The following is a 72,089-nucleotide window of genomic DNA, read 5'->3' on the forward strand; positions in this document are numbered from 1 at the left end:
AGTAGAACCGAATAAGTTTAGATATGTATTTTTGCCATACATACATACAGTTTATGTAAGTATTCATAAAATATAGATGCGTAAGCAAAAGGAATTCTTTCACATGCAACAATATCTGCACAAAACTTCTACATCTGAGTGTCCATGCGAAGAAAGTTATTCAAAATAATATAACCGATAAAAGTATATAAGGTGCAATATTTATTTAGCTCTGTGCAGGCGCAAAGTGGCGGGACGGCTCGTAAATCCACGCTGCGCAGATAGCACCCACTCGCGCGCATTTCAGAAGCTACCGTCAAACATTTGATATCACATTTCTTTATTATAAACCATTTCCTATGGGAACCAGTTTATGCGATATTCTATTGAAACGATAGCTGGATACGCATAAGTTTGTTTTGATTAAGTGTGGAGCAAATGCGAAATAATTCTGGTAGTCCTGCTCGTAGCTAAGCTCGAGATTCAGTTTTATTGTTGGCACATATCTCTTCTTATGTAGATATGTAGTACCTAGAGAAGGAATGAGAAATAAATCACCATGCACACTTGCAAGCTTGGTTTGCTCAAGGTGGATTGACAATTTCAAAATGTCAAGGCTTACTTACAGTAGCTCCATAGGTATTTAAGTTGTATTCAAAATAGTACCTACACAATCATTGAGAACCCTTTTCTGTTTCGCTTTAACTGTTTCGCCATTACAGCTGACATTACGACAAAAGACTCATCATAACAACAATTGTGGCATTGTGTTATACCAGTGTTGTTATTTAAATAAATGATGAGAAAACAATATAAATAATAGTGAGTTGAAAGGCAAACAAAGTACAGCGAGGAGACGTAAACAAAAAAGGCAAATCAAAAACATCTGCCGAGAGTTATACTTACGACCATATATTATGAAAGAAAATAAACTAGTAATGTATGTAATCATAATCGGGCAGTGTCCTTTGAAAAATCGAAAGTTTGCGGTCGCTCGATAGTAAGAGTTAAGTAAAAAAGGACATTTAAGGCCAGATTTCATCCAACAATTATACGAATGCTGCTATTAGAAATCAGGAACACACCTGTTACACGCATGAGCAAGGATTTTTTGTGGTCGAACCTTTCACAAATTTACATACATCCCAGTCTTCGTTGAACCTAACGAGGGTTATTATCTCAAACACAAAATGTGGATTTAACCGCTTCTGATTGACAAGCAACGGCAGAGCATAATAAAGGATTATGTAAAATAGTTTTTGTTAATGGCACACATAACATTTTCACCTTATTAGCAATTGTTAACAACTAATTTATTTCCAATCACCTAACGCGCACAGTTTGTGTGAAAACATAATTTGTAAAATTGCTACTGATGCGCAACAGTTATCGTTGTTTTTTACCCGTTCTTAAGCATTTCTGAGCATTCAAAGTGGGAAACCAGAGAGGTCTTCCTTTTTTAAGTGTTAAAATATGGTTAAAGTGGAGGTAAATCGTTGCCATTTTTAGCTCAGAAAGCAAGCACCTAACATCCATCTAACCTTTTGATATTTCCTCGGGTCCTAATAGCAATTGAGAACTTGATAACGTACATCGCATACAGTCCCTGTCATCAATGTAAATGGCCTGTGCAATTACTTTAAAGAAACAAAACACACTTAATGACTGTGACCTATGAAAGATGTCCCGAGACTGATGGCTCCTATCGAATTCCTTAGTCATCCTTTATTAAGGCAATGAAATGGATTTATAGCTTCCACTACGATTTTATGTCAAAGTGCAGTTCATTGCCACCAGACAATGTCTGGGAGACAATGTAATTTTATGCTTAAATGAACTTCACCTGAAGTGGAACTCGTTCGGAAAATTTTGAATGGCAATTTTGGTGTGCCTCTGTGTCACACCCCTTTGTTTTCGTTTTGAATTGCAGTTATGCTTTATATAACAACAGGAGCGTGACCACTTTCCAGTGTCGTCTGCTCATTTGAATGAAAATGCTGTCTTTAAAATGTTTTGTAATAACTTGCAAATCCTGAACTTTCAAAATTCTTATAACTGTTGTGGCTATTCTTGTTTCCTTAATTGTAGGCGCCACGGATTCTTGTGGGTTGTTTCATGTAATAAATAATGGAGCGTCTACGCGATTTGAAAATAAGTTTTTTTCTGTGATTCAGTCTGTTTATTCTGTTTTCATTATTGCCTATTTTCTTGACATACGTGTGTCATTTACTTAAATTATTAACTTTACACTTCAAAGGAACATTGCGTTAATATGTATTGCTCTACATTTATTTAATGACTGACATTTCGGTCGCTTGCAACTTCGCTCGTGTAAAATTTAATTTCCGTGTAAATATTTTTATATTGTGGTTAATTTAACGAGACGATACGTAAATATGTGTTCTTTCAAATAGCGATTACTTCCTGTGTAAACTACTTTTGCTACGTAATTTGTCACTGGAAAAAATGAGTAAAACTAAATAAGTAAGGAATAACGACGACGAAAACATACTAATAATATTCAAGCATTGTTGTAGTAGCGAACAAACGGACCAAGCACTTATGTTGAACTAAACCTCAGCGGATAAAACACAATAAAGTGTTTATGTTGTCTATAAAACCCTCTGAAGCCAGCATCTCATATTTTATGTGAAGCCGCTGATCCCAATTACAAATGAATGGTTCGTCATGATCAGACATTTTTGGGATCCAATAAAAACTTACACAGTGATTTATGTCCCACTAGGAAGTGATCGTTCACGTTCAAATTCATCTTATTAGTACTGCCACTAGTTAATTATATTTGATTGAAAAAAACTTGCTTTCTACGCATCTAAATTAACGATTCTCACTGCCTTTCCTTGAAAGTCAGGAATCCATTCAAAAGTTTGTTAAGATCGAAACTACTATAGGTACCTTTGTAAATATCGCGATGACATTCATGCAAAACGACTAGCCGTATCATTAACGCCAATTTTCCTAATGACGTTGACACATTTATTTGCGAGTTTCGATTGGTAATCGCGAGAAGAATAATTTGATGCAGATATATCTGAAGGGCCGGTGTAAAACTAATGTGTGTGTAATGTTGCGGGAATTTAATCCAACTGTGCGCTTGTCAATCAATAAAGTCGAACGAGTTGAGCCACTTTGCGCTACACGTAAGATTAGTGTGGATTTTATCGTGGTACCGTTCTGATGATTCAATCGGGATCTATGCGTCTAGGATGTTGCTTTGAACTTCATAATTATGTATTCAAGGCTCTATCTATAATGTGTATATCATGTGTTCGTATAGATTAAGAAAATAACTAGAAATTCTATGTTATCAAATGTTATGTGCTGCTGAAATAATAGGGCACTTACCTTTTCAGTTGTCGTTGAAAACTGAACAGAAATACCCAACACAAAGTTTTCTTTACATTGTCCTATCAAATGCGATCCAAATATTGTAATAATATTATCATAACTGACTCATTTAGGTTTAGAAAAAAGTCGATGAAGCAGCTACTAAAACCGTTTTTAAAAGCGACAACATAATCAACAAGGATTGAATACCTGACATATCAGTTCTGGAGCCGGCCGCGTAAAACAGATAATACGGCCGGGTCTATCCACACACTATTAACGTTCGATAAACGTTACCATGGACCCGTGATAAAAGTGACCAAGCTAATAATTTATTGGGCATACCGAGCAGAAACTTCGTAAAAATAAACATGAATGGCTGCCTTATTGGGGCTTGATTTAATACGCCCAATAAAACAGTAACTAACCTCATATAAATTACTAAACAAATAAATAACATCGTTGGTCATCAAAGTTTATCTCTGACGGTGATTGCATCAACATTTTTAACATTGTTTGTGTTATAACCATTCTGGATTCGATAGCGGTATAATTTAATTAAGTTTTCTTTATATATTTTTTGTGGAGTTCTTATTTTGACGTATCTGGTTTGGTTTGGTTTCTTAATTGATTTGTTGATTTATATTCTATTCCTTTTCATTAAATGGCAATTCTTTAACTTATTACTTACTCATTGTATATAATATACAGTAAGTAATTATATAAACTGAAGTCGGCAATGACACCATATTTAAATAAAATAGCATACCTACCTACTTACGTGACACGATCCGGGAAATACAATAAGAAACTCGCAAGTGTTAATGAATAAACTTCGATTTACAGTCAATGTGAATCTAGTTATCATTAATTACATGGCTTGATTAAATAGTAGGATTAAAGACAGGTCTTCGGGTACAAAATAAAACTTTACTGTGAGTGTCAGACGAGACACTCTTTCGATAGGGTTGTACATCGAGCATTTTCCAATTATAAGGCAGAAAATGTTTTATTGGTAGCCAACCATAGAAAAGTCGTGGTGGCCTAGTGGGCAAAGAACCAACCTCTCGAGTATGAGGGCGCGGGTTCGATTCCAGGTCAGGCAAGTACCAATGCAACTTTTCTAAGTTTGTATGTACTTTCTAAGTATATCTTAGACGCCAATGACTGTGTTTCGGATGGCACGTTAAACTGTAGGTCCCGGCTGTCATTGAACATCCTTGGCAGTCGTTACGGGTAGTCAGAAGCCAGTAAGTCTGACACCAGTCTAACTAAGGGGTATCGGGTTGCCCGGGAAACTGGGTTGAGGAGGTCAGATAGGCAGTCGCTTCTTGTAAAGCACTGGTACTCAGCTGAATCCGGTTAGACTGGAAGCCGACCCTAACATAGTTTGGGAAAAAATTAAATTATAAATTTAAAAAAACCCCCGACCCAAAAAAAGTACGCAATAATTATGACAAAAGGTTAAAAACCCTATAAAATGCAAAAAATTACTTTTAACACTACGTAAACTAAATTTTGTCGTGTCGGGGGACCGCTCTAATTCATTACTTTAGATACGTGGTTTTTTTTAAACGAATGTTGTAATTAGGTAGGTATCATTTGATTTATGTAAGTATTTATGAAGGTAAAAAGCGGTCCCCCGACACGTCAAAATTTAGTTTACGTAGTGTTAAAAGTTATTTTTTGCATTTTATAGGGTTTTTAACCTTTTGTCATAATTATTGCGTACTTTTTTTGGGTCGGGGGTTTTTTTAAATTTATAATTTAATTTTATTTCATGCTTTTTAAAGGAGCTCCTTAATTTTTCCTTCTTTCATTTAATTTATTTTATCTTAAGATGGGGTCGCTATATGCGATCTCGGCCAAAGGAAGCTGTTTAATAATCCTCATGACAAACTGGCTCTGGGAGAATTGCACAGATTGAGAAACAATAAAGACCTTTGGACATTCTAGATTTTCAGCAAAAATATAAATCGGTTTATCCGTTTCATTCCGGTATTCCAGGGTTTCATCCGCCACATCCCATTTCCAGCATCAGGTTCTCGTCAATCAGAAACATGAAGAGAACTCGTCAAGACAAATTCAACGAGTCCAAACTCGATGGGTTTACTAAAAGGCAGTTCAGGGTTACGTCTCCTACCTTCGTGACCTAACAGCAGACCAGCTCAGTGGTTCCAAAAGACATTAGTGTTTCAAATTTCAGATCCCACATATACTTGCAAGTAAACTGAGCGTGTAACATTCCTATCACATCTAGCAAACGAGCTGATGACCTTGAAGACCTGAACCGATTTCCACCAAACATAGCTAAGAACACTCCCGACTGACATACCTTTTAAACAAAAAAAACCGCATTACAATCGGATCATCCGTTTGGGAGCTACGATGCCACATACACACACACACACACACACACACACACACACAGACACGTCAAACTTATAACACCCCGTCGTTTTTGCGTCGGGGGTTAAAAAGGCTCGGAGGATGAGGATGATGGTAGCCAACCATAGTTAACCTTAATGCATTTATGGCTAGTTGATTGAATTATCTAGAATCAAAAGATTAGGAAATCAATTTAATTAGTAAACCTATACCTAATAATACTATAAGGGAACCTTGTAGGTATACTTGCTTGGTTTGGTTTAATTCAAGTTCAGGTATCATGAGAGCAGAATACGGTTGACTTAACACGAATCTTGAACATTCTAAGCTTCTATCAAACTAAACAGCCATTATCATTGCGTATTTATTTGAGTCTTGAATATAGCTGCTGAGTTATAATACCAAAAGCCTTTAGCACAATATAAACTTCACATAAATACTTACATTAAAATCATCGCCGCTGCGCTCAAACTTCTAATGAGCATCGAGATGAAATTCATTACTTTATCTTAAACATCAAGCTGGCAACACTGACGACGGTTAGTTAGCGTTTTAACTGCCCTTTTAATGAACGTTACCGGCGTTAGCTTAAGACATTCACCTTATTACTCGTATCAAGATTTATGTAATAAATCGGAGAGTAAGTACTTATAGGCGATGTCTAATCACGGCGGGGTCATTAAATTGAAGTAATAATCCTCCTACATAGTAGCGACCATACATAAAGAGCCATAATTCTTTGTTAAGTTCCTTTGTAACTGGCTAAGGAGATTGATGGAGCCTCTCCTTAGGTGGCCCCAGTAATAAGCTTCCAATAATTTTGTTTCAACTCGAATATAATAATCGATGACTTCTGTTCGTTTCAATTATTGGCTATTATATTTATGGTGTCGGTAATGATGAATAACTGATTCTATATATAAAAGTGTTGAGAAATTCTGTCTAAGTTTTAATCGATAAGGGTTCAATGTAGTTTTACTTATATGGTTCATTTCGGTCAGTTACCTACCACAAACATTTCAAATAAGTTTAGGAAAACTTATTTTATTTTTGATGTAAAGATGATCCTGGAGAGATACCTATGTTTTTAATTAATGACTAAGTAATCAACACAAACACCCATAAAAACTACCTATAATTCTTTGTCGTCAAATCATTATGTTTGTAGTATTATTCTCAGTAAACAGAATACGTAATTTTAAATGTATACTTAGGTATAAATACATTTGCAATATTCAATGAGCACATTAATTCCATTAACCATGTCATGGTGCATGATTTACATCATCATACCTGACTGAAACAAATTGACTTTTAAACCACACATTAATATCCTTCGTCATATTCCATTTCTTATAGAAATCACTTATTTTACATACTTAAAGGTAATACAGAAGTATTTTTCAATGGATTTGATTCGATAATGTAGATTTTGACTTCATAAAAAACTAGCTGATTCCCGCGGTTTCACGCCCCATGGGAACTACTGCGAATTAACTACGGGTACGGATAAAATTAGGCTATGTCATTTTGGAAGAGTGTAGCTTTCCAACAGAAAATTAATTTACCAATTCAGTAGTTTTTGAGCTTTTAGGGTACAAACAAAGAAACAAAAAATTAAGGTCCTCTTTATTATGTTACCTATAGATAATCCAACTGCGCAGAATAGAGACATTTGTCTATATTATAATCGACTTAATACAAATTCCAATTATGTACTCCTACTGATAAACGTAAAATGTCACTAAACATTATAACTATCTGACCAATATGATTTTGTAAAGCTCTTATTAAACACAAGCTAGCTTAAGCTCCGAATGTGTTGGAGTCGTGACGGGCCGCCGATAAATAACCTCACTGATCGGTGACCTTTCATGACGACGACCGAGCCCTGCCCACTTAACATTTATCTTGCCTTTGATTTAAACACTATTTTTCCTACTGCAATTTTTATTGGGTTGTATGAGTAATTGGTTAGCAATTCGGTATATATAAACTCATTAAGGTACTTACTGGAAAGCATCTTCCGTGTACCTACTATAGGACATCATCATCGTGTCTTTTCGTGGTGAAGGGACATGCGAACTTTACAACATTTCGTTTCCATATGCTGCAATAAATCAATATGCAATAGGTAAAAATAGAAATAAATCATACTTAACACGGTGACAAATTTATATCTAAAACCTATTTTCTTGCTATACAATAGATACCTATTTATTTTAACCCACATAAACAGAAAATTCCATCGAGTAATTTTCCGATTGTAACGCCACTATATTTGAAGACCGCCCACTTATTACGTATTCAAGTTATGATTGTTACATGAATATGACAGACTTAGCTTGGTATTGTCCCGTGCCACCTGCGAAAACAAGGTGGTTACACGTTTAAGAAAAATCGCGGCCATTAATACTTATACCATCTCAGCTTGCTAATTGTTTCCTTTCGTTTCGACTGGTTATGATTTTTAAAATATTGGTAATATTACGTACTTCCTTTTGTAAATCATAATGATATCGGCGTTTTAAATGTGACCTTAATTCGTTTTAAAACCGCTGTTTTCATAAAATTTTACCTACTTTGCTGATGGTCCCCTATTTTATATAGTTCTAGCAACTATACAACTTACTGTCATTCCGTCGTATAAAACTAGTTCACACTCAAATAATCCATCAATTAATTAACCCTCCCTTCAATACATTCAATTTGAAATGTACTTAAAAGTGAAATAAAGCACAAAGGCTCAAAAATAACAATACAGAGTACGTTCAATCGGGAATCATTAGACATTTATATGACGTGAGAAAGGCGAGCCGTATCGTTAATTAAAGGCAGTAATTTGACATGCCCTGACAGCTAATATTATGTTGAAATTGATTTGTGTTCAAAGTTGAATTAATTTTGACAGAGTCAATAAGCCACCGCTTTCTTACCATCGGATATAGTGACCGCGGCTTCGGATCTATTTATTTGGTAGTGTGTAGTGATGACGGAAGAAAGTTCATTGCTTATGTCTATGCTTGAGCTTGCTAATGCCGCAACTGATAAACCACGGACATTCAGGACCTACATTTGAATATGTCAACCAAGAGTAGCAATAAATGTCGCAAAATTGAAAAGTTTTGATTTTCATATAGTTAGTGTTTAGATTGATGCAATGTCTACCTTAGCATTGATATTTTCCATTCCCTTCTTATCAGGTTTAATCTTGAAAGTTTCCCACACAATTTCAACAGTCAATCACTTGCTATAAAATAACAATACAATATCACGCATAAAAGCTCTTTTACACGCATTTATTATAATGACTACTTAACAGAACCTACACAAGGAATCCCGAATCTCTATTAACAAACTAACTTCTAGTTACGGCATTATGAGGCGAGAGTAATTATAAAGAGAGAGAACAAAAACCGATACGTTGTTATACCGACAATGGCTCGAGATAACAAGACAGGAACCTATTTAAAATACCTCTAATCGAATATGGCTTTTATGGTCGTGTTTAACACGATTATTATATTTTAAGAGGGAGCGTATGACTTGCACTTTGCGCGTATCGGAGCGGCCTAAGGTGTCGACCTGTCGAATAATAGCTTCGCGTCCAAACTGATTGATTAATGACGCACCCGGCGAAAACAGACCGGCTACCTAATTAAATACTCCCGTCGGCAACCGCGGATGACAGGAATGTATGATGAACTCAACGTTTGACTGACGATTGATTTACCTACTTGCCTTTTTGTATTCAGATTCGATTTTGCTTGCCGTTCGTTAGTCGTTTACCGACGGATTTCTGAATTAATGAAACGTTTGAGGATGCATGTAAAATATTTAAATCTGTTAAGAGAGATTTATTAATTTCACATAAACCTATTAGCTAAACATAAACCTCTTTTAAAGATAGTAAGGGAAAGTAAAAGGTTACATATAAAATATAAGTTACAACTGGCCGTTTAGAATTCACTATGCACGCTTTACTTTATTATCTGTCACCAAAATTATTTGTCGTGTTGTATTTTGTGTCATGTTTTCATTTCGTTTCTGAAATTGCCCAAAATAGTAAACCATTGAAAAATGGTTTACTACCACACCTCCGGAAACGTAAAACTGCTAAGAAATATTATCATTGACTATGGAGCTGCTAGCGAGGTGTCACCATACGAATATATGAAAAGTTATATAGAAAAATGTCCAGAAACTACTGAGGACACAAAACTATCATGGATAGCAGAAACATTCTTGAGTTTCCAAAGACATCGCACGTTCTTGCAGGAGATAGCTTCCCATTTACACGAAGAGCTTACAGATGAGGAACAAGATTATTTCATGATCATACTCCACGCAGTCACTTTTCAATGTGTGCCAAAAGACATGCAGTTACTTTACAAGTGTCTCTTCAACTTAAGCAAGCCTCTGTTGAATACTTTCACAAAGTTTTTAAGCAACAATGAAGTATTAACATTTATATCGCAAGTCGCTCAATCTAGCTACGACACGAATTTCATAACTGAAAAAATTATTGGACCACTTTTTGAATGGCAGCCTTACATTAGTGATATGGCTCATAGCTATGCTGAGCATGTAAAGAAGATGGAAAATAGGAAGATAAAACCACTCACAATACCTGTTCAACCCAATGTATTAAACCGCAAAGGTAAAGAATATATTCCCCCACCAGTTCAGCCAGGTTTTTTCCCAGCAACTCCTCCAAACTCTATGCTTAACAAAAAGAAAAGGATGTTAACAAAAACTGCTATTGATCAAAAATTGAAACAAATTCACGAAAAGAACAAACAAAAAGCAGCTCATTTGTTAAATGACGTTAAAAACAAAGATTTTCATTATGCTCAACTTAAATCTGATAGATATTACAAAAGACTCTCCAGTATCAGAGACGAAATAGAAATCGAGAACACAAAAGCAAAGCCCAGACAAAATTCTATATTAAAAGCTAGTCCTCCACCAGTAAAAGAGACTGCTACAACTATAAAAAGAATGAACAAAAGAATACAATTAGCTGAAGAAGACGAAGTGCAATGGTTACACAATGTAATGAAATGTTGTAGAAATACTGTCAAAATTGATGAAATAACGGAATATGACAGACAGGAAAAAGAAAGGGAGAGGTTGCTTGATATAGAAAAGAAACATTTGTTGGGTCAAATTACATACGAAGAAGCATTACTCTCAAAAAAGAAATTGCTAGAAGAAAACAAAAAGAAATATGAAGAATTTGTGAAGGAAAAGGAGGCCTGGAATGAAGAAATAGAACGGTGGAGAAAAGTTGAAATGGAAAAAAACCGCAAACAAGTAGAAAAACTTTCCATGATAGAACTGAGCCTATTGCAAGCCAAAAACGATATCGCTGCGAAAAAGAAAGAATCAGCAGATAAAGTAAAGAAAGAAACCGAAATGATATTAGCAAAAGCTATTCAAGAAAAACAAGAACAACTAGAGCGTAGGGTCAATATGATCAAAGAAATAAAAATATTAGCCATGATTGCTAGGAAAGCTAGAGTGCCTAAAATAATAGATCTGACGGAAACATCCGGACTGGGTTTGCTTTGTGAAATGTCGATGGCAGAGTTACAGGAACGGTTAAATGCCATGAAAATAGAATTAAAGGACGAAATAGAAACAAAGAGAACGCTTATTAGAGATGAAAATAAAGCTGCGAAGCAAGACCTGGAGGAAACAAAGACAACTATCAAGAATTATCTGAGCGAACAAACAATGCTACGAAAACGTAACAGGAAGTCCAACCTGACGCTCGTGAAGTCGACTTCATCTAAAGAAGTGACTGATTTGAAAAAGATCTTAGAGGAGAAACGAAAGATGCGAATCAAATTGTGTACCTGATTCCGTCAGTAATGTTTAATGTAGTAGTGACATAAATGCTTATTTATCTTTATTCTTTCTTATAACGTGCCGTTTTTAATAAAAAGATGATTAACAATAATTCTCGTTTAAATATCGTGTTTTATGTACCTGAACATGTATAGGCACAGTTATAAGTGGTGCACACGTACTCAACTGACGTGCTGCGCCTGGGGCAGCATGACTCGAAAAAAGAGCTACCCAGTATACTTACTGTACAAATTAAGGAAATTAGCAAAATTGAAAACGAGATAGAACGATATTGCATGAAGCTTAAAAAGCGTTTAAGTAGCTTACTGTCACAGTTCCAAAAGTTATTTGCTGTTGATTCTCATAACTCTCATGAACCTTCATAAATATACACATAAGATCAAATATTCTGTATTACAAGAGCTAAATAAAGACGTATAGACTAAATTAGTTGATCGCTCCATTCATATTAGCATTTAAGCTCGAGATGAAGTTGTCATGTTATAAATATACGCAACTCCACAGACTTAGGAATATTTAGACATGGCAAATTAATTTAATTTTTCTTTGGGTATGAATGATACTTATTGTTAATTATTGTTACCTGACCGCTCCAGAACTAAAGTAATTAAAATATATATGTTATAAAACTTTATAGGTATAGACAATCTCTCTCATTTCTAGCAACCTGTTTCATTTACTTTTAAAGATTCAAATAGCACCTCACTAGAAAATATTATTAACTGGTAATATGTAATTATTATGAAATATCGCTCATATCTTTACATTACTTCGTCTGCAGCCATGAAGAAGTATAGTAGCAAGACTAATGGTGTCTCCAGGCGGGGCTCGATCGATGCGCACGCGTGAATTGGTTGCTGAACTTAATTAGTGCGCGCCGAACAGAAATATTAGTAATTGGAATTTATAGTGCAGAATCGACACCTCATTTGATAAACGGCAGAGCAACGACTCCGGCCCTCGCAGTATTATATAATTCATAAACATCATAACACTAGCAATATTGACACTAATGATATTAGGTGTAAAATTTCCCAACATACACAGGTGATAATCCGAGCTTATAATATACCGATAACTTGACGTTTTATTCATATTATGGATCATGTGACGACGTATCCCAATCGAAGAAACCTAGTCAATATAATTTGGATTAAGGCAATAAATAAGGCGGGTTCGCCCGTTCATTTGTATCAGCGTATAATTTAAATTCTTTAACGCCAATGTTCAAGATTACGCGGCGAGATAGAGGCGCGGGCGCCCGTGTCGCGGAGACAACCACCAAATAAATTTATATTTCCGACCGACACCGGCCTGACTTCTCTCTTTGTAGATAATTCGGCCGGTAACGTTGAATGACTCTATTAACAGCTTCCCTTTTTGGGATAAATGTCGACTTTGGGCTGTGTCGTAGCGCAGCCTTATCTATAGTATGGGATGATCGGTGTTGTTCTAAAGTTACAACTTTATTGCTTGACTCGTGTTTGTCTCTACATAAATCAGTGTAATTATAATGAAATTAAAACGTGGTATTTCACAAAAAAAAAATCTTTAAATCAGTCATAACTTTTAACATTTACCACTCAATTTTGTTAATGATGGTTACCTAACAAATTGCTGTTGCAAAATTTATTTAATAAAAATATTTATGAATAAAACAATTAACATATAAAAGATTCACACTAAGTGAAAGCCTCCTGCTCGCACAAAACCCAATAGCACTATAAATACGGCTTCTCATTTCAAGATTAACCTGATAACAGTAAAACGTCAATAACCACCTAATTGGGAGAGAACACTCTGGCAGCCGAGTCCGTCCTTAGTGAGAAACAAATAAATATTGTAGCACACTACGAGATAATTTGCCCGATAACTTAATGTGCTTACATTTCGAATCTGCTCATGATTTTATGGGAAACTATCACGCCGTATATTTTTTTTCGTTCAAAGATTTTAAAATCGATGCCAGTTTTTTTATAAATGTTATTTTTTAACCATAACTTGTGTGAACAAGTAAATAGTGAATACCAATCGTCCTACGCGAGTCGATAACCATAATCGTTAGTAACACTCGTTTGTATGTTAATCTTATATTAAATCGATGATCATTATAATTTTACTGTATCGATCATCAGGTTTCATATGACTAATTAAAATTAATTTATGTTGTGTCGGAATGTGTGGCTTGTCACTTAACAATTTATATCTATTTACCTATAATATTTTAATTTGAATTGCTTACATTTTATGCGTCCGTAGTTTTATTTGCTTTAAATTTAAATTAGATAGTAATTTTAATTAACATCTGTATTAGTTAAGCTAACTGTAAAACAATCGGAGTCATAATATTTTCAGACATAAAATACATTTTTAATTTATGTTACCAGGATAAGCATCCGTGCCGTAATAGAAGATATACATATATATTTATAGTTACTCTCTACGGAATAGCGGAAAATCAAATTGCTTCACATTACACCGGAACGTATTAATCACCCTTCATTCATTGCAGATTTTACGATAAAATTCCTTATAAGATTTTATTCAGCGAGATGCACCGATATGCTTCTGCAGTTGAGTGCAGAACTAATTTTGTGTGTCAACCCAAAATCCTTAACGCTGCTTATGGCAGGACATTATTGCCTCCGATGTGGCTCCGTCCCGAGTGGGTATATTAAAGAATTTATGTTATGATTGCTCAGTCAATTTGCATAAAAATAATATGGGAATTTTATGTGCGAATGATGTCATATCCTCGGGTGTTTTGTTAAGAAATGTGTGAAGGAAATTAACACGGATAAACGTTGTTTTTGTAAGTTAACGCGATTACTTATTGAATGAGTTTCTTTTTTAAGGTTAATCTTGATTGCGAGATATAAAAATAATGATAAGTAATGCAATCGTATCGAGTTAAAAAAATCCCAACTTAGATGAAACCAATCTCATTTAAACTACACACTTACACAAATAGATAAAATACTTGAGTTACGTCGTAGGCCAACAGCCGTAAAATAAATTACTAACCACTTTCAATCATAAAACTATCAAATTATTTGGATAACTCAAGATTAAAGTAATGTTATTAATTTATTCAAATCCATCACTTCGAAACAGATACATACAAATCACTACAAATTAATTAGGTATTATAACTCCGATAAGGAGATGATGATGATTATTGTGTAGCTGGCTCATAATACGCTTGACGATAACGAGTTTATGTGATGTCATGTAATAGATCGTCATCACAATACACATATATCATAACTACTATTACTAATCTTGCACCTTTTAGACAGATAAGTTTTACAGCAGTGATGTCCGAAGAAGCTAAACGATCTTCACTAGACCGTACCAATTTCAAAAATTCTAAAATAAAAATTTCTGTTACTTTAGAAATGCCTACCTCGTAGCTTGGATAAGCCAGCTTCTAGTATTAATACAGAGCTACGAAACGAATAGAATAATGAAATAGTTGTAAAGTACAATAAATATGTGCTCTTATAATCCGGTTCATATCGCTGTATTAGCGCTTTTTACGTGTTAAAGTATTGTGGAGATAGTGGAGCGGTTCACACCGCGCTCTTAATCTGTGCCCCGTGTGACAGCAGCAAGGCGCATGGGACGCGCATTTCTGAAATATACGGCGGCGTCTTGTATCAGAGTAATTTTTTTCACACTTCTTTATATATTTTTTTCTTTTTTAATCAACTATGTATCTGTATGCAATTCTAGCCTATTTATTATATTTTACTTACCAATTCGGAAGTAAGTTCGAATATCCAAAATAAAATTATTACACGCAAAACATTTACATTAACTACGATCCCTACGCCTCATTGCTTATATTGTTAAATTATTTTTTACTTTAAAATGGTTTCATTAATTTTAGTATCAAATAAACCATATTACACCAAATAAAAACCTACTTATTTGGACCAAAAATATACCGCGTCTCAGCGCATAGTTTTAAGTAACGCACCTTGTCCGCTCGGCGCTTCAAACGACGCACAAAATTTATTGTTATTGGGTCGGCGCGCGTACATGCATCCTCACTCCGCGACTATCACGCTCTACAACTTTATCGAAGCACCTCACTATTCCGAACAAACGTTACGACTTTATTCCGTGTCCGCGTGATTTTTACGATACACATAAATATGCTATTTTGATTTGTTTGACAACTGTTTCATGGTAAACTTTTGTAATGCTTTCTATAAAGGTGTAAAAGCCTCTTCGGCGTTTTTGATGTCGAGTTCTTAGCGTTTCTATTTACGTTTCACCAATTTGTATAATAATAAATAAATATACGTAATAGATCACTATTTAGAAATCAGTGCATGTCTTTGTCGTTCTTAGGTCTATGTCATATTGTTTTCAAGGATGACGAAAGTCTTCTGAAAATAATATAATTATGTCTCGCTGGACTTCAATGCCTCAGCATTATACCCTTTTGAGATCTACATATCTGCCTGGTTTAATATTTAACTTCGTTGTTTGTCTTTTATAATATTTCAGGCTCGTTTTATCCGTTATAAAGTGAAAGTGTGTTTCTCAATTTTAATGACAAATCGGAATAACTTAACTGTATCACGACTATTTACTTCAAACATCTCGAAAGCAGAGCATTTCCAGAATACGGCTGTTCGCGTTCTCTAGCCACGCCATAAACTTTCTGCGCCATCGCCAATTTGTTAATGATACTACATCTACATAATATGCACATTTACTCGCAAACTACAATATATAGTATAAATATAAGATATTATTTGTCCATTTGCGTCTACTGTCCCGCTTATGATTGGGTCAAGTGGGCCTTTTATGCCTAATAAAATGATATCACTTAACTCTGACGCGGACTTTGCTGGCTTTAGCTTTTATACTTACTACTATTTTCCTTCCTGTTAGAAAGTCAATATGATACTAGCGTCATCATTTCACTGTGCTCCTACTTCTTCATCTGTGTAGCCTTTTCCCAACTAAGTTGGGGTCGCCTACCAGTCTCACCGGGTGCAGCTAAGTTCATTCCAATTCCATTTTCAATGACTAACTATCTTTGAGCATTACTCAGTACCTATAAAAACGAGTGATGAATATATCTACAGGTCAGTTTACCTAGTCGAGCGCTAAATCAGCAATTTTCGAAATACTGTAAAAGTATCGAAACCGGCTGCAAGTAAGACTAGGCACGTAAGGAGGAAACTTATGACAGATTACCATTCTCAAGACAGCCAGGTTTTTCTGCCGATTTCGATCAGCTTTCACCAGCTGATTGCCGATATCCGGGAAGGAGTGAATCGGTTTAATAACAAAACGGAAAAAAGGATAATTGTCGCGATACGGACAAAGGGCTAAGAATTACGACTCTATCCACTGTCGAGATAATTACTGACGGATTGCCGGATTTGATTAAAGTTTTTTTAAAGGTAACTTATTTTTTTATACCTCTTTGTTAAGTCTTCATAACTTTATGATTGTTTAATTTTGTGGGAGAAAATTTACTGGTTACTTGAACACAAGCGGATATTGCCACGGCAATCATTTAAATCCCATTTTTCTCACAATATTTTTCTAAACCTTTAGTCCGGGGCCGTCCTTCCAAGATACTTTTCCTTCCTCCCTTTCAACTTATGGAAACAATTTAGTGGTATCACCACATTTTAGTGGTATCACCACTAAAATGTTTTAATTATGATATACTCATCAAAGCATACCCACTGAGATTAGAGCCCTGATAATATAAGGGCATATCTAACGGTTTATTTTAAATTTCCTTTGATTTGGATAGGTGGCAAGAAAAACAAATTAAGTTTTTTTAAATTATTTATTTTCATATTTTTGTAATATTTAGGTACGTATGTAAACTGTCTCCTATATTTTACAATATTAATTAATATTCTTTTAAGCAATAAATAGTATACAACGCTCACGTTTGTAACAATATTTACAAAAAATAACTACTTAATAATTTGGGCCGATGTCGCAAAGCAATGTGGCCGTATTAACAAATTCTATAAAATAGTGCCAAAATCATAAACTTTAGTGACCTAATTCATTGTCTAACAATTATTTTACAAATCATCTAATTGGTGTAAATATGTCTAAAGTTGTATTTTTTTCTGTAGATATGAAAAGCGTTAGGAACTTTTTTTCTCCTGATACCGGACTTTTCTCCATTGATAATAATACTTTGGTATACTCCCGCGAAGTATCACAACAACTTAATACAAGCCAGTTAGCATCCTTGTCTATTACTATTTATAAAATGTTACTCTAGGGCCACTGAGCAACTTCAGTCGATAACGTCTCACCTTATTTACAACTATACACCTTTACCATTACATTGCTAGTCCATTGAATTCGTTTATAATAATTTATAATTGCCTTGTGTCCCCAGATCAAAACATGTCAACAATTCACCAACTAATTTAATACTACTCTCTCTAAACGCGATAGTTTGTGCATCATTAAAATTAATCATTCTCGTCTTCTTTACACTAATTAACAACTCCAATATCTACATAGGTATTTACATTAATTTACAAACTAACTGGAGTATTAGCACTCTAGAATCTTAATTTACATAATTATTCGGAACATGGACATTCGATAGGAATGATAATTGTAATACTTTATGTAGGTAAAATGTAAATAAATTAATTATAATGACTGTATCAACGATCGTGTTTGGTGAGCTGTAGCGGCAGGTCGTTGGACGTGGCGCGCGGCCGGCACGGGCTCGCCGACCGCGACTTGCGCGCCACCCTCTGCTCGTTGTCGCTCTCCTCGTGGACGTTGATCTCCTCGTCTGAGTCCGAGTGTGACTCATATCCTCTCGCCAACTGTATAGACTGTGCCGCTAATAGCGCTGCAGCTGCCGAGTGCGGGACGAGCGACTTGAAGGCGCTGTTCTCTAATGCCGGGTGCGGCTTAAAAGCGCTTCCGTCAAAGTTCGTCTGCTGCGAGAGCGCTTTCAGTGCGTTGGCATCGAACTGTTGATGTGCGAAAGCCTTCAAGGCGTTGGTGTCCTGGTGCGAGAGGGCCTTGAAGGCGCTATTCTCGCCGCCCATTTGCGGGGTGTGGTAGGAGACGCGCGCGGGGGAGAGGGAGCGCGAGCGCGAGCGGGAGCGGGAGGGGGAGTGGGGGAGGCGGTGCGGGGGCGAGCCGCCACCGCGCTTCAGGAGGTTCATGCGCTGGTGGCGTCTCCACTTGGCTCGTCTGTTGGAAAACCAAACCTGTCAGTAACGGTAAATAAAAATGATTAGTATTCTGTATTCACTTTGTTAACAAATTAAATATTCAAATTAATTCAAATATGACAAAAAGTGGCGACTTTGATTTGACATCTTTCTCCAATTATATGGATTTATGTAAATATGTATAAGGTCAAGTAAATTAAAGTTCGTTACCTGAACTCGTGCTTCAGATAATGACGTTTTGGACGCCAGCCGTTCTCGGGTAGAAACACATGGATAGTGGGATTTCTCAAATTCCTTCTCTAGTTCTTCTAGCTGGTCTTGGCTGAAGGTAGTGCGATTCCGTCTGAACTTCGGTTGTTCCCCGTCTAGAGAGCCGGAGTCGTCGCCGTCGACGTCTGTGTCGGCAAAAACGGTCACGAATAAGTTGGAATTTAGGGTAAAAAGTTTCACGGTATTTATGAAATTATTCAATAGCGTGACTGAGCCTTAAACATAAATGTTTGATCTATTAAATGGTAATTTGTACCTATTAGGCCTCGTCCGGAGGTCAGGAACCCTTGGTTGACGTCAGGATGTGGTACTCCTGTGGGAGGGCCGGGCACCCCGGGCGGCAGGGGCAGAGAGCCGGGCGGCCACACTCCGCCGCCGCCGCCCCAGGGGAAGGCGCCGTACGGCGGAGGCGCAGCATACAGGCCATAGCCGGCAGCTCGCGCAAACTCCGCCGCAGCTCGCTCCGCGGCTCTGTTCCGAAGTATCCTGTTGATGGATGATACGCTGGGAGCTGTCGCATTCGTACACACGCCTGAGAACAAAGAATATATATTTTAAGATTTAACATTTTAACTTGTAAAAATATTGTTGATTGTATTGCTACGAAAAATTGTAGGTTTCTTTACTACTACGCTTCGTAGCAATAACTATATTGTAGTTTTTCTACTTCTCTTCTACTCCTAACCATCTTTTAAAATTAACTTATTAAATTTTCTTAAACTCAGTCGCCTTCATTCTTAAACGAGTGTTTCGTTTAAATATTTTAAAAGAAAACGTTATTACAACAGCGCGCGCCAGTGAATGTTGTTCCTCGAGTAATGCGATGGTTATACTCAGTGAGCTGTATTTAGAGTTAATGTCTACCTTGCTAGAAACATTTCGCTTTAAGCACGAATATAGCAATTATGTAGTGCAGTTTTTAAACTCGATGTCTCTTAGAATGCAGTACAAATGTGCATAAAATTACGACGCGCGTTAAAACCGATGCGTCATTGGTCGCGTTTTAAAATGGCGAGCACTTAGAGCATTAAGTGGCACAATCAGCTTATGTTAGGTACATAAAATATTGTGCACGAGTTGCCGTTCTCAATTATAAAAAAAAACTATAGGTACTCAATGCCATCCCATAACCAAGGCCGATAATAAATACCTAATAGTAAAGCCTTTTAGCACAAAACTTCTTATTTTATTTCAAATCCGCTTCCTATGTTGGGCTTCCATACGGAGCGTCTGCCTGACGTTCTTAACCTGTGCACGATATTACGATACTCGCATAACATACCCAAAAATGCGATCTTTCCTAGTCGAAAAAATATTTTTATTGTAACTTAGGGTGATGTCAATGCTGGCAGTGAATGCAGTCATCAAGTCCATGAACGTGTCGTAACGTAAACTAAATGTGTGCGCGCTAACTGCGTGAGCCGAGATCGCGTGCCGGCGCAGCCTTGGAGAGCCATCCCATGTAATTTTCAGGAAACACTCGGAGTAAGTGCCATAATTTAATCATAGCCTGTCGGCCAGTAATTGTCGTAGGATTCGTTGTTGAGCTACCGACCGCGGACCCACTCAACTGTGATGTTTTAAATAACTCGCTTTTGATTGCTCTTTTAGGTATGTTGTTCATGCAATTTGTCGGTTGTATAATCTAGTGAATATTATTATATGTATATTTAATTTCGACGTGTTGGGTTTTAATATACTCCTGGGCAGCCTTTACTTATTGTATTGTATTAGCTGATTCATATACATTTGCGAGTCACATGCATCTAATTTTAATCATATTTGATGCATGTAACATAATGGTACGGCAAAAATAATTATCCTAAAACTGCTTATACATACAACTGCTCAGAAATGTTAGCGTATAGATGCAGCCTACAGTTATAGTCCAATGTATTAAATCGTTAAGTATGTATATCACTACATATTTTTGAGATTTATGAATAAGATAGCTTTACTAAAAGAAGTGTTTGAAATTGAAACGTAAACTCAGCATTGGCGTGACTGAAAATTATCGAAACATAACAACAGAAACCATGATAACAGACGATGCGATGTTTCCAATCATTAGCAGGTTTCTGCCTTTAATTATTTTAACAATTCCATTTAAAAGGCTTGCTAATTACAGGCACCGGTGACCTGTGAACTGAACAAGACATAAATGTCAGAATAAGGAAGAGTTCCAACGTGTTTTAGCTTACAGCATACCTAATGGTTTGAGGAGGCTAAAACAATTATTTTGCTGTCCTATATGAGAGTATTTACCTATACTTGTTTGTGTATACTGCAATCGACATAACAACTTACTAGGGCTAATAACCGAACAATTTTCATAGCTAATAAGAACAACAACTGCTTGTTCAGACTATAAGTATTACTCGCACTTTATCGTACCTACCAATGTTCAAAGGCTATTTGTCCGCATTTACGTAGAATAGATCCATTTATTGCAAGCCTGTCATTAAAATATACTTTAGGTACGTACTAAGTTAGAGCAATTATATCCAGGAACAGTAATTTAACCTAATTGCTTAATGATTGCTGCTCACGTGAGCGGATAAAGAGACATTTTCTAGACACGACTCGCTATACAAAATTACGCCATCGCGTTTAAAAATATACCACCTAACAATTGTTTGTTATAAGGAAATGATTTGATGGACCTCACAGACATGAATAACAATTATTTTAATAACGACTTGAGACTATCGCGATTTATAAAGATGGATTTAAAGGCGGTCACCGTTGATAATGAAGCGCTATTGTGAGGCGGTCCGGCGCGCTTCGGCGCAACCACCGCTTGACGTATCAAATAAAACACAAAACGTACCTGTTATAATTTACTCAAAACACAAAGCCTTATATAGTATAATGGTAATGATCAGTTGCGCGGCTTCGTTCATTGTTAGCACGTCGAAAAGCATAAAAAGGTGCCCTCTACACAATTTGTTTGGCTCGTAATCGGTGCGTTGAGACGAAGGCTCGATAGAACGCCTTCTGTGCCGCTGGACGTCAAAAGCTTGATGTGGCTGAGAACACTATAATGGTGACTAGTCATCACTTACCAGTTAAGATCTCTAATTATAATGGGAGCCGTTTTTCAGAAATAAAACAAACCGTTGAAAATCTCTTAACGTTTTGTGGGAGCTCAGCGACGCGTCTCCGCTACTTAATCTACTACGTTTTCTATTCTTTTAAATGACAAAAAACTTCAATGATCTTTAACAGAACAGTTAAATTGGTTTTTGTCTAGTAACAAGCACGTAGCCTATCGATAGTTTCGATCGACAGCGTTCTGCGGGCGTGTTTTCAATTTGGATAAGTCGATAATTTTGTTATAAAAAAGTATCTTCAGACGCGTTACTTACTGTCAATGATCTGATAACATGTTATTTCGACAATCTGTTCGTGGTGCGAACTCATTCACTTTTCAGCAGTTGATTGCATTTAACGAGTACGTATCATTGGTAATGAGATGAAACATGTTTGCTAATACGATGCGCGTTTTTACTGAAGGCTTCCCAGACAGTGAGCGTCGGTCAGTGGTCATAGTTCTACTATTTGTTTAGAGCCAGATCATTATCCATGAACAGGTTGCAGGTGGGAATGCGATATCTATAATTGTTCTTTTAATGATTTGGGATCGGGCCCGGATCCTACATGCTTAGTCACGGCCATGCAATTTGTCTAAAGTCGTTTAATCATGATTAGTCACAATAGGGTCCGCTTCTATTAAAAGGTTAGATGTCTACAACATAAAGAGCATCTTATACATGTACGCAGAGGCTGTCGGTAACGGCACAATTAAAAGCAATGTGGTTTTTTCTTGTTCTATCATTATACGTCGGAAAGCGATTAATTATCGAATTAACAACGTTTATACGTGCGCGCTTTACGAAACCACTTGCAATACATTAATTTGCGCTGCATAATAGGTGTTGATGTTTAACATCATTTGATAAGTCTTTAATTGTTGATGCTTCTTTCATAAAAGCATGCATAAAATATTTAGTATAGCTTACGTAAAGTGAGAAGTAAATGGTTAAGTTCCCATGGCATCCTAATAAAAAGCAAATTGGTTAAAAAATCTTAATGTTTCTGCGTCGGAGTGTTGTTAGTTGGTACCTGCCTAAAAGCGTGGCATGTCCAAAGATAAGGCACTCCGGCGCCGTCTGGCTATAGACTGTTTAATCGGGTTAATTTATCGATAATTGACGGAAAACCTTTTTGTTTGTAATGCCGGGAAGTAACAGTAATTGTCACGCCTTTGAAGATTTACGCTCGTTTCTAAATTGAGACATTAACAGTCGGATCTCGTGCCTAATGGTTTGGAATGAATTTGTTTGTTTGTTTTGCTTATACCGGTTCTTCGATACGTTCGGCTGGTAACGCGACGGATGTCGGATTCTATCGAACCACGCTAATTAGTTTTAGACAATATTTCAAATGACGACTGTAATTAATTAGCCTGACGGCTGTTTGGCGAAATCGTTTGTGTAACTTGTGGCTTTGGACACATTCCGATTATTATTTAGTGGTCTATTTGAAAAACATTATTCATAGAATGATGAATAAATTGAATCTGATAAACAATTGCGGCTGTTTTAAATAGGGTAATTGTTTGATCTCAATCTACAAGACACTATTTAACTTAGGTATTTAGGTGCATACTTAATATGAAATCAGTACCCAGATTAATTTGCGAAGTCTATCAGTAGTACCTAAGTCCCCGAAGTAAGTAAATAAGGTTGCAAAATAGGAATCTGGACAAGGTAAAACCAATTAAAATCTTACAATCATATATCGATAATATTGACCAGGATTGGTTGATGTATGATAGTTAATAGACGACTGCCATCATTCAACTTTGATCCCTCTGATTTTTTATATGCATTGATAGAAGAAGCCTAATAAACTAGACAAGATGTGACCAATGCGGAATTCAAAGACCAGGATTGCCAATATAAAAAGCCGTTGACAAAAATTAAGTAGTTAATTATAAGTTCTTTTGAACGTCTCGTTTCTTACAAGAAAAGTTTTCCATCAAAGCTCAAATTCTAATTTGAAGACGATTAGACGCTTCCTTCACTACTGTCGCTCCAAAATAAAAATCACGTCCTCATCGAACGTCTAGAACCAGTTAACGAATGAGTGGCGTCACGTCGTCTAAATGAATTATTGTTGGCTTTATGGGGAACATAAAACGATGAGATCGGATGCAATCAAGCGGCACCCGCCGCGTCGACTGAGTAAAAAGGTGTCTGTACCTCCAGGGGGCCTCGCGCAACCGTTGCGCTAAACGCCTACCCTACGCACACGCGTCCACTCGTTTCAATTAGCTCTCAATGGCCAAAGTCACAAAAGATGTGCCAACCCGCTATGAATAATCGCCCCGCAATATCTAGCTCCCATATCATTTGAATAACAACCTGTCTCGCAACAATTAAAAGCAAAATGACAACCCACGGGCTACGATTCGATTGCTGCCTATAGCATTACAATAAACGATAATCGGACCGATTTATTTATGTACAGATACCATTCTTGTGCAACTTTCCTCGCTTTCAAAACTTACAAAGCCCATTAGGTAATTCAATAACACGACAATAGCAATACAAAAACGGATCAAAACATGTTTTTATAGCGCCTAGTACAAGCGACAACGATTAAAGGTTCTCCTAAACCGAAATCCGAAATCATGACCGTGACCCTCCCGACGTCGAGCAACACTGTTGATGTGATGCACTGCTGGGAACCAATTTAATGCTGTAACAAATCAATAAATGTATCGGTTTATTGGAAGCTGTGTAGAGATCGATTTGATTTATTTCGACCGTACAATAACGGCAAACGAGGTGGGACCTTGTTAGTAAATGTCAAAAGCTTCACAAAAAATGCGTTCGTTCTATCGCGTAGTTGCACCTCGTACCGTAGTAAAATAATGTGAAGAGATCGGAAATAACCAAAAAATGTGGTGGGATGTATAAGATTTTAAAATGATCACTAAACGCATATCGTAAAAACAACATTAACAAGGAATAATAAATTATAAAAGTGTTTTTATGGCCAACCAAAACATTTTAACACCCCAACCGTAAACTTACTCGTCATCCGTTTCGCTAATTAATCGGCGCCAGCCAATAATTTGGGCCTCCACGTAACCCATACAGTTTGTCGGCTAAGAATGCAATTAATCAAAATATGGTCAGTAGCTAGAGCCGCCCGTAACGCCTCGTAAACCGATATCGATTTAGTCGATAAGTTGCGCAAGCTATTGTCCAAAACTGCCTCGTCATGGCTAACAAAGACGGTAGTGGATACCTTATTAAAATTTAGCCGGCTTCGATGAGCTGCTCTGTTTTAATAACTGCTCGTCGGAATACGATCGACAGACGCGCACCGCTCTCGAGTGGTTGCGTTTTTGACACATTCCTTTTGTAGTCACCGTTTGTATAAATATTAAGTTAAAATAAATTGGGCCGTTCGGGACGTTTCATATTTTTATAAATATAATATGAAAGATTTTTTACTACCAAAATATCAAAGAAGAATATTTTGATTGATAGTTTTCAACAGCGAATATTTTCAGAACTAAATGTTATTGTTAAAGAAATTAAACTGCCTGTAGATAGATGCCGACAATGCAGATGTAACTTTAATCAATTTAAGCAAGTGGCGAGCGTTGCTCGGGCACGCGCTTATGATAAAAGCCTCGACTGTTATGCGTGATCATTTTGTTATAATTTGATTAAATTTCTATTACTTAGACATATTTGTAGGCCGAGCTACAGAGTTAAAAACGTTATTTTTAAGACATTAAAATAATAACATTAATCGAATAGTGAATTGTAATTCAAATATTAGTAAGTATTTGAATAGAAACTTATTTTTGTTCTATCTGCGTACAAGTGTAAATCTTTTCCAAAATATGCGAAAAGCGTAAATTCGCACTTCGTGCCTATGGTGTACCTAGGTAGATTTCCTGTTTCTGAAGAATAATTTGACTTTCAAATGTTCTCGGCGGATTTTTCAACAGCAGTAAATTCAATTATAACGAGGTCAGGTCTAGTAGATGATTATTTCTGTAGCAGCAATAGTTATTCGAGGCTCCCTGGCCGGCAGGTGGTCCGCGCCGGTCAACACACTTTGATACACCGAAACCATCGACAGATCTAATGGAATCAATCATAACTACGACCCCAGACCGTCCAAATTGAACAAAGCATTCCCGATGCAATAAAGCCATTCAATTTGTATTAAATCGTAACCGCAAAAGGTAACGGTACAATTTAAATGTTTTGAGTCAAAATGCAGCAGAATTTATTTAAATACAGCAGCATTTACGACAAATATGTGAGCATTTACGCAAAACAACCGACTGACGTGGGATCGCGTGCAATTTTCGCATACAACGGAGGCATGAGCGCTCACTGCGCTCGAGCAATTATTTTAAACACATTTCAACAAATGACGATAATGTCAGCCGGCCACAGAGATAAGAACAAAAAATACATAAAAATATAAAAGCGTTCAATTGTTCGAGCCCTTGTTCATAAGAATTCGCTCATACATTCATAATCGAAATCTTAAATTTTACAATTTTGCACCAAAATGTAATACAACGAGGAAAAATATACGTATCTACTTCCCCTTAACGTTTCTAAGTTCTCTGTATCACGAAAACAGTGTTTGTTCTTTCATTTTTGCTTTAATAATATTATTTAGCCTGACCTACAAGAAATGTTTTCCAAGTATTATAAAATCATGTAAATAAAACGTGTTTTATATAGACGTTAACCCAATCATGTGCTCTGAAGTTACGGCGCCCCCTGCGGATTTAATGGCTGCGAACCAATTTAACAACTCAGTTTAGCACAGTGTTTCCCATCAAGAATGTTATCGTCTCCTAATCCGGTCCCCACTGATATCGTAAACCAGAAGTGGTCTTGTAAGCAAAACCAGTTCCAATGCGATCGCACGCACCCTACCGAACTGAACTGCACTAGAGAAAACATCAAGGCAAAGAACGTCCTTTGACGACGAACGCTGTAATGACGTTTAATTAGGCTCGCGATTTTGAACTTTAAGTTTCTCAACAGATGGATACAAATAGATTGTATGGATTGTGGACGCTTAGGCCGTCTTTCGTTTCAGTTGGCGATGTTTAACGTCACGCATGGGCACGAGAGGTGTCGTTGGTGCAATTATCGCAATTGGCTCGTTGGCCTCTGAGCTAAAGACGCCCATCGTACTCGAGATATGTGTGCGCATGTTCGTGTGTCGTGGTAACATTATAGGAAAAGACATTTCAGCAAATGTCTGCTCTAATCATTATGTTTGTGCTTAAGCTAACAAAGTAGAAAGGTTTGCAGGATTAGTCAGACTACCAGCAAAATTAAAAAAAAAAACAAACAACATTGTAAAAATGGAAATGGAAGGCGAATAATGAGCTCAAAATTGTGAAAAATTTACGTTATGGCAGAGGAAATCGGCGTTTTATTTTATAATGTAGCACCATTATATATAAATATAGTTGCATATGTGTAACAACGACATCTTTATAATCAAAGCCCTCGGCCATAGTGACACATTTATCGTGCAGTTGGCTTCGGGCCCGCGGCACTGCGCGACGGTTTTATTTACTACGCTTTATTGCTTAGAAATTTTGTCAAAATTGTTTCATTTGATCTTGGGATCAAAGAAAAACAGATTGACATAATTTTCTATTTAATTTATATGGTTAACGCTACCTATACTGAACTTCAGGTTAATCTTAGTAGTCTTTAAAGAGAATATCTTCGGTAATAAAATAAAATATTATCCGAAACCTGGTTAGATTAGTCCATTGTTGAATCATTAATATTTTATCATTAAAATAAATTAAATACTAAAGTAGTTCTTTCTTTTTAAATATAACAGATGCCTAGAGATGAGTTTCCAAACTACTTACATATTAAAAGTAAGTACTATAGTGCAGAAATACACCGGAAAATTCTAATTGCATTAGAAATATTCTATGCTTTGATCGCTCTTAAACTGGTCATTTAACTGATTCAGTTGATCTCAAGACAAAATAAGCGAATTAAAAGTATTTATGTTTCCTCAATTTCGTTTAACAAGCTGATATTAGGCGAAACGTGATGAAAATAGCTTAATTAAAAAGCTGCATTCGTATGAAGTTTCCCGGTCTATGTACGTACCTATAGCTGCCAGGTATAGAGTATCATTTGACAAAATCCAAACTGAATGCTTCACCGACAGCGATTTACATAATATAATGATACCTAAGCATTGTGTTGCTCGCACATAGACACAAAATCCAATAGATGTTCTCATATTACATTATATCCGCCGTCAGCCGCGGCGGCCATTTACAAAACTAACAGAGCATATTCGGGCTTGCACTTGAATGGCTTTGCCTATTGCCCTGCCGAAACTGTTTGACACTCATCTAAAGTTCATTACTCAAATACTTTAATCCTGTAATTAGATAAGTGTTTGGTTACTGGGTAAACACAGCGGTTCGCATTTTGTGGCTTACGTGACCTTATTTTTCGGACGTGGTAGTTTTTTGTTCATAAATCTGTTGAACATGATAAAGCTGCCTATAGTTTTGCTGCGGCTTCGTCTGCTTCCTTGATTATACTCAACGCCATAAGTGTTTTATACTTGTCTATCTAAACTATGAACTAATTTGTACTTATATAAAAAATATTTCGTATAAAAAAGTAACCATGCAGCACATGCGCTCTGTGTTTTTTCATTAGCCATTCAGACGAAAAGATAAAAGTAATGAAAAGTTTCACTCATCAACTAAAAAGGCAAGATCATAGGGGCTTTACAAATGCATTATTTGGAGTGACTAAAGCTTAGCTGAAGTATTTTAATATTAAGAAAATACAAGGGCAGTTAATCAAATAATATTTTTCCCAGTTAACATTTTTTTAAGTTCAGTTTGAAACAAGTTCCTAGACAAATCTATCTCAATTACACGAGCAACACAATTCGCACGTCATCCAGTCGCGATATATCAAAACACGTCGCAAGAACGCCTCATAGAGTTAATAACAATCTGTAAATTGCCATAAATTATTTTAATAAGGTAACTTGGTAATAATTCGATGATCAGACGGTTCCATATCGTGTGTGCGCGCACGCAACGCTTGTAACATGAGTCGCTCACCGGTATTACGCGACGTTCGGTTTATTATATTATTATAACTAGAGATCGGTCAAATAGACCCGAACATTCTTATGATTTTGACTCGACAGTTTTTTTGGTGTCGCCACAAACATGGTTTTGTTTTAAATATTCGGTTTCAATTCGTTGTTTTCTAGGGTAGCCGAGTAAGTTTCAATATCTTTTTCACGATCAATCACCTTCATGAATGTGTTATCTACTTAAAACAAATTATTTATGACAGTAGATAATGTAAAAAGACACGCAAAATAAAAAGTTAGTTAAATTATAGTTAAAATACATATAAGTTAACATTTCTATTATGCAAATAAACATCAAAGTTTTTTTTAACATCTAGTGATGCAGCGTGACAGTGTCCAACAATGGATAAGTACATGCCCATTCTGTTCACTAATACTTCTTTTATCACACTCAACAGAACTGTAACGGTGAAATTGTACATTACGTGTAAATCGACCGAGAATATTAAGTTTATTATGTGTGCTGTTCGTAAATATCATTATTAACTATCATAAAAAAATGTTAAGCAATCCCGCATAGGCTGGTAAATACGGGAGTAGTGCTTTTTTAATTCTGATGTTCAATAAAGCTTTAGTTTCAACTATTCAGAATGGCTTCAGCAAAACAAAAAAATTGTATCCTGAATACAAAATAGATGACTATTATAGGAATTCAAAATGGTTCAGCAATGTGCGTCACGTTAGCGGGTGCGCGCCGGGTGAGCGTCGGGTGAGCACAGTTACGTCGGCTCGCGTCGTGATAGCCCACAGCGTTCACGGCACACGCATAGTCAACCTATGGGCGTACGGATGATGGCCTTAATTGTTTGTTGGTTTCCAAGACCCTAGATCACGGTTATCATCAACCAATTTAAATGGCTACGATATTATACTTCTCATTTGTAAGAAAGAGTCAAGGAAAATTCTTGATAAAACCATATACAACAAAAAAAAGAATGCAAAATCTATAAACAAATCTTTATCTATTTTAGATTAAGCAATTGCCGATTAAAAAGCTCACGGAATGAAATTAATTTGAAAACCTTTATAGTTATAATGAATTGATCATTGTTATGTGAAACCTAGCTCCATAGTTCGGTGAGCATTCTCTTTAGGTGATTAACGATGGATGGGTTTTGGACTTTTTTTATTTCTTAGATTCTCATATAATTCAATTATTTCAATAAGTTCGCAACTCCACTTTATTTATTCCACTAACAAAGGACTTAATTAGTTTGGAAAACTATCGTTTAACAGAAGTAGCTTATTTTTTTTGTCCCGTGTTTAAAGCTTCCTGTACGAAAGCAAATAAGGGTCTAGTATATTCAATGAATGCATTGAATATCATAAAAATGCAACCCAGTTAAGACACTTTACCGGTCCATGGTTCGAATATAAGCAATACTGTTGCCATTTCCCGTTGGTAATTGGTGTATTTAAGGACGCAGCAATTTTAATGGTTATAGAGTTGTCCAAGACTTCACGATATTTATGTTGTAGTGTGAGCAGAGCCAGAAAATTGAGTCGATTTTGAACGCACAAGGTGCTCCGATATCAAGTGAAACTTTTAAAATTAATGTTTCAACTTATTTTTGTAATGACCATGACAATAATTTACCTTCAGATATGAGTCGTTCTCGAATCTCCCAGGCGAAGATGGTAGGGTTTTCTCTTTTGTACTGTTCTATTTTGGAGACTACTGCGGGCGTTGCTACCTTGGGCTTGCTGCCACCGATCAGACCCGGCGGCCGCAGAGTGCCTGAAACAAACAAATAAACTGTTAGTAAAGACTACCCGATAAAACCATAAGGACTGTTAACTAATCAATATTTGTTTACAGTGTAATAAAGTTTAATTTAGTTATATATTCAAATGAAAAGCAGTTTTCGAAGGCTCCTGTGCGAGTCGTGACTCTTTTCTATTTAAAGGCACTTTTCTTTGTAAGATTTTTCTTTTTAAGTTCATTCACAGTCAGTAAAGTATTTATAACAAAAGTTGATAAAAACGTATTGGACAAACTGTCACCTGCTGCTCGGTAAAGGAAATAAAAGAAAAATCAAAATCAAATTAGAGGCTCAAATAAAAATACCAGTAATAGCGACACGATACCGATTGATGCAATTTCATTGAGTGCTAAACGTGAGTAAACGCAAGTTACTTGTCGCGATCAATTCTTGCGAAACAAACCGTAGTTCGACTTTTTAGCCCTTATCTGAACAGTAATAAACTTCAAAATACGCCTAAAAACTGCACGTCAACATTTGTATTTTCACATTTAAAAGGACAGTGGACGTGCGTCCCCACAAAAAATTGATAATCGAGCACGGCGGTAAGAATAACAATGAAAGCTTTAAATTAGTATTAATAATTACAGAATCATTGACATCGGCTAAATGAAGCCTGCATGTGACGAGACGTGAATTTTTAATTATTATTTATCTTGGGCTTTGTTTTTATTGAGCTTAAACACGTGGGATACACATAATGATGTTGTGAAAAATAAAGCTCTGAATGTGAAAATAGTTGCAATGGAACTTGCATCATCATAATTTATGATTATAAAGTTATAAATTCAAAGCAATATTTTTCTGCAAAAAATAATGAAAATTCTATGAGGTCTGAAACTTGATGTGTTTATGAAACTTAAATTCTATCATCCTGGCTTCGACTTATGGAGTGGCTTATGATTAGAGGGAGTGTGTAAAAACTAACGTATTCTTGGGTGCCTAAGTCAGTTAGATAATGGATGAGTGCGTGCATCAGGACAATTACGTAAAAACAGCGCAGCGGCATTCCGGCGGGCAGCGCGCAGACCGCTCGCTTTTTACGCGCACACCGCTCCTCCATACCGATAACACGCTGAATTATTCAACACATTATTTATATTCACATTTTTGTCAACGCCATTCAAGATGAATTCATAAGTCTCTTTATGTCTTGATAAGACTAAAGCTTACCGACCAAAATGGCGAGCTTTGACAAAAACTCAATTTCGAGTTTACACGAGGTCCGCGACACATTGCCTTAATAGGTGAAACTCATTTCAATATTGCGACCACGATATGAATTTATGTAGAAAATTGTGTATTTTCATATGTAGTAGGTATTGGCCATAGAGAGTTGGCAAGTATAGGTAATTAAGTAAGCGTGGCGTGATAGAAAACTGTAAAAAGCGAACGCCACATTTTGTGTAATTATTTCAACATAGATTTAGAACATTGCGATAATATTCATAAGTTTATTAAAATGGTAATGGTAAATTAAACCCTTTACGTACACGAAGTAGGTAGAAAAAAGCAAGTTTGCCAACAGTGGTACAGTAATAACGTTAAGGTGCTCGCATATGTAAGGATTTGTTTTTAATTAGAAATAACCCACCCGTGTGGCGTGCAATTAATTTTATACATTGCCGCACAAAAATTGCCATTCCACAAAATAAAATATTTATATCACAATTTTCCATGTCCTTAGTTTCAGTTTTGTTTCTTTTAAAAAAAATGTCGGGTTTAGCTACGCACAAATAGGAATTTGGTAAAACGCCTTAAAGGAAATAATTCAATTTTACTGATTCTGTTCTTATTTTTTTCATATTGTGCAAAGGCATTATAATTAAATCAGATATAAAAGGCAACAAATCCAAATCCGAAGAGATAAAGCTCTCTCCACAATTTTCCTTGTATCTTTTCTGTTACTAATTTCGTGCAAATTAAAATTCTTAGACGCAAGCACCTACAGCACTCGTGTGTGGAAAAAGTTTGAGGAAAATATCAGCATAATGAAAACGGTTAAAATGTTAGACATAATTGCTTGAAGCGGATACGTTCATTGGTTGTAGGCGACGCCGGAACGTCAAACATTACGTTGTACGTGCATGAAATACAACAGTACCTTTCACTACAGTTTTGCTGTAACTATTGAAAACCCATATTGCCACTCGGCCGCCTCAGAACGCCAATAACCGTTCTCCTCTTGATTGATAGCTAAATTGCGGGAGGCCGGCACACTGATCATTTCGCGATAATTAAATCGGCTAGAAACGTAATCGCATGACCGGAGCCAATTACTCGGCATTGCCTAGGCAGAGGCGGATCGTGTGAGCCACTGAAACTGTTGCTAAATGTGTATTATTTGCGTGAAACTCAAGCGCGCTCCCGGCGCATACGCACGACCTATGGTACAACCACACTCGCTACACATCTTCTATTAGGTATTCATATCAATATTCTTACACATTTTCATAAAATTCCCGCATACCCAACTAAGGAATTACTTTACACGTTCAACGAATAAAAACCTACTGAATATAACATTTATTTACTTATTTTTGTAAAAATACTAAGCCAATTGTTTATCAATAATAACGTGTAGGTGTTGTTACCTATAAATAAAATAAGCCAATAAATTAACCAGACCATCTTTCAATGGCTTCATAAATACTAAACGTCGTGTTCGTTATGATAATAAGCGTCATAACTATGATCGGCACGAATCAATTGAAAGTTTAACACTTCACCATAAACGCGAGAGAAACTACATAAACACATTCACAATGCACGAACAAGGTGTCGAATAATCCCTTCAAGTTTTTGTTGTTTTCCTTTTAAAAGGACTCATGTTGCAAAACAAAGATGATCAATTAATCATCAGCGGTACGCTTAAGGAAATGAGCACCACAAAGGGACAATGCACACTCAAAACGTCTGTTAATAAATTTCCACACAGGAGTCGTATATGGACGCTTTAAGTCATTACACGGTGCGTCTACAAAGATCTTTTTAAACGACACATAAAGGGTCTGAATCTAGTTAATTAAATTTGTATTAAAAGTATTCAGAAGTGGTTCTTTATATTGGCTGGCGCTAAAGTTACCCGCGGCCCAGTAGTGCACTGTCATCCAGTTAATAGATCAAAATCTTCCGCGGTGGAGTGGGTCTGGATGGCCTGATTTATTGAACATAATGCAACGCGTGTTAACGACGCCTTGATTCGGTGATTGATCGACTTTTTCTATAAAAACTTGAGTCAGTTCGCGCTTGCTCCTTCGGAAGCAATTAGGTAATAATTTTGGAAGAAAAGGACTTACTAAAGTAAATATTTCCACTTCAGTAAGGTTAGGTCTATGACATTAAACAATAGGTACAGGTAAAAGAACAGGTATCTACTAGGTATCATGAGTAAACATTATTTGTTTAAACTTTACGTAGTTTAAATGAAACAATGGTATGATAAGCTGATCATTGTTCATTAGATTACTTTGCGTTTCCTCAAGAATACTCAACTAATTTAAAAGAACGTCATGGATTTTATAGTTTTTGTTAGCACTTCGTAGCATTACATTGTTTGTACAGGGTTATTATACTGGACTGTGGCACTCAATGTGTTAAATATAAATAGTGTAATACTCAATATTGCCGCCTACAAATACACTTTTAGTGATTAACCCAGATTAAATCATAGGTCTCTCAATCCACGAAATACCATTCTATTGACAACACCGGCCATTAAAAAATTAAATTGTCCAAGAGAATTGGAGCGGAAAAAGAAAAAGCATGGTTTCTGAAGCAAGAATGTCAAGTGGGATAATTCAATTTTGATTATAGGACCAAAGCTTAAATACGGCTTCATTACGGGCTGCGACGATCCGCGGACAATCATCTTGAGTAGGTATCATTAGCTACCAACAAATTTACGTACGACAAAACAAAATGACCGGTTTAATATGAAATTACTCAGTCTATGATTTCTGTGGCTATTTGATTTTCTAAATTAACTGTAACAAACGCATCCGGTGTTAAAGTTTATTGTGTTCAATAAAAAAATAACTTTTCTACAATATCTAGGATCCTGGAATGTTTGAACAATTAGAAGTTTCGCACATAACTCACACACACAATTTGTAGCATCACATAAACTCATGAGCTCAAGTTAATCTGTAAGAGGCAGCAAACTAGACAGTGTATGGGCAATTTATTCGTCACTCCGCTCGCATCGCAACCAATAATTTAATACTCAAACTCGGCCATGAAACGTTATTTATGCGTGCCCATTTCCATGCCGTCAGCTTAGAAATTGTTTAGGCTAGATAATAACTTTTAAGCTAAGGCTATGTACCTATGTTAAATACTTAAGTGGTTGGACATGACGGCCCTGGGCGGGTTGTAGCCGGGCTTCCGTGGGAACCCGACACGTGACGTTATGAAATCACCAGCGGCGAAAATTGATTGACACTACACTTCTCTGTTCTCGTAATATACCCTAGCCTCAATACCGTCTGTACGTTTATGGTATTCTTGAACATTTGACTATCTTGTGTAATGTCATTATAACGACCCGCTTATACCCGTGTCTTGACGTACGTCACTTCTCGTGCAAAGCTTTATATAGGAAAATTATAATGTAACTCTACTCAGTCTTGTCGTGTAACTCCGTTTAAATTTTATTTGCAGATAATTGATTCCCAGAACGCGACAATATCTAGTCTAACATCTAACCGCTGATTCATTGCAAAAAATGAGTATAATAACACTAATCTTAACCTGCAGAAAAACGTTCAGAGTAAAATAAAATAAAAACACAGAAACCTACACTTTTGGTAAGAAATATGAATGTTCAAACGGCGTAAAATAATACAGTGCGCGCTGTAAACGGTCGAGTGGTTTTGAAATCGCCCGTTCACGAGTCCTGAGCAAACACAAAGTGTCTCACGTGTCCTAATTACACACCAGTCCACAGAACTAATTCAGCAAATTAACTGAGTACAGCCAAGTGTCTGCAATGTCATAGTCTACTCGCGCTTCGGTTACAACTCACCTTGCTATTATAGCGCAACAATTACCCCTATTCACATTGTTTACTTTAATTAACGAATGCAATAATTGCTATGACCAGTTGACAAACTCCCGGACATTAATTCCATGCTTCCTGTTGTATTTTTATGCTTACAAAATTATTGAAGATGATTGTTGTTGTATGCATAAAAAGTTTGCGAGATTCACCCAAGCATTTCAAGATGTAGATTGTATTGAAAGGCAGCTGTGATAATTGTAAAGGAAACAGTCAAATAAAGGGTTGTCGATATGAAAAATCGCCGATGATACGATAGTTCTCACATCGACAATCGAGATCGGGAGCGCATGCTCGCGGCGAGGCGGCTCGTCGGCAGCGCGGGCGCATTCATCCGCACCCCGGTGGCTTATAATTAACACGCTGCAAGTTTTATGAATCGATTAGGATCTAAGCTTTCGTCAATAGCAGCTTTCGTCGCGGCAGACTCTACCGATGCCTTATCCTTATCGATGATTAATAGCGATTGAGATTTTTGCCCTGACCATGTTATTAGACGCGAGTTAATCTCAAACTGCGGCCGCGTCGCTTTCGATAATTGTTGACTCGTCATTCGATGATCCGATATCATTTATAGTGTTAATAACTGGCTATATTTGTAAAAAAAAGATTTATATCGTTTCTTTCTTAATATCAATCCATTATCCTTTGATTTATTTAGAATAATCAAAAAAAAAAAACGATACTTTGTCTGCCTTTAAGCCGATATCTTCGACTGTTAGGCACTTAAATAATTTTCAAGCTTATAAAAAGTACGATCTGATAGAGCTTACAAATCAAAAATATATCATAGCAGGCTACAGCTGTAGTTGCGGTCACCTGTAGATTTATAAACCGGCCATATTATTGACCATTCTATCGAGCAAGTGAAGTAATTATCGCAAATTACTTAGTTGCAGGCTATAACGCCTAAGGCTTTTCTATAAAGAGCGCACGTATAAATCAATATACCGCTGAAGAGTATCTACAGCACTACGACAAACCATAAATAATGCATACGTACACTAATTACAGTGGATCCGATACCCAGTAGGTAGGCATAAGTTCGCTTTATCAATTATCCTCCTTCGAACTTACAACTTTTCTAACAAAACTTTTGTAATAACTCCAACTTTATTACAAAGTAGTTAGGGTCAGTTTCGAGCAAACTGTTTTACGTTATAAGTAATAAGAAATAAGTATGCCCTCTAACTATATGGCAGGACTATTCAGGTTGTTCGGTCAACTAAATCGATGTGAATGTGGAATTGATATTTGGACTAGTTCAATAGAGTCTACAAGTTTCACTTTAGTATTTAAGTAAATACGATTAATTATTTATATAAAGATTTCTAAAAATATTGTGACAATTATTAATCCAAATTACCTAACAATAAAGCTAAAAGAAGTGTCAATTTCCCGTCCATAAGTTAGTATTCTGCCGTGTAAAACGTAATTCTTGACATTTTTCCTTTACCTAGCACGATAATAAGCACTTCTTTTTTAATTCCAACAACAGAAAAATTACAGCAAACAATACACTTCTTTCCTTTCATTAAAATACGTTTAAATGTACCTAAGGACAGTCTCGCGACACCCAATGGCTTTTATTAAACCATTACACATCATAGTCGATTATAAGGCTCGCTCTAACAAACACAGATAACAATTTTATTCAGCTTTTTATTTCCTATAACACCCACTTATTGCCTGTTTGTGGGACAGCATATGGAAGTATCGCACACTGCACCACTCAAATATTCATATTACACCTGTCGTGATAAAAGAGTCATTGAGAAAGGTACAAGGCTTTGATCACTTTGACAAACATTGTTTTATTCTTAAACTGAGAATCGTAATAACATTCAAATGTACACGATTAATAAAGACGGAGTTGATTTCGCAGAATCCTGCATTTTTGATTCAGTTTACTGCCAAAATACCGAGATATGATAAGAAAACATTAAAATCTGTAAAGGTACTAAAATTAAGAAATAAACCGCACGGAGCTAAGAACTAATAAATGGCAAAATGAAGATATTTTAAAGCAATAAAATGCGCCTAATATGGAAGCAACCGCCTCTTCCAAATCATCAAAAGGACATAAAAGCTTGAACTAAAAATGTATTACTAACACAACAATTGGTCATTCAAGTTTTACAAAAAAGGAAATTTATAACGTCGATGCAAACAACATCTGAGCATCTATTCTAAATTTCAGATTTAGACGAACTTACCAATCTAAAAATAAATGCAAACGACTTCAACCAATTACCCATTATTTGCGTTTAACTTAGATAAAAAATAAATACGAGTGAGAAATAAGATAAAATTAAGTTACAGGTGCATTTGCACTTATTTAATTAGCACCTAATATGTGAAGTGTTGGTGCTAATCACTCGAACTAATCAAGTTGATTAAGCGATTAATCCTGTGAAAAAGGATAGTCAGCAATAGAAGAACTGATACAAATCTAGTAAAACAGCAAAGAAACTATGATCATGAATAACTGACAAGAGTCTTCTAGAAAAAATCTTCAACAACTTTTAGATGAATTCTGATTAACGCTGCACTAATAGATTTTAATGCCGAAATTATATTTTATGTGGTTGCCTTGTCTATCATCAGGGCGACATTATTATCTGTATTTTATCTTTCGCAGTTCTGATATTCGCAGAAATATTTTTATATTGATCATATCTTTGACAAGAAATTACTTTCATAAAATGGTGTTATCATTGACTTCTATGTTTTCGACTATTTTACACCCATATGATACGGATGCGGTTTTTCAATTTTTTTGATTTTATGTTAAGTTAAATTTTGTATTTTAATTTGTATGCCTTTTAATAACTCATTCATGGCAAAATTGGTCCTTATTTCGACTTTGTAGCTCGTTAGCCCACGAAAATCATCAGATCTCAAAGCCTGAAATAAACGTTTGCCTACGTATACTGTGTATCCATACCACGATCTATTGTTCCCCTTAGTTTCCCGGTGTTTGTACTAGGTACTTTAAGACTTATCCTTATCCTTTTCCCAGTCCATCACCGACTTAAAAATAAACCTTAATTGCTTACCAAGCAACTTGGTTACAGCACCTTGCTGTGACAGCACATGGTGCGCGATGTCATAGTGGCGCAGCCCGAAGCGGGACAGCTCCAGGAGCCTCTGTTGTGACAGCAGGGACGAGAGGGGGTGAGACGCCGCGCCCGGGTACAGGGGGGTGCCTGAGCCGCCACCCGCGCCACCGCCCGATGATGACGGGGATACAGGTACTGGAAACAAAATGTATAAGCTTGAGAATTTGGTAGTAACTTGAACCTTTATGTATGCGCTAAATATCTGTATGTAAATTTCTGCGAGGTATTTTTTTATTCAAGAACTATTTATCGCAGCTGATTTTAGCGTTATAGAGATGAAGTGTAATGACTGGGGCCATGGAAGCTCCTACTTTTGAACATGATACAAATGTTATCACTCTGGCAATAACATCAATATGGCTTATTCTTCTTAGCACTACCTTTATATTTTCAATATCGTAATATTCAGGCTTACATTAAATTAACGAAATGCAATGCACTGTGAAGACTAAATGTCAATGCCAATAATGTTATAAAGAATCAAGTTTAGTATTTTGTGCTAAAGTAAGTGTCAGATACTGTATAGGTTTCAAGATATAACGTGATGTAAATTAAATGTGTCCTTAAATTAACCTTGTGGATGAAGAAAGGCACAAAATATTTGAACAGAACTGCACTAGACGTCATATATGCATTATGGTTGTTTATTCTCTACTGAAACTTGTGTAATGCCAAACAGTCCGAACTTATCCGCAATTCAACATAAAAAGTTGATGGAGTTGCGGTATGCAGAAATGGCGTAGCCACTACTGCAAGATTACCTGTTTATCAGTGGACCTACAACCGTATCGACACCTCTTCTCAGGCGTCTTTTACGACTTACCCGAGATGATAAGCTTCACCGTGGAAGTGTGAAATTACTAAAATATTCCTTGCATTAATTTATTCATATTCCTATAAACCGCATTTTTATCAGCGTGCTATCGCTTTCAGTACAAAAATAAAAAACGATAATCAGAAGTCGTATCAATTAAAATCATTAGCTGCTTTTACGATTTCTATAAAACCTGACAGGAAAAGAAACTAAATTAAGTCATCAAAACAAATAACAACAGTCATTTGACGGAGTTTATGATCCAGGTTGATATAAAATTCCTTTTTTTACACGTGACCGTGATGGGAGTGCCTCTGGCAAAACACTCGGCCCTGATTCCACGTAAGCGGTGATTCCGTGCGCGCTCATTACTTCTCGTCCCCGTATCATTACAATACCGTGTCAAAGGCTCAGCAAGCACTTTTATTACTAGCCACCGCACGCTAACGATACGGCTTGTGTGAACCGAACAGAACTGCACCACGCGTAATCAACTCGCCAACCTAACACATCACCATTGTCCATAAACCCTTCCTCACATAACATATCCAATGGTGTAAATCTAGCTATAAAATAAATAACTTTTTAATAAGATTAAGAAATACAATTTTTAAAATCAGACAGAATGGTGTAAAAATAAATTTTTATAGGCAGACAAACTGGATCCGTCGATGGCATAAATACAAAATTAAAATGTTTCTCAAGCATTAAAGTTTCGATCTCTCAACACGTATACATACATATTTTTATCCACGCAATTTGTCGTTAACACCAACCAGATATGCTAAAGGCCGATCGTAACAATGCTTTCTTATGAACACATCGTAACACATTCAATTATAAATTAAGCTATTAACTTAATATACCATAATTTGTTTATCAGGTTAAGCATCGAAATTAATGCAAGTGGCATAACTTGTCCATAACTTAACACTTTTTATTAGCGAGTCAATAAGGCGATTTCGTCAACGAAAGCATTATCAAGCTTTTGTAAAGCTTTCAAGGGAAATTGACACTTGTCAGAGACACGTAAGGAACACTTTAGATAACAGAGCCTATTCCGATGGAGTGCTCGGGACTCGACTACGACGTATAATTTCTCGTGTAATCGCTTTAATAATGGGAGAAAAAAGTGATATTATCTGCCCACGGTCAATAAATTAACACCGTTTAGAGCAAAAATGTAGATTCTTAGTGTCGCTACTATTATAAATAAATTGGACTCAAACGAGTAGAAGTTTTAAAGGAGATCGTTCGTGTTGGTGAGTGAGTGTGTGTGTTTTTATTAGGGTGCGTGAGCAGTGAGGCCTTATTAAAATATTTCGAGTGGAAACTGGAAGGACCACTTAGTGGTGCGCGGGAGTTTCACGCCTGAGCTGATACAACATTAAATCGACAAGATAGCTTATTTGTGCCGAGCTGAGGATTAGTGGCAATAAATCACTGATTAGAATGTATTGACTGGCGTTGACTCCGGCGCATGGTCGCCGCTATTATTTATTGGCCATCAGTTTTTTAGGCTTTTACGGTCCCATTTTATCTATTTGTTAATGTTTAACGATCTCAACTAGGCAGTATGTTTATTTAATTAGCTCCTATGCTAATGCAAATAAAGCTTTTGATTTTCTTAAATAAGTACTTTTGCTCGGTTAAACTTATTTTTCAATGGCATATGTGATGAATGTGTATAATCAGAGATGCGCATTCAAAACAAAACACCATGCACATTACTACAGTCCTCATGCTTAGGTTAACGCACTTAGAACAGTTAGAAATAGATAATGATCGTAAAACGCATCGCTAATTAACAAACGTGGAACTAATAAGGCGCTATCTGGGAACTTAAACGGCATAAAAATTACGGAACTATTAATTTTATGTAAATTGTATAATGTGTGGCATGCGGGCAATATTTTGTGCAGCAATAGTTTAATTGTATAAACAAACAAGTAAGTTTGGCGGGTACACCTGCGCAGGCGTCGTATAAACATGTAAAGTGATGCGAGGGGAGCGCGCGACGAGCACCGACTTCGTCCGAATGTAAAACAATTTTATGCAAAAAATATTGTTCTACCCGCGCGTCTCGCCGCTATTAATGTCATCACGCGGCGGAAAATTACCACCTTTCGTGTAAATTTCAATACGAGATCGAAAGTGTACTCGATATTGCCCCTTTATGATTGCGAAGAATTACATGCAACAACAATTCTTTTGGAATTGTTTAAAGATACGCATGAATTATGGATATGAGTTGGGTTAAAGACCGTTGTTACTCGCTTCTGTATTAAAATTGCGATTTCAGTGATTTGAGTTAAATTGTCTGTGAAATGATCTCGAAAGAACAAAATACGGTAAATATCACGGATATGAAGTGTTGTATTAATAATAATTGCGTTCCGAATGAAAGCAATCAAAATAAATGTATTACGAACTTTTTTCCTTCAGATTATTACGAATCAATAAAGTTTCACTGCTTTTTAAAGTATAATAAATAAACAATCGTGAATTTAGATATTGTATCAGTTCTCATGGAAAACGGTTATATTACTTTACACCGACTCTAATAACTATTACTTAGTTCGCGAGGCGACTAAATCAGACTATAATGTGGTCGACTTTACTAACTTCATGGTAATCAAATGTGGCGTTTCAATTAAACTTCATTGCAACATAATTATGTTCAAGCTTTACATATCTTTACATATCGGTATTGGCTACTAATAAGATTTCCTGAGTAGTGTCAAAAACTGCCCGATATTCCAATAGTAGTTCTATAAATGCCAATAAGAAATTTAACATAGCGTTATGGGCGTATTTACTTTGTACCACAAAGGTTTGTTAAAGGTTACACTGCAGGACGTACAATAAAAGTCTCCATTTTAACACAAACAACGTAAAACGACTTTCTTGCGCAGGCGCATGGAGAACCAATGACAGTATTGTAAGAATTGTATCATTTAAGTAAGACAGCCGTGTGTACCACAGTTGGTAGAGACACAGGGCATATTAGTTTGGCCAACTTTTGTTTATATTATAATTATTAGCTGTTAAATAAATAAATATATTTTTTTATAATTTACATGTATTATTTTTGAAAAGTTAGTTATCTACTATATTTATCTTGAATTGGATCAACACAAACATTTGGCAATAGGCTAGGAACGAGTGGTAAATACCAGTATAGAAACCATCTTACAAAACATTGTTAAAACATACCTCTATAATAAAGATATCGAGAGGCGACTCATGTCCATCAATGCATGAGTATATTTGATAGAAAGGATTTTATGACCAAAGAAGGATATCTACTCCTGAAATTAAAACAAAAGTTTAATGAAAGCTATGAGGTTTTCGGAATCATAATCAATTAATTCTTAAGAAAACTATAAAAAATATTACAGTGATTTCCTAGGATGAATTCTAAGATACCTCAGGTATTTTCAGAATCAAGAATACGTAGGTACCTATACTAATAGTTACAAGAACAACCCTAAAGAGACAAAGAACCGCTGTAAATGAGATAGAATTTTAATCTTAAGTGCATTGTTTTCCCGTAAAAGGTATAGGGATCCGTTTTAAAGGAGATCCTACATTCCTGGTCGTAAATTGATCTGTAGAAGGATACCAAGTAATGAGCAGGGATAATTAACAACTTCATAATGTTTATAGCCAATTATGCACTGGTGTAGCTTGATGTATCTTTTGATAGGACATGTGGATGATACATTTAAAGTTGTATTTTTTTTAAGTAAGAATTATGAGGCTCAAAAAAAGCCTGCATTGTTTCAAACAGCAACGAAAAGCCATTAGGTACCGAAGGTAAATAAGAGTTCAAACAAATTAAATCAGAAGCACCTGCATAATTTTACTTTATTATAAGTTAGGCTACTGAGCATACTGTTAACCTATAAGAAACATAATTTTAATTATATTGTTTCCTATTTTGCCCAATGTACAAAGTAAATATGATTAAAGAACAGGATAGAATAAGTTGACAAAAGCCCCAACGCTTTTTGTTTCAGTAAATAAATTACTTTGGATGGTGTGCTTGACAAACGTAACGTGGCTATCCTGTGTTGTTCGACTTCGTTGCATATTCAATGCGCTCGATTCGCGAAGATTTAATAGTCGGTTCAGACGGCATCCGCAGCGGAAGTAAGCTTTAATATAGATTATAAATGAACGCTTTATACTTAGTCTTTGTTCACATGCTTTTTGTTGACTTTGTATGCGCATTTAATTTTGAAAGATTTTTAAGGTTGTGGTCGCCTACACGATTGCAAGAAAGAGGGCTTAGACAAGTGGCTTTTAAATTAGCAGCTTTAGCTAAGTATAGCGAATAGAAAATAATAAGACAGATAGGACAATAAATATTCAACTACATAGCTCATAGTCATACCACATTGACTTTTCTTGTATTTACAAATCCTTTTGTTGCTGAAAACTTCTAAAAGTAGGTAAATGTCCTGATTTTTTTTTTAAATTTTCAAGATTTTCTTTTAGTAATTCGTTCTAATAAAAGTTGTCAAAATCCCGCTGAACTATTCCTATTGTTCTGGTATCATCTCGGACGTTTTGTTCACGTTTACTCGATCTGTTTCAATCTCCAGATGTTCTTTTTTTTGCAAGTAGATAATAATAGCTTTTTTGTGGACATAAATAAGAATTCTGCCTTAAGATGCTACGTGACAGACCGTCTGACTACATCAAATTACAGGTTCTTTAATTCATTAACTGTTGCGACTATTTAGAAACTTTTTTCTTATATTTTTTACCTCAGCTCACAATCTAGAGGTGGACGATTTTCAAATGAATCTTTTCATCTAATAGGTGTAACATTGATTGATTTTGTTAAATAAACCGTATAATTAAAAGAAGAAACGCTGGATATTTTTGCCCATTAGTGCTTTGACGATAACATTTTCGGTAAAGTTATTTGCATCGTGTCTCGATCATTACTGATGTAATTTTTTATTATGGACTTAATTTATTTTGAAATTCATAAGTAAAAAAAAACGTGGGAATCTCTGATATCACTTAGATCATTGCTTATTTCTTGATTCATATAAATTATATGGCCTTATGTTATAAAATCACAAAAAAAACACGCAATGAACTTGCCTACCTTGCCTAGTAATTTCACGAAAAGACAAATAGGTAAGTAAAATTGAGGTTATATGTAGGACCTAAACGATAAAGCCATCATTTCCTTAAATTGATTTTTTCATGAACTGCTTTCAGTCCTACAGACACAAAATTTCATTTTGCCATTTTAGAAAAATAGAACTGCTAAATTATTCATAGGTTTCGGCTTATTTCAAGTGACGGCTGGGCGCAAGCAGAACAGTTGTGTCACCAACCATCGGCATGTCGGTGCATATTATCGGCACAGCAGCGGCATCAGCGGCAAAGCCACTAAGAGACAATTGCGTCATGCGGCACCCGCTCCGTGTATACAAGTGCTCCGCAGTTTATTCATCAGCTCACATATTGAATGTTTTAACCGACCTCATGGCTCATTAAAACATTGTTGCTATTGTCTACTAATTAAGGAGCATCGTCTCAGTTTACAAAGCCACCTGATTATTATGCGTGATCACCATTTAAATGTTAATTAGATTTATTAAAGCACCTGATCAAACGCGTCTCGATATAAACGTTGACGCGAAAAAAACATTCCCTGCGATGTATTGTACTCAATGAAAATTTATTCGACGTTTATGAGTCAGGTAATTGACGTGAAAATAGTTTATATTTTCAATTACATACATACATTAACGTCTTGCCAATTGAATCATCCATCACTGAATTTATTTCGCCCATTTACATTTTGTCAACATTACTAAAGGTGAAGTATGTAATTAGGACTGAATGAAATTGAGTTAATCCAAGCATTTTCAACGTTGATGAGTACTTAAGACTCTATTCTATCTAATTAGATACGTATCTATCTAAATTACATGCACATTCTGTCACTTTTTTTATGATTAGGTTTTTCCGTGCCATAAACGGGTTACCAATTCTGTTTGTCCAATTATTTGCTATCGTCAATCAAAACGTTTCGAATGCTGTATCGCATACAAATCGGCGCGTGAATATTGAGCAACCTTCACCGGAAACGCTACTGGGCAATCTAGCGACCGATCTATCGATTAATTAGTTTGATCGGCAATACAATGCGGACAATGTTGTGCGATGGTCGGCACTTTTCGCTCACTCATCGCGGCAGCTGGCTCCAGCGATGACAAACGACGTGCAGCCGACGTGGCAGACCTGAACTTACAGTTCAGTTTACACACGCGCGCCCAATGACGTGACAAATACCTCGTACATACCACTTATATTAAGTTAATTACATAATTATGTACGTATGATCAGCTCCGTGATGTGTATATTTACCCACTTATTTTTCAAATTGCTCTGCGAGATAAATAACTGGCACCACAAAAACAGACGCGCCATAAATAAATTCAAAGCATAATGGTTTTTGTCATGAATTCACTTACGTTGTCTTCAAATTATTCATAAATAACACTTCTAATTAAAAACATACTGTGTAGTAGTTGGGAAACCAGTGGTTTTCTCGTGGGACAAGAAACTTAAAGGTCTCAGGCTAAATTTTAACGCATGTAACTTAATATTAGTGAACTTGTACATATTTATTTGTCCATGCTTCGTGGCAATAATGGAGCCAGTCATTGATAGACATACACGTTTCACATAAGGAGCACTTTATGATACTGCCTCACACAATATTAAGATAACGATATTTAAGTGAATGCAATTACGAGGATGAACTCTACCCCTATTCAATTTTATTAAAGAGAAAATTATGTGCTTTCTAGTAAAACTGTAAACGCTTATCAGCTCTCTCAAGCTGCAATGACTTTATAAAATGTAATGTTTCCTTTAAATATAAAGTTTAATTAAATGGAATCGAATGTTTCCTACGGCCGTATAGAAAACCATTGTTGTTCAATAATTAACGCTACCGCTACCTCTGCAGTTTTACTAGAGTCAGTCTAAGAATCACTTGAATTTTTGGTTTATACGAATGGAGATCTCCTATAGCGCGATGAGTTTTAGCTACTAGGCATAGCAAATATTCTCCTTAAATGGGCAGAAGCTTTTTATTTTCTTGGTTTTCCATGAGCTTTCAGATTTAACTGTTATTTAAAATTGTACATGACGTATTACATTGTGCTTTCCTTATCCGCCTCATTAAAATCAGTAGATTGTTTGCAGCCATTAGATAAATGTACGCGCTACTCAAAGGCAACATCAGATAAATGCAATTAAAATACTAATTTACAGGGGCGTCTTATCATATCTTTAACTGTTAACCAAGCCGTTCTGTCTGTCAGTCGAATTGATCAACGTGGGATTACAATGGTGATGATAATAAAGTTTTAATTTGATGCGCAAAATTATCAACTTGAACTTGATATTTATTTATATTAAAAAAAAATACTTCGCATGCAGTTTTGTAGGTACTCTAGTGAGTGTTCTGAAATGTATTAGAGTAATTATGGATCTTCCAATTAATAAATGTCTATGATTGATCTGCCTGAGGCCGAGTTATGTATTTATAAATGAAACTTTAGAGCACACTGCAAACTTTTAGTCGGGTGATAGTTGGTTTGGGCTCAATAATCAGTTTGAAGATGAATGGTAGTACGCACATTATAAAGATCAATTATTTAGTCGGTATCAGATCAAATGAAAACCTTGATAGAAATAATGATTCTCTTAAAAAAGAAATTGTCAGCCATCAACTGTCTGTAGGTACTGTGTTGTAGCTATCGCTACTTTTAGTACCGTTTTATTAAAATCATATTTCTTCATGATCAAGAGCCGTGTAGTTTTAATTCAATTAAAGTATTACAAACAAAAATGACAGTAAATTGCAAACACGCTGCCGTCGCTGCCGGATTACCTAGTCATTTCCGAATGAAAAATGTCAATATTTTATTAAACCTAAAAGCCATCAATTTATTATATTAATAAAAAGATGAAAGAAGATAAAATAATCCAATAAAAACTTAATTTATGTTTATTTCATCAATTTGTCGCGATGTTGTTATTAATTCGGCGGAACTAATCAACCGATTGACGTGATTCAATGGTTCAATAATATTGCTTTCTAATTTTATTAGGAGTTCATAATTTATGGGGAGTCATTACCAAAATACATTTACGGCAACGGTTTTTCAATAATTTTTGTTTCCTCAAATAAATTATACTCTTTATCGACGATCGATGTAGAGAATAATAAAATTAGTTCAATAATCCAACTATTCTAAGAGAAAGAATACTAACAGAAAGAATATTCAAAGAAGAAATTATAACGTTATAAAAATCCTGAAATATAGGTAGGCATGTAGGTCGGTAGTTTTCAGGCGCTTAGGAATATTCAAAAGCATGAAAAAACTCTCCCACCTTTGCCTATCATGTATTTTCTTCTTGTTAGGATGCATGTTATTTTAAACTTTCAAGATAATGATGATGTACTGAAAGAATGCCTACTGACACTTGTATGTTCAAAAGATCCCGTCAAACAAAAGACCCGGCGGGTCCATTCTAGATTCATATGCACATAGTATTAAAAAGCAAAATTATTATCATGTCATGTCAAAAAATTATAATGTACTTAAGCATCAAATATGTTTAACAAGAAATAGAAACCATCACTATAAGCATTTCATTCTTAATTATGATAAGCCAATAGCAACTGTCAAGTGCAACTGCAGAAATTTTAATTCGGTGCCTCACATAAACCCTTACTAAGGGTTTCACAAGTTTTCTTGGAATTAAAATGATAATGATTTAATACCTCATTAGAAATAAGAATGACAGTGGGATTTTTTAAACTTTTTAATGCGAATTAAGTTGAATGCACAAGGTAGGCCAAAAGCTAAATGTAAACAAAAGTTTTTAAATAACATTGAGAATTTATATGTAGGTATCATCCACTATTACAAAGCTAGGGAAAAGTTATCTAAAGCTCATCATTGACTTCTTATTGGAAGCATATTTTTGGCACTGTTTCGATATACAATGCGGTGCATCTTTCTAAATTATTTTAGCAAGTTGTACCAGGACAAAATTTTGGTCTAGAGGCTAAAGAGCTTTTAAAACTTAAAAGGATTAGTTGGCTTTTGCAAATATTTTGTTTTATTTGTAGTTTGTAGCAATAAAAAAAAATACTTACGAATCTACTGATTTTTTCGGTAAAGAAATATTTATATTTAGATAGAGTATAAGTGCTTACCATTGGGCGATATGTTGTGCGGCTGGGTGATGGCAGCGGGGGCTGGGGGCGCCGGCTCCATCTTCCAGGGGGCGCAGCACGAGACAGGGGAGAACTCGGGCGTGGGGCCACTGCCCGCCGATATCAACATGGTCGAGCCACCTTCAGGTCACGAGCACCCTGCAACGCTAGCATGCGGCACCAACCAAATAGTCCACCACAAATAGTCCACGGTATTCAACAGTTCGATTGGCTCTATGAACTCAGGTTGTGATAAGGTTTGAGCACCTATAGGACGCGGCCCGGCTCGCACGCGCTCGCTTGAAGCTCAGCCAGAACACTGAAGAGCGCGCTTGTCGTGCCGGCGCGCCCACTCGCGCGCCTACTCCCATTTGCACGCCTCAGAAAAAATCTCCGCCGCCAAACAATAACAAAAAACTACCTCCACCGAGCAAACCTCCGCGCACCTCTCACTCTAACGCTCTTAATTCGATTTCCGAACGCGTCAAAATTACAACACAGCTCGATTGCAACGCAACCTTCTATCCCGTTCTTAGATTTTAAAATTTGAACTTATCAATACTAAAACAATATGTCCCTTAGCGATATGAGCACAATGGCCATATTGTTTCAGCGCCGAGCTTCGTCATAAGACCTTTTCGCTCGACACACAAATGAAACTACTCCTACTCGCACTCGTTCGGTTCAGCCTAAGCATGAACCGTATGAAAGGGACAGGTGCTCTACCGCTCGGTAGAATTACGGTAGTGAGCACAGGTGATCTTTTACCATTTCTTCACATAGAAGGTGTTAATGTATATCTCTCTCGCTCTATCATATATAATTTATTGTGCGTTGGTAGAGACAATGGTAGAGTGCTGATTAGCTTTTTAATTAAACGTGGTTTTAGTTGACTATGCTTAGCATCCGTTTTAATAGTTGCTGTATCGGGTGAGTTTCATTATAATTAAATTGAAGAGTAGTTCAATATTCTAAACTTTATCATTCCACGGAGCTTATATGTCTGTATTAATTATTTATGGATAATGTGGGAACATACCGATGGTGAATTTGGTAGATATTACAGTAGGCAGTGTTAATAAAATATTAAATGTAAATATTAACCCCTTGGAGTAAATAAAAAATATGGCGTCATCTGCGCCGCAATCTTTTCATAATTTTATTATGGCAGTCGGTACAATAATTACGATACAAAATACAGAAGTAGCATAATTTGTTGATGGAACACTAGATTGCGATGCCGGGATTGTATCGGTGGCTCGTTTTTATTCTATAATTACAGGGAAAAGTGTATCGGACGGAGGTAGGTACCCACGGGCCGCAGCGCAACTGACGCCCGGCTGCGTATCTACCTCTGTATCCGTTCTTTACAATTTAATTGGAAGTTTTCTTTACTCAATAACTTGTATCAATCCCGACCGAAGTTGTGGTTTCCTGTTCACAGTTAAATACTTTATGCACTTGGATTTTGTAAGGAACTCTTTATTGAACATTGCTTTAAAAAATATGGCGTGATTGGCTTTTAAACTGTCTATTATAGACCTGTTAATATTTACATGTAGAAAAATGTATTAAGGCTCCTTCCTTTATTCAACAACAGGGACGTTAAATAGGTACCTAGGTATGTTTTGAAGCCTCTTGCAGCCATCGGTCTTAGACGCAATAAAAAAAACGTCTTTCGAATATAACCTCAACTTGAAGAAAACTATTTTATAAGTTTGAACAGTAAAATCCTGGTAGATACATCTTCTTGTTATAGATTAATTGTTTCTTTAGTGATTTTTTAGTTCATTCTGTTGCGTCCTAGTAAGTATATTTAATGGTTTGACATATCAAACGGCAGCATACCGCCGCACAAAATGCGTAAGTAAGAAGGTAGGTACAGCTATGGGTTTTCCTAAATTTAAATTATTGTTTGGAATTAGGCAAAACATATTCCTAATAAAAACCATGCACGTCCATGTACATAAATACCAACAAGAACCATGTAAGATTACCTATTAATATTTTCTTTTCACGAATATAAAACAAATTAAAATAACAAACATTGCTCGGAACAGATAAATAACTTGAAACTCACCCAATTAAAACAATGTTATAAAGATTTGTGTCATGATGAGTTAAAAATTAATTAATCTAACTTTTATTTTAATATCATATATAGGTACCTACCTATTCCGTTTCTCAATACAAAATGCACAATATTGTTGAAATTATTATTTTCTGCCTGGAATTTTATTTGAATGATGTCATCTGCGAGTTGCGCCGTACCATTGCGACACTGACTCGTGAAAAACGGTCCGTAATGACAATTTTAATTACCGTAATGACAATTTCCACTAATAAGTTATTCTAATGTTTTCTTATTTTTGATCAACTTAAATATCCGACAGTGCCTTTAAAATCCAGTACAAAAACCTAAGTTGAACATTAGAGTAAAATCTTTATTTCACAAAATGCAACCAATTCTTCATAATTATTTATTTATGTTCAAATAAAAGGTTGTCATTCCATGTTATAAGTTTCTGTAGAAAGCCTTTTCAAAAGTCGCATCTAGATAAAATAATTAATTCTAGAAGATTTAAGTTTTTTTGTAGTAGTAGGTTCTATCATTTACATAAACAAAATCGATAAGATAGCAAATAAAAAAATATGTCAAGTTGCCCCACCTTGACATATTTTTTCTCATTTAAGGCATTATGAAAAACTAAATAATACAATATTATTCTGTTGCTGTAGCTGTTAAGACAAACTATGATATACTTACACCCGCAATCTGCACAATTGTTTACACAAATCTGCACAAATGTTTTTATTTTCATAATAACTAAAAATAGTAGGTAAGTATTTAAGTATTGTACCTACCTTATAAATATTTAATCACATTTAAAAATGATTTATAATTCCTTCATTGTCTAGCAAAGATAGAAATCATTTAAGCACCGTTATTTTAACAAAATTATATTGGATAAATAACATTAAAATAGCTAACACAATATTAAAAATTTTATGGGTATAAAATATGTATGCAGAGGCCATACATTTTTAACGCGCTATGGCTATAACTGTTCCATTTTCAAAATATCAATAGACAAACAAATTATTTGTGGCCAGCATTATTTACCATCTGGCGGTTTCAGTTTTCACCTTTTTATTCAGATTTAAAAGAGGTTTTATTAGCAGCAAAAAGTTTTTAAACTTTTCGGTATTTCTGGAAAACTATATAATTTTCATAGGTACTTAGTTTTTCTTATTGGGATCTTTTCATATAAAATTCATGAATAAAACACTCTTTAGATAGAATATTATTTTAATATTAAAAATGCTTGAATAAAATCAATTCTCCAACACCAGAGCGGGCTTACAAAAATACACACACATAAAATGTAAGTGTATAACGTTGACAAATTTTTCTTTTTACCTTACGTACAGCCAGACAGAGGCCGACAAGGAGGATTTAGTGCGTCGATACGGTGTGGGTGTCACCTAATGAATAAATTTATTTATGTGGACCCGGCCACTTTTATCTGGCCGAAGGTGAATACCGAACTGTTGTTACACGCCAGTTACGATTAACCAGTTACTTAAGCCTTATCCTGTACGGTCGTTATGTGATTATTTCGGTAATTGGGCTAGCACCCATAAATATGGCTGTAATCAAAATACGTGCTCGATAATGTGCTTGTTACGTGATTCGTGAACGTATTGATACAAATGTTATGTAATTACCTGCATAGATTTTGGAGTAATTAAATGTTAATGTTTAATTTCGTCTTTTTTTATACGTTGACAGTTTGGTCAAAATATAAAAGGTAGATACAGTTACAACATGTTACTTACGTAGGTGGCATCAATTGGAAGTAAAAATATTCTTGTGCGTCAACCCATATCTCATTAAAATTTTGCTGTGCTACGTTGTATCCCGTAGGTGATAAAGATCTTTATATAATGATTTACTGAATACCTACTTACTATTTTTTAATTGAAGTATAGGCTACTGTTCCTTCAAAAATAGCATAATAAAAAAGCCTTTAACACAAGCAACTCTTTCTTTATAATGCCTTTTGCATTAGCACCCGACCAAACAATAGGACCGTCCACAATGGACTAACGAATCATCACCCACAGCACATACAGAATCAGGATTCTACACATCGCGTGCGCTGCCTACGTCCAAAATACATTGACCTTAACCTGCGTAACTCTTTCCTTGTAAAGCGACTGGTCGAAGTGTCCCTTAGAGGTCAGCGTATATTGGTCGAGTGTTACTAAACTTGGCCTGTCATTCGTCGTGGTTCGCGACGACAAAGCCGCGGCTTCGCCTCAGACAGACGTATTAACATTATAATGTGTTCCAAATATTTATGCTATCTATTTTGGACCACCCAGGCGGGTGACACATGATCTGGAGTAGCACCCGCGGTACGGTACCTGCTAGAACAATGGTAACGTTCTCTGTTTCACTCCATTTCTGCTCGATTGATTAGACGTCAACATTAAATTGTGTAAGAAGTTGAAGACTTGCACAAATCTTTATTGTAACTAAGCTATGGGCTGGGGCGCGGTTAGTGTGCTATACAGGTAGTTTTAACTTATATTAAAATAACGTTGGTAAGCTGGTGCTAGGGACTAAAATAAAATTTTGGCAGATAAGCCTTTTGCGACATCAAATTCTGCACCCAAAGATTTTTTAATGATTTTATAAGAATACCTACGCCTATTTATTAAATTAACATAATAATCTTTATGTATTCTAATCCATACAAAGGGACAACTTACCTACATATAATGAGCAGGTAAGGTGAAGTAGGTAATTTTGGTAGTTACCATAGTTGCAAAAATGGAAATACAAAACTGCACCTTTTTTAAGGATCTACTCTAAATCACTTAAGTATTTCATTATAATTGGACTAGAATAATTGAACAATAATCAAATAAATAACACTGAAAAGGCACGATAAATTATTTATTTTATAATTGTAGGTTAATATTTTTATATTAGGTATATTATAGAAAAAAAATAGGTAAATACCTAAAAAAACACTAAAAAAGTATTCTATTTTTTATTTTATAACTGGTATTTTTTTTCAGAGATCACCGGGAAAAAAACATTTTTATACCTCATCCCACATCATCCACATACAAAAATAGGCATTAATAAAATAAACCATCAAATAAACAAACTGCCACACTTCTCATAACAAACATCAAAAGCCCGAAAACCCGTAATAAAAGAAAAAAAAACTTTATCTCAATAAAATTTCGGTGCAAATAGGCCGAGTTCGTTTTCGATGTTATTGATGCTTGTCGAGGCAAGCCGCGCGTCGCCCGGCCCAATGGGCGCGCTTGCACGCGGGGCGGAGCACAAGCCCCACCTCTCGTGCCGCGCCGACAATACGCTATTCATTGCTAAAACAAAAGCTGCTAATGAAAACAAAAAAAAAATACCTACTCTTTACTTATACCTAGTGTTGTCTAGGAATATTGTGGAGAGATTATGTCGTTGGTTTTTTGTTATTATTTTATTAGGTTAAAAATTAAATTATTTTCTATTTGGTTACTACACTTATTCAATCAATCAAGTAAAACAAAGATTTTTTTCTCTGTATTTTGTATTATCTACCTAATTTTATTTATTTATACCTATTACTTAGGCATTAAAATATATTTAATTCGGAAAAAAATAGATGATGAAAATAGCTTACCTATTTGACTTTTTTACCGCATACAGTATTTTTGTATTATTTATTTTTAATATAGAAAAAAAATGCTGTAGGAATGGTTTAAATAGTGAACATGACAATTTATCCTGCACAATATACATACCTATTTCACACATCAAAATTGGGAGAATATCTTGCTGAAGAAACGAGGTAGAACTTGTATTAAAATACTAAATCGTGGCCTATTAAAATGTTTATGTAAATAGTTGTTATAAATTGATCTTGCGACACAGAAGATAGTGATGTACTGATGAAATACCTACTGATACATATATCACTAAATAGATAGGTACCTACAACGTACCAAAGCAAGCAAATAAAGCTACTTACATCCAAAAGCTAATGGAACTGAAACGAAAAAGTTCAATATTTGTTATATGACTTTAATTTGGAGGGTAGTGAAGGACATACAGGCTGTTTGACATCTGAAGTGGACACATATTTAAGCTGGTAATTTCACAATCTTCAGATATAGGTGCCTAGGTCCCTAACTACCAATATTATGCAAGTTATGAAGTTGTTTTCTCTATAATTGTTGCATTTGAAAGATGAGAAAGTAGTACTATTCTGCAAAATTAAACAACAGGATAGAAATGCTTCAAGAAGAGCTCAAAAAGGATAAAAACTTAATTTTCAAAGGCTTTATTTTTGTTCATCTTCAATAGAGGAAACTCATCAATCAACTCGTATTATCAAACTGCATACCTACTTATAATGTACTTACTTCTACTTACAATTAAAATTTTACACTGAATCATTTTCTTTCCAAATCTTTGTACACACCTAGTCCTTCTAAATAACCATTAGGTATAGCAATAACCACAATGTTCCTAGACTCTTCATAAAAATGTTTATACACGATACCGAAATTTGTAGATCCCACAACTACATATGTATTTTAAAGTGTTAGAAATAGAAAAAATGTGGCAATAGAGAAAAAGCTTGGGTTCACATTCAACATCGTTTGTGCTTAGGACCATAAGTATTTTGCTTTCTACGATTGTTCATAATTTACTTGAATATTACTTGGATCTTATCTTGACCTGACACTTGATCTTTTGCCTTCCTAATGCAATGCAGTTCATTGGCAGATTCTGAAACAAATAACCACTATCGCTTAATATTAAGAGTCGGATTATGTAGGTAGCTACTTAAAATCCTTTAAGTTTTTCAGTTTTCAAGATACCTCCGCCAATTAGGATTTATATGTGCGTGCCTCAATAAGACACAATAGAGCTCTCGTGATCGTCCGTCCAGCTTGTCCTAAACGCGAGAACATCCTTTGACAACATTTTGCGGGAGGAACGAAAGAAAATCATTCGTTCTAAAACCGAACTTGGAACTCGGAGTATAAAGTGAGCTGTAGTTTTTGTTGTGAATACTGTCGCGTGTCTCTGATCTTGGTGGAGAGCAAGCGCAGAACTAAGTATCAAAATTAAATAATTATATATTAATTAAATTTTCTCACATACACGTACATCAATTTTCTCTACTGGTATCACGTAAGTTGCACCACCACCTGAATAAAAAAGCAATAAGCCTGAAATCTGAAGTTTCTGCTATTTTCCAACGAGAAACACATATTAAAGAAAACAAAGCAGAATTGGACGAAGCAGTTTTCTCTAATCTGAGGGCACGGCAGTGCCCCAGCCAAGACTCGAGCAAAACGGGCACGGCCGTACTATCTTTTCTCGAAGCGTTTCGCGGCTATTTCAGCCCCCTGTATCTTCCATGTGAACAAAGCTAGGAGTTTAGGTTTTCGATGACCAAGAGTAAGTATTAGAACAAGCTCAGCCTCAAAATTACAAGACATTTGAATAAATAGTTTACGAGTTATGAGCGATCAAAGTTACACCATTTTGTCACTGACTCACTCACTGACCGATCATCAAAAGTCTAAGGTACTTCTAGCAAACTTAGAACCTTCAAATTTGGCACCAAAATAGGTTATTAGCTATATATAAAGGGAAAATTATGAAAACCTTAAAACTTAATAAAAAAATAGGAAACAAATTTATATTTGCGGTTTTTCAAGAACATTGTGTATGAATTTTGACTGCATTGATAACTTTGTTATTCATTTATGTACAAAATGTTGCTATTTGTTTTATTGTTACGTAGTACAATATACCACTATTGTTATTATGTATTAAATATACATACATATGAATAAAAAGCTAGGTTGAAATGAAATGAATAATGATATAATCTTTCATATTATTGCAGTGCGATAAATACTGCATGCTCGCTCGATAGATGGCGTTGTCCTAGTCTAAATCGCGCTATGGTTTCGTTACATAGCTTAGTATAAATAGTATTTTTAAAAAATGAAAATAATATATTCATGTGATAGCGCCATCTGGCTCTGAAATAAATCTCTTTTATTCTAAAAGATATTCGATTCAAAAATTAGACAATTACTATTTTCTTTAGTTTATTAAAAAAAATGTTGTTTACGTGCTACTTTAGGTGTACATATTTAGTTTGTTATATATTTAGAGAAGAAAAAGACCTACAAAAAATAAATTAGATCCCACCAAAAACATTAAATGTAAAAAAAGCCAATCCTCTACGCAATTCCTTCACCGTAAAAAGTTTTGAGATCGCATAGAAGCCAAGTCCTGTTCAACTTTATTTGTAATAATAAATCAATATTTTGTGACTATATCTATAGTTTTGTTCACATTACAATAATATTGTCTTGGCCATGAGCACAAGTTAAAAGTCGCTCCTTGAAATAATGTGTAAATACCATTGAATTGATAAATTCTATATGGACATGATTTTACGCTTGGACTGATTATGGACTGATTGGAATTTGAGATCACCATGGACTAAACATGCGCCATAGTACATGTGCAGTTCATTGATGTTGGATGATACTGACTGTCGGTCATTTAGTAACAATTGAATAAACTAAAAGTATTTAATTCTTTGATATTAAACTTCATGTTTGACTTTCACCTCTCCAAGATATGCTGTATTATATTTGTAGTTTATTGTGCTCATGGCCAAGTCAATATTATTGTAATGTGAACAAAACTATAGATATAGTCACAAAATATTGATTTATTATTACAAATAAAGTTGAACAGGACTTGGCTTCTATGCGATCTCAAAACTTTTTACGGTGAAGGAATTGCGTAGAGGATTGGCTTTTTTTACATTTAATGTTTTTGGTGGGATCCTACTTTTCGTCTTCATATTCGTCTTCAAACTATGTAAGTACCTACCTACCTATCTAGGTATTTACTTAAAATTCATTGTGAAGTTCATTAAAATACTGCGTTATACCAATAAATTCTAGGTAGGTAAACTAACTGAGTCCTTCAAGAGAGTTACATGTTTCAAACATAGTTTAAAATGCAATTAAAACATTTTATTGTATGTGACTTGAAAATAAATGAAAGTTTGTAACACGCTATATAGTTGCCGCCCGCCCCTAACATATGGCGACTGTCGGAAGGGGCGCGAGGCGCACTTGCCTAGACTGCCTACCCCGTGTTTTAACTCGCCTAATTGCTTCCCATTTACATACATTAACTGAAAAAAAGTCCACAACTGACGCCCAGCCTGCTATGTACATAACAAACTTATGTACCTAAACCTATTATGTCGAGAACCGCGCCGACCAAACCGATATACAAATTACCAAGTTTAATAACGGAAATCAATAATTGCCGTATGCCTCCGTCTAATTACAGGTTGTTCACTGTCCATGGGAATGTGCCAGTGAAATACTAAAACGTAACGACCGTCCTACATTGTCGAAATATCAATTGTAAATAGCTTAAACGCTACTTTATCGTGTATTATCTATTATTGAGAAAAGACGGCGGATAGTCTCTCATTATCCTTTCAATTCAATTATGAGCCGCTAATTACGAAACGTTAGGTAATTAAATGACGGTGAGAACAGAAAACTGACAATAGATAGGTAGCACGTTAAATTGAGCTCCAAAATTTATAATGGACGTAACGTCGAATGTTTTGTGAAATCTGTGCTCGATTGCTGGGGAGAAACTCATTGTTCTTTGTGTGTAAGAGCGTACATCGATGTACCTGCGTATGCATATGAATGTGCACATCTACTATTTACAATCTCTTTATTACTTTAATTATTCCAAGTCCATAACTAAGAGAATGGCTTCTGTTCTGTTTGGAAAAAGTAGGTTCTCTTGGCAATTCACTTAATTATTTCATTAAGACTATTAAACAAGCGTAGATCTGAAACTACACAAAAAATGCTTAAGAGGTTTTAGTAATGAAATACCTGTAAAAAGTTTTGTCTAATTCTTGGACTATGTTAAAATGCCAAACGCTACTTTCGGAAGCTCGTGCCGCGTTATACAACAAAATTATTTTCGATTTTCAAAATAGTCTACATCAGATTTTGATTTTAGGTAGTTACTTGCTTGAAAAATTACTTTTTCATTAGTTTCTGCGTTACAACTTTAATAGTTGTCGCACTTCCACGGGAAATCTAATGAACCGATCTAAATAAAATTTGGGATCTGTACTGAAAAAGTACATAATCCCCTAGCTTATGTTCTTTTGCTGGCAGTAGTTACTCGGAACCAATCGAATAATATATTTTAGTCCTTTACCATCCAAGACAAGATTATAATTTTTTCTTCTTCTTTCCCTCTAGGTACTTACTTTGCAAATTACCTTAACATACAAATATTTAGATTAACCTAAAGCAAAGAGTTCAGCTATGTACCGTTAGAATAAAGGCAGTGTAGCTCGCCACAATGGCCGCGCTTATCAGCATCGCGATCAAACAAAAGCTACTTACAACTGTTCTTAATCGTCATTTCACATACGCTCTCCACTCACATGAGACGTTAGGCCGACCTGAAACCGACTAAGTACTGGGGTAATGTTCAGACGAAGTACAGTTGACGATAAAACTGGTGTTTTTGCGCTTTTTCAACTCGCTGTGAAGCGGGTACAGTTGTGTAAAGCTTCCTTTACGTGATTGAGATGAGGATTGTAATGAAAGAGGAGTATACGAATTCTGTGGATCCTTGATTTTATTGGGTTTAATGTAAAGACGGTAAAAAAAACTAAACAAATCAGAAATCGAAAACTTTAAATGGAATTTCAAATTACAATTTGAATTGTATAAAGTCCATTCACCACGTACTTATCCTTCAAACCCACCTAACTCTCAAGAATGGTTAGCTCATGAACGACTTTTGTAAGAATCAAGTCCATAAGTTCACCGCACAATATTTTGCATACATTCCATTGAAGAGCCATTTCCACATAATTAGCACCTACATATTCAGGAATGCCAGCAATGTGCAGGTCAGGTGTTGCAGGTCCGGCCAAACCCAACCCAGATCCACTTAAACTGCAACAAGAACATTGTGTGTATCTGTACAAGTGTACACCATTTCGCAAATAAAGGAGGCGATTTTGCTCGCTTCGCGGTCCGGGCGGGCACAATGGGCTGGCGATATGCATAGATACTGCTAAACGATGCAGGTCATGCAAATACGCAGCTACTCCGCTCACACACACATCACACCACGCTTTCCAATTGCTGGCCATTGTACTGCCTCGGGAAATTGCCTCTCGTCTCATCATTTACATTGTGAACTGTTAGTGCAGTCCGTCTCTTCGATTTTAGATCAGATTTGCTGATCAGTTTTTGTTAGTGTTTTAGACAGGTTTAGTTTAGTAATTACTAATGATGACCTATAACGAGTTTTTTTTTGTGACAATGCCATTGTCTTGAAAATTGATAACTCTCCTTTAACATGGTAAGGTAATTGTGAGTGCATATATAATGACTATAAAGTATATATAATTCTCATGAGTTTATTGTAGACAGATATTTAACCGCATATAAGATATCATTTATTGCATTTTTTTATTTAAATAAAATAACTACGTATAACACTCTAATAACTATGATTATCCAATTATTCCATAGCAGCACTAACACTTTTTTCTTAAACATTTTGAATAAAACAATAGGTACCATAAGCTACGGCAGGCTACTGTCCGTCTATCAATCTCACCATGTCATAAGTGCGTGCTAGGAGCGCGAGCAAAAAGTCTTGATAACAATGATTTGTGGCTCCAGTCATTAGCAGCTAGCACTTTGAATAGGCGTCCGTATTTTGTGCTAACTGCCAGCTACTTTTAGAAGCTCCTCGCCTTGTTATGAAATGACTAGTCATAATATTATTATTTAGGAAGAGCAGATTAGTAGGTAAGATTTGCCATCAGTATCTTGACCCTGTTCATTTTTCAGGAAAATGTTCTAATTTTCAACTGAAAGGTATCTACTACATAACCTCTTAATTTTAAAAAATATGTATGTATTTAGGTACCTGCTATACGCATAAGTTTTGTGTAACAATGACCAAATACATTAGAGTTTCGTAACTAATAGACATACGTGAAAGCAAATCTCTTCCGGCGGCTTCCGTGTATTTACGAACGATCTTAGCTACAGTTTATTTTTTAATTAGTGGCCGCTTTTTCATAGGCTGGCGTCGATCAAGATAGGCGCTCGCGTTCGTGTGAATGGCCTACGGTTGCCGCGGCTGCCTCCGTAGCTCTGTTACCTCACGCATCGGGGACTGGCTCACCGATTATATGCAAATGAGATGTCATAACACGTGAATAATTACAGCCAGCCACGACTCGCCCTTTCGGACGAACCACACAAATTGGATTTACGTGAAAAGCAAGTTTTACCCGCGACACGGCTTGATGTATGTATTTTTGGGGTGATATGCCACGAATGAATGTATAAGTAATATTTTGATGATATCTCACTTAAGTTGATGTCGATATTTTCTTTTCGATAAGGGATGACATAACAATTCTTGAAACAAAAGAAAAAAGTTCAAAGATATTCAAAGGACAGAACGAAGATACACCAATTGCTGAAAAAGGAACCAGCTGAATTCGAACTTTCCTGCTGAAAACATAAATAAAATACTCGTAGTTAAGCCCCTTGAAGTAAAGATCGACCTGAAAGAAAACTAAGAAGTCATGCTCATTCTTACATACCTTTTTACCGAGACATGTAATTTCCCATTTCTGTGCCATTATTTTATAATGTTCATTAAAATAAAACGTAGGTAGCGTCGCGCCACTTTTCACGAAAAGTCCCGCTGTGGAAATTGCGACCAACGTCAGGGGGCAGCGTGACCAAGCATGCGGCGTTAAGGGGCGCGCGGGTCGTTATGCTAATAGACTACCTGGCAGACAAGCACGCTCATACGCCACGACACACGTCACTGAAAAATCAACACTACCTATAAAGAAATAGGGATAGTTTTTGTTTAGCTAGGTGTGGTAGTTATGGTCGTTGTTTCTGAAGTGGCCGGTGAGGTCTGCGTGTTGGCCGCCTGTAGTCGCGATAGCGGGAAAATGGACGGTTGACTACGTTTATGGCTTACCCGCTTGTGCTCCGATTCAAGGCTTATATATGGTCGTAAATACGCTACACGTAGCTATGGCGCGATAACGCGCCTTAATAAGGTTTATTTTCTAAACAACCGCAGTTTGGTGTCGTTTGCTCGGATTTTACGACCTCAACCGTTTTGGACAACGTTCATAAGAAATTTACTGAAACAAAATAGTTGGTCAATCCTATATGGTTCGTGGAGAAATGCAATAGTTTAGCCCTTTACGATGTAGTATTAGTATAATAAAATATGTAATGTGAAACTAAGCATTTCGTGTGGGCGGCGTTTATGCTTCTTAGGTAAGATGTTAGAACATTTATATTAGTACCATCTTGTCATTGAATGATGTGATGACTACAAGATATAGGGCACTCTGTGGGTATTCCACATCCATAATTCAATCAAATAGGTAAACTGAATAATGTCTCGATTCAAAGGTTCGTTTACAGTATATCAGCAATAGGGTACCAAACAAACTACGCCACAACTGCGAACTCTTAGGTCATAATTACTTTTCAGACTCCACAACAGAACAACAATTTTATGATTATTTGAATTCAATATAAAAATCTTAATAAAAAGACCGCTCAAATCACGTTCAACCGCAAAAATTAAAGCGACTGCAAACAACATGACGCGGAAGTTAAAACACAACACTTTGGCACTACAAACACTTTACTCTTATAAACTTACTGAAATAATTAGTTTCTTACAATACTTAGTACTGAGAACAAAAGTCAAGGTTCCTGAACAGCTTGCGAACTACGTGGGAAAATCCAGTAATAAGCTGAACTCAATAAAGTGCAAAAATCTCAACAGAATTTTTCAAAAGTATCTGTGGCTTGTGGTTTATGACATGAAATGGGCTAATAATGTGAAATTAAAACATCACAATGGATAATTCAAGAAATATTTGTCCATTGTTCAGCTCACACTGAAACGTTACACAATAGCTTACTTGTATGTTGGTTTGTGCGGTTTGGTAGCTTTTCGGGCAAATTTTTAAATTATTTAAGAGATTATCCCTTTAGTACACACACTTACATGCATGCATCATTACGTACATCTGCTATCTTTACATTTGTAAAAATCTCATTCATTTTGAATGAGGTGTTTGAAAATAATTCTGGTTAGGTTGTAAATTGTTCCCATTTACCCCATTTTTTTTAAGATTTAAGTAATTACAAGATAAAGCAGCTAAGTACCGGTGCTAAAGAGAATAACTATAGATACCCATCGCATAGAGCTTATACTATGAGACCCCAGCAAATCTCATTGGAATCCAACAACAAACAGGTTTAAAACTCATTGCGTTTAGTAAACAGTCAAATCTTCGTCATTGTCCCATAAATAGCACCAGAGAACGGGACCCGAAGTAATTTAAAAACCGCTTAAATACACCAGGTCGTACACCATGAATTTTACGACACAAAAGTCGAAAATGCGATGCAAGATGAAGCCTTTGTGGTTACAGCGTTTGATCTGTAATTAGGGTGTTTAATAGCATAATAGCTGGTAACGGCTTTCAATCGAATAGCATTGTGTTTTTTGTACGCGTTTAAAGCACCTCAACTTGTTATTGAAAGCGTGGAAAAAACTTCGGTGAATGCGTGTCCTTTTCTGATAATTATCTAATGATATAACACCAGCTATATCGTTAAATTAACCGTATTTTATACTTTCTACTTTCGTTTTGGTCAAAATCACTGTGGTTGGTTTGATCAATAATTAAATGTAGATCGTTTGGCTGATACCAGATTAACATACTTAAGTCTGCACGTAATTTATTTTTTGCATAATAGAGCTATCCGCTATTCGATAATTGCCGAATGAGGAAAAAGTATACAGCTGAATGACATATCTATGTAAAGAATAATGCACAATGTGCACGAAACGTAAAATATGTGCACAAATACGATAAATTGATACTTATTGCGCGATGTTTGCATTTACATGTTTTTCACGTGTATAATATGTGGATTAATCTGCATACAAATGAGTGTCAGTTGTAATAAACTGATGACATGACTTAAGCAATTTGTGATGTGTCCACGCTCCAGCACTTTCATTACAAAACATGTGATCATACATCAGTCGATCAAACAGAACACTTATTTCTGTTTGAACAAGATCATTTTACTAAACGGCAGGGGTGTTTAATTTGGTGGGCTTTTTGCGGAATGCGAGACATTGTGGAGGCAGGTGCTCCCGGCTAGCGGGTCCGCGACGACGCTAATGAACACAATGAAGACGTATTCCTACGAGTATATCCGGCGTTGATCGATTGATTTACTCGCTGCCACCGCGCTCGAGCTTTTTGTATTCGAATGTCGCCCGCCATTTGCATATCAGAGTCGCGGTGGAACGAATTTTAAACAAGACGTACGATGGGAGCCGTGATGTGCTAGATACGCTAAGCCGAGGGGATGCCACTATTTGCATATGACGGAGCTTTATAGCTATTAATTTACTGACTTTTCAATACTTGAGGGGAAGGGTGAGACATTTTATATTTTGCATGATAAATGTCCCAAACATGGTTAATACTTCGTTCAGTTGATAGAGGCTTATCGGCAACATGTAGTGTGTGTTCAATATCTTTGTATCTTTATTATTCATGTACCTGTCCTATACAAATATTGAAGTATCTATCTCTCCTATTCTATCTTATTTAATCTTTACTTTTAGGTCCACAATAAAATAAGTACATATAAATAAGGTAACGTTTAAGCCGTGACATTTTTGTCGAATAAAAAGTGTAATCGTAGTAGACTTCAGCAAGCTACGATGATATAGTTGTCATTAAAAAGCACAGAAGTTAACATTCAAATAAATGAGCATTGAGCATGTTCAGATAAAACGTGTGAGTTCAACATTAGTAGTTGGAGCTATCTGTTCGCGTGTTGAACAAAATAGATCGCGTCGTAAAACACGCGCGTCATAGGAAAATTACCGTTTGCAGTGTGTATTTACCGCGGCAACAACGAAGTGCACTTCCAACAATTGACTGCACTCCCTATCTTGATGAGGAAACACGAACATTGCACACAAAACCTGCACATGTGCACGTTTAACAATTTGTGAGGTGACAATGCGGACAATTCAATACTCTGTTTTCATAGGAAAATGTGTTATTGGTTTCAACGTAACATGTAATGCCTGCTTCGGAAAACTACACGTCAATTTTTTTGTACATGGAAAACCATTTGGTAGATAATAATTTTCTTTTTTTACAGGTATGTGATGTTTTCATTCCATTCCGTACTTGTAGAAGTAAAGAGGCATCAATTAAGTTATCACTAAAATCTTATTTACGAAATAATAAACTCATCATTGTACTTCTTTTAAATACTTACTGATAGGTTTTTATATTGACTATGCAGAGGACTTCAACTAGCCTAGTCTAGACAGATAGAACCCTCGGTTGCATTTCCCAAGTAAAAATGATGGCCTTCATTAAACGTTTAACAGCAGAAATCAAACAAACGTTAATTTAGTCACAAGACAAGTAATTATGTAAAACAATGTAAAACTGATATGTTAATACGTTGTGGGGGCGATTTACCACCCCTTCGTATCGGACAGTTGTACTAAGGGTGGCTTATCACTATCTCTATCAAGTATCAGCACTCATTCTTTTCATCGATCCGAAACACTTAAGTATATGCTAATAGATATTGTAAATTGTTTGAATTTGTTATCATTGATTCAATTAGTTTGGGCTCAAAGGACTACTTATTACCTATGCCCATGCTGTTGAGACTATATCATTACGTTACGCTAACGTCACGTTACGATTTTCTTTTCATTTATTTTCTTCAGATCCTGTTACTTTCTGATCTTTTCTTACTGCTCAGGTATTTGATTGTTGCATAATGCCTAACGACGGTTTTCATTTTCGCCTTACGATATTAATTAGGCAGAAAGCACAACTTTTACTTTTGTTTAGATTGATGCTATCGTCCGATCAGTACTTACGTCCAATTTTAAACACTATCGCAACCCCAACTGAAATTAACCCCATCAATTAATAATCCCAAATCCAAATAACACAAACCATATTATTGATATAGAATGATTATAAACCAATTTCTACTTTATTAATTTTACCAAAATTTATAAGTTCAACCCTTCGCTGGATAAATTTGAATACATTAAACCCTTAACTCAATTTTGACAAGCTGCTAATCATATTCAAACGCGCACCTTGCGATACCCTGACGAACGACTGTTAGAATTTTAAAGCATTAAGACCCAAGGCACACATTTGGAGGGTTTTGGACTAAAAAGAATCTGACCAAAACAATATGCATAGACAGGTGCGTTAATATTAAAACGGGTTGAAATATATTGAAGGATCGTTTACCCCGGCCTGCCAATAATAATTGTGTTAATCAAATCTTGATGGTATATTTATTTAGTGTATTGCGATAAATTCTCTGTTTTCGGAGGAAAGCAACCAGTTAGTGTTGAAGTCAATGAGTACTGTTAAAGATTAGCATGATTATTCTGTATGACTGAAAGTGCAAAGTATCAGAGTGCTCAAATTATGTTAATATGGCAAAATAATGCGATATGCTTTTGAAGGCAGTTTGAAATCCTATGCAGTGATCGACGGCAGATGTATAAACTTAATTATTTAATTAAATAAAGATTCAAAAGTGAATAGTCATAAAGAAATGGTACAAATTGTTGATTCCACGCTGACCGCGAGGGCGGAGTGTTTTCCCCGCAGCAATTAAAACTCCATCAACGGAAACCCATGGTGATCACCCCGTGACCATCACCACCCATATCTAATACTTTACTCACTTACATTCCACATACGTTATTTTCGGAACTTTTAACCAATAATACAAGACCCCTTAATAGGTCATAAATGTAATACAATTATAGATCTCACTTTGTTGGACGGATATAAAAATTAAAATTGTATGTATAAAGTTCTTGAACGGCTCAAAGAAAGGCATTTATTGATGTGGCAGATAAGCAAATGCAGACCAACTGTCGGTAGCCATTGTTTTAACATGTGAAAATATGTTTCATTCCGTTGAAGATATTAAATATGGACATTCTGTAATTAGAATTTAATTAGTTATGAGATTTTAGTACATTGTCTTGTTGGCCGCTTTTATCGTTTTTATTACCAAGAAGACTTATGATTAGCTTTAGTTTCACAATGTTATTTGCATAATGTTTTACCAATTGTGTTTTACTCCCATTAAAATTCCTATGTATTGTCTTTTGTTTCTGTGCCGAGATTAATATTTCAAACATTTGATCCTATTGTTATTTCTTGACATGTGTTCAAACAAAGTGTGGGTTTTATTAATTTCCCAATTACGTAAATGCAAAGTGAGGTTTAAATTGGCGAATAATATTTTTCAACCTTGAACACAGCAATTTTTTACCATGTCATGATTCATGTACCTACTTGCGTCGTTCATCTACGTTTATGATATAAAAAAATATATCTTTTTATTACACAACTATTTTAGACTCAACTTAGTTGTTATGAGCTTTAATGCATATACATAGTTTATCTTTATGTTAACAGTACCTATATACACTGAATCACTTTATATCCAAGTACATATAAAGACGGTACCCATTGTTATGTACATGGCGTGGAAAGCTGGCAAGCAACCAATGGGGGCAGCAATAAACGGTTAATTGCTTTCGAGGGGAATGCTCGGTGAAGCTCGCCAATGACTGAGCATTAGGGTCGAGTACATAAACTGTATATAGCTGCTCGAGCATTAGTGCGGTTGGGAATATTATATAATGTACTTAAGTGTTGTTGAGTTGTGAATGTTATCTAAGTAAGTTGATATTTAAAATATGTACTTAGTAGTAAAGTCTATTTTTCTAATGCGTTCCATATTTTAGAAAACCATGAATTACTTGGATACCACTGTATAACTGTATTTAACTACTTGGTTGGGTCTTTTCAGTACCCAAGTGTTACCATATATACAAAAAGCCATTTTACCCTACTGTTACCTTAATTGCAGTCAATACAAATACTTGGCAGAAGGGCAGATTGTGAGAAATTTTCCGCACTAATGCTTGCGTACACAGTACGTAACTAAAAAAACTTGGTATACCTTCTAGGCAAAATTAAAGCACTAGTTTTATTTTCCAGCATAAAATATATTTACCCAAAGTAAAACGAAGCGACTGTCGGCGACATTCAAAGGCAAGAACTTTAAAATTATGCTAATTGTTTACCGTGGCTTATGAGCGCCTCGACACAAGCTATTATGTCGCAATAACAACGGTTACCATAGACTCTAATATTTTTAACGGAGTTCTAAGTACATCAGCAATTTTTGGTTATAATATTGCAATGTTTATGAAACTTTGATTTTTAAATCATTTTTGGTTTTCAGCTCAAATTTTTTGCTCCACAAATCTTTTGCAGAATTTAAATGCCATCTACCGGGTCTAAAATTAAAGGTAGCCTGGCTAATGAAATGCAGCGGAGTTCCTACCAATACTGTCACAAATACTATTACCTGTCCCCTAGTAATACAAGTGCTGTAGTTATGTACCTATCTAATAATATGCCTGCATATGCAGATGATTGCATTGGATCCGGGTACTTACAAAAACTGAATTGGTTCTAAAACCTAAGCACTAAAAGGGAGCTACATTATAAGTAAGTAGAGCACTCAAGCGCATACACCTCTAGTCACGCCGCCAGAGTATCCACCTGTATTCTGTGTGTGTTCTAAGCACTATCTCTGTCGGTGACACGGAAGCCCGCTACTGTGCGCCTCCATTGTGCGCTCCCTCCTCAATTGGTTACCACTTACCACACTTGTTATGCGCGACAACTTCAAACGAACGCCGCCTCATTGTCACCTGTCTACACTAAACGCAACACCGACCGTTTTTGTGCCCATCTCGTTAACTTTGGTACACTTTACGTTTATCGAATTAAATGTCTCTTTACTGTAGCGTACATACTTAAGGATGACGTGAACTAAAAATGCCTAGTCATAGTAGTAGAGGGCTATCGTAAAAAAATTAGGTGAAAGAACCAAAAGAATCGTGAATACAAATTGTCTTCAAACATAATAGAAATTCATAAAGCTCTACATGATCATAAAACATATTCCAATTGGGTGAAGACTCGATAATATGGGTTCGAAATAAAAAGTAATTTAATAAAGAGTCCAAAAAACCTTAACAAGCAAACACACAAAAGCGCACCACAATAAATGTGTCACATAAATCATAAACTCAAGCTAATCCCAAATCACAGCGTTGGATCCTCGTCAAATATCACAGTGACGCACAAAAAAATAATTTACGACCTCAAAAAATTATAAACAATGTAAAGCAATGTGTCAAAATACTCCGATATAATACGATCAACGCCTTAGGATGGCCGAAGTGTTCATAATAAGTCAAAGAAACCCACTTATAAGTCAAACAACAATAGATGTCACCGGTGACTTGGGATAAAAAATACTATGAACTTCTGAAGCAGTTAATAGGGACTCCACACAAAAGCACAGCGGTGGCACAACCTTTGAATGAAGTCGACCTACTAATTCATATTTATATGGTGTGTCCGCGTTGAAAGGGTTTGCCCTATCTACATTCTTTGAGGATTCAAGAGTCATGTCACCGCCACCAGCTAGGTGCATTACGAGGTTTTATTAATAGACTCTAAACTTTCGCTAAGTAGAAAAAAATATGTAATTTGCTCCGGTTGAAAATTGGACTGCCATTTTGACTAACGTGAATGTTTTGATCAAGTTGCATTGACCATGATATTATATTAAAATACAACAATGATAGCATCTCGTAAATAAGAATCACCATCTAAATGCTTCATTAAGTTTAAGCACGCACGGTCTACACATCAGTGAGTCACTCTTTGAGAAATACACTTAGCCATTCATTATGATCAACAAATGATGTTTTCATTGCTCTACAAGTTTTGTAATCATCAATAAAGGTTTTTTTGTCCTGTCAAAATATCTGGCCGCTAAATAGGATCGTGCAATTAGCTCTTGTGGTCAAACAAAATCATGCGCAGACGCTCGTTGAGAGGTTTAACAAAAGCTCAATCATATTTACATTTAGTCATTGGCTATTAATCAACGCAAGTTATGGTGCTCTTCAATAGGGACCTCGAGACAATCAGTGATAAACTGATAAAGAAATGGTTCTAATGTAAATAAATGGTCATCGATATGTTAGTGTCTGTAGGAGTTGGGTGAGTGTGGAGTAGGTTTTTGTATATTGTTTAAGTCGAGTATTACAATGTCGTAAATACTGTTTGATGTGATCTAATGTAATTTTAAAGGCTTTAAAATTTTGATTCTAGGGGTTAGTTTTTTTTAAATTTTACAGGTTAATTTGCCTGGCAATAACAAAGTAGCACAGTACGTAAAGACCTATACTGTTGAGCATGAAGCCCTGGAATTCTATACCTAGAGATCGGTTCGGACACACCCTAATTGGTGAATCAATAGCCTAGCTCTCCTGTTGCTTAAAAATATGCCGCTAAAAATAAAAACCAGAGATGGTTTCCATACTATAGCCATCATAATATGCTGTTGATGAGCGCGCGCGCAATAACAAGTGAGACTAACAAGCGGTCGATACAAACCGTCTCACTGACGCTAATCCTAAATTATAACAGCCAACTAATCACTCGCACTTACTACACACTAACTTTATCTGCTAGATACTAACAAGATCTATTACTTAGCTATTCATATTGATTTGTATACAACTCGTACAATTTCTCAGTCTATTTTCAGTGCTTTTAAGTTGTTTGACTCATAAATAGTCAGCAAGCTTTTTGGTTGTAGATTTGTTGTAATGCAATATACATACATTTCAATACAGTTATTGTATTTTTTGTTGTTGTAAAGGGATAATTTTATTTATTGTGTTGGTAATGCAAATAAACCCCAGATTACCTACTTGCTCCCACATTTACTTAAGTGCTCATGAACACGCCGAAACATGAAAGTATAGCAAAGAAACATGATAATAACGAGGAAAAATATCAAAAGCGGCAATGAAAGCCAACGACACGAGCAAGGAATTAAGTTTGACAGTAAATAGAGGTGTAATTCAGCGATGTTCGTGCGCACGAGTTGCGGTATCGACAGGATAATAGAGGTGATCGCGACCGGCCCCACCACCGCCATCTAGCGCCGATCGCTTCACAACTTTATTAATCGTATCGATTACCGATAACACGGTTGCAAGTGATGTCAAAACTTCCATATTCTATCGACATACGTCATAGATTTTATATTTCGACTATAATTTAAGTAGCTTCTTAACACGTCGATGACAAGGCAACAAGACAAATATACAATGCGATCGTGCACGCAGCCAGCCGCTTCTAGTCTATAATTCGATGACAAGCGAGAGGCAAAACTACTTATAATACAACACCGCAATACATGACTACCACACACATACATAATTTCTTACGAGCTTTTTATGCTCCATTAATACACGCAATTATTTTTTTCTTCACAATCATGCCCTCAATTTTTCGCCGATTACATTACTTCGATCACTTTCATGTGAGAGCATAAATTGACAGCTTAGTGACGGCTTGCTGATTACTGCCCCAGTTTTT

At 35.8% G+C, this 72,089-nt stretch overlaps 2 protein-coding genes across 3 annotated transcripts; one reads left to right on the forward strand and one right to left on the reverse strand.

Moving 5' to 3' along the window:
• Positions 1–9,722: 9,722 nt before the first annotated feature.
• LOC110372326 (cilia- and flagella-associated protein 99) lies at positions 9,723–11,680 on the forward strand. The gene has a single exon (XM_021328947.3). It carries the CDS (start codon positions 9,796–9,798, stop codon positions 11,578–11,580), a length of 1,785 nt encoding a protein of 594 aa, XP_021184622.3. The 5' UTR covers positions 9,723–9,795; the 3' UTR covers positions 11,581–11,680.
• A 5,765-nt stretch (positions 11,681–17,445) lies between these two features.
• On the reverse strand, positions 17,446–49,768 carry LOC110372372 (paired box protein Pax-6). Of its 2 annotated transcripts, none has more exons than XM_021329009.3 (6): positions 49,309–49,768; positions 39,182–39,358; positions 30,877–31,017; positions 19,315–19,590; positions 18,999–19,183; positions 17,446–18,824 (listed from the first exon to the last, which is right to left on the reverse strand). In XM_021329009.3, exons 1-6 carry the CDS (start codon positions 49,436–49,438, stop codon positions 18,264–18,266), a joined length of 1,470 nt encoding a protein of 489 aa, XP_021184684.1. In that variant the 5' UTR covers positions 49,439–49,768; the 3' UTR covers positions 17,446–18,263. The 2 variants fall into 2 exon arrangements, with proteins under 2 accessions (XP_021184684.1, XP_021184682.1); XM_021329007.3 differs by having other exon boundaries at positions 39,161–39,358; positions 49,309–49,766.
• Between the last annotated feature and the right edge of the window lie 22,321 nt (positions 49,769–72,089).

Source organism: Helicoverpa armigera, chromosome 10 (genome assembly GCF_030705265.1).
Source record: "Helicoverpa armigera isolate CAAS_96S chromosome 10, ASM3070526v1, whole genome shotgun sequence".
Lineage (NCBI taxonomy): Eukaryota > Metazoa > Arthropoda > Insecta > Lepidoptera > Noctuidae > Helicoverpa > Helicoverpa armigera.

What these genes read in the sequence shown, in the direction of transcription:
- LOC110372372 (XM_021329007.3), bottom strand. Translation starts at nt 49,438, where the DNA reads ATGTTGATATCGGCGGGCAGTGGCCCCACGCCCGAGTTCTCCCCTGTC. An exon ending in GCACAACATATCGCCCAATG is followed by an intron (nt 39,359 to 49,308) that starts GTAAGCACTTAT and finishes TTTTGTTTCCAG; the next exon opens with TACCTGTATCCCCGTCATCA. An exon ending in CTCCGGACGAGGCCTAATAG is followed by an intron (nt 19,184 to 19,314) that starts GTACAAATTACC and finishes TTGCCGACACAG; the next exon opens with ACGTCGACGGCGACGACTCC.
- LOC110372326 (XM_021328947.3), top strand. Translation starts at nt 9,796, where the DNA reads ATGGTTTACTACCACACCTCCGGAAACGTAAAACTGCTAAGAAATATT.